This window comes from Quercus suber, unplaced genomic scaffold (genome assembly GCF_002906115.3).
Source record: "Quercus suber isolate HL8 unplaced genomic scaffold, Cork oak 2.0 scaffold_172, whole genome shotgun sequence".
NCBI classification, from domain to species: Eukaryota; Viridiplantae; Streptophyta; class Magnoliopsida; order Fagales; family Fagaceae; genus Quercus; species Quercus suber.
Window position 1 is genome coordinate 953,801 of NW_027069632.1, and position 72,089 is coordinate 1,025,889.

Sequence of the window (72,089 nt, forward strand, 5' to 3'; positions counted from 1 at the left end):
CTCAATCACTACTTCAACTTTGAATTTGAATTTAAAAATGACACAACATTTTTCACAATTACTTATTTTTATGTTGCGTTTGAAATAACATTGTTAATTTTCATTTAGATTTATTATTGATATAATTTTTATTACATATAAATTACAATAAATTATATTAAAATTGTGAAAAAATATTGTGTCTGTAGTATTATTGTTTTTTGAATGATTGGCCGACTTGTATATTTCAATTTTCTTTTAGCTCACTTACTTTGACGAGAAGGTTTCACTCAATTCATGTGCCTAAATTGGGGTTTTAAGGAGGACTTTTTCCAAAGCCTTGATCAAAACTCAAAAGGGTTCAAACCTTGTCATCATTTTGCTTAGGTAACACATTTTGATTTGTGCTTATAAAGCCAGAAAGATTGGTGTACTTTTCCCTATTTTGGACTAATAAAAATGTGTAAAGTTAATATCTTAGTGGTCCCATACACATCTAATTAGCACACACCATGGTGAATTTATAATGTATAATGAGTGTTTGGAAAGTATATTTGTGGTGCCCTACAAGCATTGGATCATTTCTATTTAAAATGGATTTATTTTAATTCTAAAAAGAAAAGAAAAATATTCATTTATTAGTTCAAATTAAATATTATAAATCTAGTAGTTCATTTAATATTACGCCATTTAAAATTTTAAATAATGTGTTTTTAATATATTATGAGATTTAAGAAATAAAGTCTTAGACATGAATTAGAGAGGATCGTGTTTCATCATATAATTAAAGAGTATTTATTATACACGTTAGCCAATAAACCATACATGAGTGGTTTACCTACATTCTTTATAAGCAATATCTCCCGGGAAAAGAAATTGTAATTTGAATACATTTATACCCAAAAAGATTAAAAGAAAGAAGAATGAGAAAAAAGATTACTCGTTGATCTTATGTTCAAATTTGTGGAAATTGAATTACCAAGTATTTATGACTTGATCAATTGGATATAAAATGCATAGGACATGTTATGATTTGGAGACGTGCCCAATATTGGACGCACGCCCGAATCCCATACATTGAATCTTATTTTTAGCTAAATGCATATACAGGAGATTTTAGATTTAAAGCAATGGACCTAATGGTGCCTTTACTTTGGAGTAAAACTTCAACAATTTGGGTAGATAGAAAGATTAAGGCTATCAAAAGCATGTGAAATTCTAAACCAATGTAGGGATAAACAATGATCAAATGGTCTGTGTAACAGTAATACTACTGAACCTAGCATCTCTCACTCTTGAGATCTGTTGATGTTGAGGAATATGAGTAGAAATCAAAAGATAAATGTGACTATGTCTATGAGGAGTGTATTAAATATTATATTTAAGATGATACTTGCACCCATACCATAGAGATAGCTAGATTATGAAGAGTTCACCTTCAGGATATTAATACAGCCACCAACTGCAAAACCACAATTATGAAATTTCTGTTTGAGGTAAATGAAATTGTGTATTTTCCATAATGATTCTTAACTCGAATTGGGAAATTTCTAAACATCATGAATTTAGAGATTAACTCATAACCCTTCAAAAACAATTACAAAAAATAAAAAGTTATTTTTAGTTCATAAATCAATAAGTTATTTCTATATCATAAGATAACTTTTGTGGGTTATGATCCAATATATCTCAACATATTTCAATAAAATAAAATTTCATGAGTTATGGTCCTATATATCTCAACATATTTTAATAAAATAAAAAGGCACTATCGGACATTTTCATCACACATTGCGAGTACCCAATCCCCAGTGCCGTTTGCACCCGTTTTGTAGGTATGTTGTAAATCATATGTCCATAAATTTTCTCAATTTATTGTTTTATTTATTAGTGTTTGTGTTACTTTATATGCCCACTAATTTTTTTTTTTTTTTTTTTTTGAACTTTCTATAGGAAAAGTCTTAAAAACAGAAATTCACTTCCTTTGTTCTGTATCACCATCTACACTTTTCTTTGTCTCTGTTGATGGAGAAGGAATGACCAACAAATGAAGCTTACCATACAAGGAAGGGAACGATGATAATGGTAATAGAATGGTGCTACTGCTACTGCTACTGCTACCTGAACAGTAACACCCCCTCATTGGTTTTTTTTTTTTTTTTTTTTTTTTACATGTACCTTCTATGAGAAACTTGTACACACCAAAATAGATTAAGATCGTGAATTGCTTTTAATGACTGAGATTGGGAGTTGAAAAATCAACTTTCAATCTCAACTATTAAATAATAATTAAAAAAGTAAAAATAGTAAAAAATTAAAAATTGAAAATGGAAAAAAAAAAAAAAAAATTGCGAGAGGGAAAGGGGGTAATTGCACGTAGTAGTATTGCACTGGATCCTAATCTCACCAAACTAATGAAATTACTATAAGGTTCAAAAATCGGACAAATCGAACTGTCTAAGTAATCAAGCATTTTTTTTTTGTTGGTTGAAGAGCATCTATTTTTTTAGACGCTTAGGTAGTTTTCCTTTAATCTCTTTTTACCCTCTCTACTTTTATGGTTGGATCAAGATTCTTCACGATAACATTTGGTGGCATATATCATGTAAAAAGTGCTTCAAGCATGACAAGATTTTAGATATAGACTATGCATGGTTTTTCTTAGTAATGCTTTGCTCACAAGCATTGGATTGTTTTCTGCGTGGCTTGGGCTCAAAGCATAATTACCCTTTTTAGCAGCAAAATTGGAATATAGAACTTGGAAATAGGGTCCCAAAGTGAAAACTTGCGCAATATGGAAAGAGTATCATAAAAAAGAGAAAGCGTAAAAGAGTGTGACTGTAACATTAAACCCTTAAATTAAAGTAACGGTAGATATATATATATATATATATGAATTGAATTTATAGAATTCGTGCTAAAGAGTTTTTTTTTTTTTTTTTTTTTTTTTTTTTGAGGAAGTCGTGCTAAAGAGTTTGATTTTACATAGTAGTGATGCCCCTCTTTAGAGAATAATTTGTATCTTAGAAGATGACCTGTTCGTTACACAATTTCAAACTCACATTTTTACATTTTAAACAACTTTATACACATTTTCACACACTTTTTCACCCACACAAATTTTAAAAAACTACAAAAATCATCTCAAACTACTTTACCAAACACCCCTTTATCCTTATCTTTCTGTCTTAATTTTTACCATCTACATAACAAGCAGAAGCTTCTTGAAAAAAAAATTAAAAAAAAAAAAAAAAAAAAACAGTAGAAACTTCAAAGTCATTTAGTCCAACATCATATTTTATAGGAAAAAAGTTACCATATTGTTTGTAAATGAAATCAAGTTTGAGAATTTTTCATTGGTTAAGTTTATTTTCAGTTTAAAAAAATGTAGAATTTTTTAAACCATTAATTTATGAGTCTGAATTTGGTAAAGGCGTGGTGTAAAACTCATGTTTTACATCATCTAATAAAAGATTGTCACATTAGCTTTTTACTTAAAATTCAATACATTCTACCACATCTAATAACATCTTAATAAATTCTCAATTTAGCTAGATTTTCAAATAGGTATTAAAATTTATTGGGTGTGATTGTGTTTATTTTTTAATATGTAAAAAGATGATGTGGCATGTTGAAATTAGAGGGTGTAAAACTAAGTTTTACACCACATTTTTATAGAATTTTAAACTCTTAATTTATATATAAATGTAATTTTTTTTTTTTTTGGATGCAAAACTATAAAACAAAACAACTTTACAAAATAAACTTTTTTATACGCACAATAATAAATGGCTAAGTTCTATATTAATTGCAAGTTGGTTTCCTCTAGTCATTGCATATTTGACACTTGACAAATCCATGTCAAGACAAGATAGCCACCTTCCAATTGTTGAATAACCTTTTTTGATAACAAACCCTCCAATAGTTGAAAAATCTAGGGATTGGCTTCCATTCTTTAATACTGGTGTATAACTGTATATCTTTTGCGTCTTTTTTTTTCCTTTTTAATATCTGAACAAATCATACTTTAATGACTCCTTTTCTTGTCAATTATTCGAGGAGCTTGACTCAATTGATTTGTGACTCGTAATATTACATCTGGTTATTCTTACTTGATGTGAAATTCCATCACATGCATGACAAATTAACTTCAACGCTAAGAGAGATAGAGAGAAAGAGTTGCTCGATAAAAAATGCAGATGTCTATAAGTAAAAATATAAAAGATTTCTGATCTCATAACTAGATGACAGAACCTTTGTTCATCAAAAAAAGAAAGAAAGATCACAGAACCTTTTAATTATGTATTATTTTTGCTAGTGGCTGTGTCAATTTTTTTTTCTTCATAGTGCCGGCTAACCTTAAATTTATTAATAATGTTATAAATGCAATAAATGTTAAATAAAATGATGCAAATATCACTTTTAGTGGGATCACCTATCGATATCATTTTTAGCTTTGAAGTTGAAAAATGTGCTTAATTAGAAGTTTTTGATTATGTAATGCACGATCAAATATTCTTATCTCTAATCCTCTTAAATCATGCAAATTCGTCGGTGGGAGAATTTGGGCACTCCTTTTTAAAGAGGAGTGCCCCAATTCCGTTCCCTCCTAACAACGCTCTTATTATGTTTAGTTTGAAGGAAAAGAAAAGGAACGATCGTGGGAGCGCCCATCTCGCATCCATCCTACATGTACGAAGATAAGATTGGGTGCATTTATCTTAGGTTAAGTATAAGAAAGTATTAGACATGAATCGAATCCACTTCTGGATACAGCTGTATTTGAAAAGATTGCGATGCTAAAGTAATTAATCCACAATCGACTTTTTTTGTGTGATTTTACTGTGGCTTAAGTCATTTTGGAAAAAAATGTAAAATAATTAAGCCTAAGTAATTTATAGCACTGTTTTTTTTTAATAGCCACTATTAATGGGAAATTTAGCAGTCGCAGTTGAACTTTAATTTCTTCCGTAATTTTTTGCATGTTTTGGTTTCATAGGGCCCATGAGTTGCTTGATTGAGTAGTCTTCGTTCTTCCTTTTGGGCCATCTCCTCTTCGTCCTTCAAAGGCATCAATTTGGTGACAATGAATTTCAATCCTCAATTGGAAACTTGTTATAGAAGAAGCTGTTTTATTGCAGCCTTTTATTAAAGTGATGCTTTGAAATTTGAATGCCTATATATTTCCCAACTAATTTTATAAAGAAGTGAACCAACCTTAGGTCCAATTGGGTTATTTTTCTTCTATTAGGTCCTATGGGTTAGTCATCCCCTATGCTATGATATGCCTATAGATATAAATCATATTCTCGCCCTTTGGCACCCTTGTTATGTTCCATTCTGATTTGCACCATTGCTTTTATACTTTGAACTTTGAAGTACTCATCCATATTCTATGGAAACCAACAATTTTTTACCATCAAATGGGAATGATCTTTATATATTTAACTATGCTTATAACTAAAGTAGGTAGTGAATTCTCTTTTCCAGGTATACATGCATAATTAAATTTAGTAATTGTGCTTAAATGAAAGTTTTCTACCCAAAAAAGAAAAAAGAAAAAAAAAAACATAAAATACATACACAATTAAACTTTTAAATAAGATATTTTAAACCTCCATCATAGAAATTTTAATTTTTTAAAATATACTTACTAGTTGTTGAATTAGCTATGAACATTATTCTGGCTGTTTAACGGACAACAACATCTCACAAAGTCAACTTTCAAATCAGTTCTCAATTCTCATAACTATGATAATACATATAATCTTTGTCATAGTAATTAAGGTGTTCTTTTTAGTTCTTTGGTGGGATTGATTAATGTTCCCCAGCGTATCAAGAATCATCAACTTAATTCAGTTATACTCTTCAACTTAGAATATTTTATTTGCTAAAATCATCTAATTCTACTGTGTAGGATTAGCATCATGCCTCAACCCTAATCCAATATGTGTGTGGGTCTTTGATTTAAGATAAGTCTAATTAGAAGGTTACTTAATTTATGGTTGGGTTTAAGTTATATATAGTGAAACTTTTATCGATTTTATATCATTCAATAACTTTTTATTAAATGTGTTTTTTTTTACTATTTTAATGTTGAATTTCATTTTCGTCTTATGCTCTACATAGATGCAAAATATAAAGACAACCATAGATTAACAATGATCTCATCTATAAAAATCTTAACGCATACACACTAATTTTGTGCAAATAAAATATCCATATAATGTTGATTTCTTTAAACTTTACATATTAGTATTACATTGTTTGTTCAAAATCCGTACACGAACTAAAGGGTAATTCAACTATGACAATTACAAAGAAGTTTCTCCAAACTAAAGCATTCATCTACCTTTTTGCTCAAACGAAAGCATTCATGCATCTACCTTAGCCTACACCTGTTGGCCATTAAAAAGTGGGAAATGTTACCTTGTATTGACCAGTACGCAGTATCATTGTTTATCCTCTCGTTAAACAATGTGCTCTTCAAGTTTCCTTCTCATTAGAGGTCAATTGAAAACTTATTATTGAAAAAACTGTAGCAAAATAATTTTATTAAGGCAAAAACACTATAGCAAAACTCATGACTGCCTTTTTCAGTTCTTGGTAGTCCGTAAACAGTATCCATGGGACCTACTAAAAAAAGGCAAAATGCAGGTTCATCTGCTTGCAAACGCACACTAACAACGAGTTTTTCAAGAAGATTTTAGCTTGTAATTTACAACTCTATTCTATACGCATGGAAGAGTAGCAGTCTCAACTGTCAAACGCAATGTTCCCGTCAAGAGGGAGACGATATCTTAAGTCTCATATGTTGGTTGCATAAAAAACTTTCCCATCAAGAGGCCTCCATATTTGACATTTTTTGTAAGCCGAGTGTCGTTGACCCATCAAAAGAAATAACAAGAAAAATAAAGGGAGATAATTGCTGTATCTAATGTGTGTGTGTGTGTGTGTGTGTGTGTGTGTATATATATATTAGTGTATTAAAGCAGCACATTTTCTTGACATTTTGATTAATTTATATACTCACTCCATCCATGGACCATGGCGGAAGTCAGGAGTTTTAGCCGTTTTATTAAGTGTCCCTTTTTAGACAAGGACGATGTCCCAGGTTTTCAAAAAGGGAACTATTTTTATACATTGCAAACCATTTTGGTGTTTATATTCCATTTCAAACAAACAACATTATTTTTTTTTTTTTAAAAGTAAAACACAACTAAATAATTTAAGTCTGAAGAATGCTTAGAAACGTGCTAACTGCTAAGCCATTGCCAAAGATATCCATTAGCTCGCTTGTGTATGGAAATAGTAGATATTATGAGTTATAATTTCTAACCAAGGAAATGAGAGAGAATAATTAGGAAAAGAAATTTTGAGCTTGCATTTTCTATCACTTCTCAGTTCTCCAACATCTTTGAGTAATGTTATATATACATCGATCTTAACATTAGTTAAGTTTTTATTGGTTCTCATTTGGATCCTCTACTAATATCACATTTTTACCTATTAATAGCCGCCCTTCATTTCAGTTATTTTGTATTTTAAGTTAGTCACTTAGCAAATCAAGGTCATTTTTGCCTCTTGCTAGGTTCTAAATAGCAAATCTTAACATGAAAATTGATACTGGATAAACACCATAATTCTGTTCGATTCTCTGGTCAACTGATAAAACTAAGCCACAACATTATATATATGATTCAAACAGAACAGATATTACACCCCTTTGTGAAAAGCAGCCACTATTACAAGAAAACGCACATATAAATTCAAAAAAGAAAAGATATTACACATCCCCTATATAAAATCTACCACAATTACAAGAAAACACATGGAATATCCACACACAAAGAAAACACACTGCGGGTAATAGGGGGCAAAGGTGGCAAAGAAGGCAGTTTAGGCAAAGAAGGCAGTTCAGGCTTTGCCACATGAGGCAGTCGGAAACTCAGGTTTAGGCAAAGGTAACTCCGGGTTTGGTAGAGTCGGGATGCGAGGAATAGGGGGGAGTTCAACCTTTGGTACTGGTACTTCAGGTTTAGGCAAGTTTGGGAGTGTAGGAAGAGGCAGGAGTTCGGGCTTAGGAAGCACGGGAACCTCAGGCAGTGTTGTTTCTGCAAGGAAGCGAGAGGCAAGAACTTCATTGCCACTTATTAGCAGCATTGCAAAGAATAGAATACACATTTTCTTGGGACAATTTATGTCTGGATTACTATCTTTGATTGGCAATTCAAAAGAAAGTTAGGCTTCTTATGAGAATGGCTTGCAAGCAAAGTTTGACAGTGTTTTGTAGAGGGCGATAAACAGGCATGTATGGAATGGCTGTCTAGTGTTGGTTGAACCACTTATCCATGGCACAATTATCAAACAGTTTGGTAGATGGGCTCGCCAGATATAGCAGAACTCTATCATGGAAGTCATTGGAAATTCATCTGTTTGTTCTTAGCTTCATAGCCTTCATTATACTACTACCACCTGGCAGTAGGCAAACTGATTGATTGGACCCCAACTCCTCCAATATCACGTGTGTCTTAGTGGCCAAGGGCTCAGAATCATTACATTTATTGTATCACATTCCATTCTTAAAAAATGTCCAGACAGTTATTTAAAATTTAAAATGTTGTATGTTTAACAAACAATGCTAACTAGATAGACAAGAATCCAATCTAGATAAAAAGCAACTAGCACAAGGATCAAATGAAAAAAACATGAATACAACTTTGATGTATAATTCAACTAGAATGATAAGCTAGCAACAAAAGTGGGGCCAACTATGGTCATGTCTAGGTAGGGAAGCCACTTTGATCGCCCTCTCTTTTAACCCTTTTTTTTTTTTTTTTGGTTATAAAAAAAATGGGGGCAAGAGGAAGTTTTAACCGCATCATATACGAGCAACATACGAATTGGCCTGAGTAACATATCTCACCCACCTATATGGATTATAAGTTCCGGATTTCTTTGCTATCTGCAAGTATTTCACCTGCACCAAAAACATGTAAGACTTGAGCAACAAAGGCACTCAAAAGGAAATAGAAATTAGCTTACTAAACCAGAAAACACATCTATTGCACAATAAAATTATCAGTCGGTTCCAACAATAATTACAGCCACAAAATTGCATTGTATAAACCCTCCTTGTTAACCACACACAAGAAAACTATAAGCTTTAAAACAGGACCAAGCAATGCCCGATCTAACAGGCTCCAGTTTACTGGACTTTGTAACTTTTCCCAGGGGGAAGGTAGGGTGTTCTAGGGGTAAGAGCCACTAGACTCTAGAGTATTCTAGCCATAAAAATACCAGCCTGACTTATGATCTGACCTAGTGAGATCAAGTATTTAATCATTATAAACAAGCTTTTGTTTTGACCCAAGTCACATTAGGCATTACTGCTGATTAGACTAGCAGCCTGATCTGACCCACACAACACATGCTCAGAAATAGCAAACAGGACCAAATCATAACAGTAAATGGTTCAATTGAACATTCAAACTAATGACGGTAGAACAAAACAAATTAATATCAGAGCTTACAAATTACAATCCATCTCATGGGTTAAATGTGTGCGTACAATATGGTTAAGTTCCTAGCAATGAGCATATTATAACCAATGAGCAAAATCAGGACTTGGCTTTACCTGAAGCCTGGAAGCATTATACATTGGTATTGTGAAAGTCATGCTAACTGGCCCAGATTCTTTTGTAATATTTCCTGTAGTGAGCGATAAATGTTGCACACATAAGGAAATACATCAATCACAATGAATTAGTAAGAAATTAAACACAATTACTGGGATCATCAACTATGATACTTATATTACAACTGATCGTAGCTGATTGATAAATCATACCATGTGATTCCGGAGAAAATGTTAGCTTTGCACGCAGAGTATGTTCAGATCCACCAACAATCTGTTGTGTAGGGCATGCATTAGTAACTTTAATCTATCTTTTTTTACATTTTTTTGGCACAAGGAAACATAATAAAATTGGCTATGGAGATTTATTTTATTATTTTAAACAATTCGATAGTTAGAACAAAGGGGGAGGGGGGAATTGGCTATTGACCAAAACAAACTGCCATAAGCGTATTAATAAGAAATCATTGCCTTCTTTAGACCCCATTCAAGTCTCCTATTTGCTTCCTTGAAATTTGTTGTTTGTCCAATTGCTCCAGGTTCCAACTCAAAACTAGCTCTGAAAAAACATCAATTGATAATCTAATGAGTGAACATTGAATACTGTAATACAATGTGCTCTGTCCAACAGCGTGGCCTGTCTGTGTTGACTCTTGATTTTTAAAAAATAAAATAAAAATGATGAAGAACCATCTCATAACTAATAACAAGCTTCTATCTCCATCCGCATGAACATAACAGGTCAAACTTTTTTTAACACAGCATTACTTTTCTACTTTAGTCTATTCAGAATCCATAACCAACCGTAAAACTTTGTATTACTTTTCTGATTAATTACATTCACTAAGAGGTAAGCAAATTTACATGGTTTATGGATAAATTTCTACTGCAAAATTGGTAAATCAAGGACCTCAGCTCTGAAGCATCAAATAGCATCGCAAACTTTTGCTGACCTTATCAAATAATAGACAGATGGTATAGAATAATACCTCGTAGTGTATTTTGGTAGTGGCATCTGAACCATAATTGTGTTTGCAGTAATGCTTGAGGAAAACTCCGCACGTACTTTAATCATGACTTCAGCCTACAATTGTAACTCTTAATATGTTTGTACCAGAGTTAAAGGATAGCGATATTACTATAACATCAGCATTTGCTTGGTGACCTTTCAATATAACTGAAAGGTATTATTATGTTCAGTCATATGTTAAAATTAAAAATCATATAAAGCCAGAAATTGATATAATGACATAATAACATATGGCAAAGGCACCCATTTTAATACAAACGAATAGTTCTTTATAAAAATTACATTTTCAACCCTATAATTTAGAGGGAGTAACATATTAAACCCTATAGTTTTAATATTAAAGGGGGTCGTTTCCTCGTCTAAAGGGGGTCGTTTGATGTTACTCAAGAGTACGCTATCTAGTTTTCCGACTTTCTTTCGTTTCCTACTCATGTGGCTAATAAAATTGAAAAGTTGCAAAGGGATTTTCTTTGGGTTGATAGCAAGATTCATTTGGTAGGATGGGATAAAGTTTGTGCGCCTATAGCCAATGGTGGCTTGGGGATAAGGAAACTTACTACCTTTAATAAGGCCTTATTAGGAAAATGGTTGTGGCGGTTGGAAAAGAAGAGGATCGGTTATGGAGGAGGGTGGTAGCTTCAAAATATGGGGAAGATTGGGGGGGATGGACCTCAAAGCTGGGGAGGGAAGTTCATGGATGTGGTTTGTGGAGAGGTATTCGAATGGGATGGGAGGATTTCAGCAAAAATTGTCAGTTAGTTGTTGGGTTGGGGAATAGAGTGAGGTTTTGGCAAGATAGGTGGTATGGGGATCAACCCTTTCAATTGGCTTTTCCAAGGCTGTATGGTATTGCCATTGATAAGGAGGTTTTTGTTGAAGCTTCTTTGCTAAGGCAGGGGGCGGAGGAGAGAAGAATTTGGAATGTTCGTTTTATTAGAGATTTTAATGATTGGGAGATGGATGAAGAGCTGCATTTTCTTCGTATATTGGGAGCCAATACTCCTCCTATGGATGTTGGAGATTGGATGAGATGGAAATTGAAGTCTAATGAGGTTTTTGACATCCGGTCGTTTTATAACAAATTAAGGGATTCTCCCTCAACTGTCTTTCCTTGAAAAGCTATTTGAAGAGTATTAGCCCCTAGGCGAGTTTCTTTTTTTGTTTGGTGTGTAGCTTGGAATAAGATCCCAACGGGAGATAACTTGAGATTAAGGAGATTGGTTTTTGTGGATTAGTGCATTATGTGTTGTCATTGTGGAGAGACGGTTGACCACTTATTTCTTCATTGTGAGATGGCTTATCGGTTATGGAGCTCTGTCTTTGTAACTTTTGGCTTGTCTTGGGTTATACCTAAATCGATTACAGACTTGCTCTATGGCTGGTGGAATTGGCTGGGGAAGCATTTGTCTCAGATTTGGAACTTAGTCCCGTTGTGCATCCTTTGGTGTATTTGGAAGGAACGGAATCGGAGGACTTTTGAGGATTTGGATAGCTCTAGTGATCAGATGCTTGCTTCTTTTTGTGGAACTTTTTTTGATTGGTCTCGGGCGTGGGGACTCATGTTTAGTGATTCGCTCCCTTCTTTTCTTTGCTCCCTTTCTCTTTTGTAATTTTTTTGTTTTTTGGTTTTCTTTTATGTTTTTGTCTTGTTTTTTCTAGGTTTGCTTTATGTTCTTCATGCACAGAGTAGCCTTTCGTTTATATATATCATTCTTACTTATCAAAAAAAAAAAAAAAACAAATTAAACCATGTAATTTCAAAACATAATAAATTAAATCTTGAGGTTCCAAAAAGTAATCCTATAGTTTCAAAAGGTAACTTATTACTTATCCAATTAGGTTTAATACCTACAGCCCCTAAATTATAGGGTTTAAATGAAACTTACCCTAGCTCTTATTAACATTTCCAATGATAGTTCAAACTTAATTATAAACAAGGACAGTGTTGACCTTAAGGGCTCCTGTTTCTTCAATCAAAGTGTTTACACGAAAAGGAGGTTTGAACTCCTGAGTCAATCGATAGTTCATGACCGTAAATTCACCATCTGGTGGTACCTGATAGAATTAACATGATTAAGCACCAGTTTAGACAACAAAAAAAAAAAAAAAAAACAAATTAAACCATGTAATTTCAAAACATAATAAATTAAATCTTGAGGTTCCAAAAAGTAATCCTATAGTTTCAAAAGGTAACTTATTACTTATCCAATTAGGTTTAATACCTACAGCCCCTAAATTATAGGGTTTAAATGAAACTTACCCTAGCTCTTATTAACATTTCCAATGATAGTTCAAACTTAATTATAAACAAGGACAGTGTTGACCTTAAGGGCTCCTGTTTCTTCAATCAAAGTGTTTACACGAAAAGGAGGTTTGAACTCCTGAGTCAATCGATAGTTCATGACCGTAAATTCACCATCTGGTGGTACCTGATAGAATTAACATGATTAAGCACCAGTTTAGACAACATGAACAAACAAATAAGTTTTTTATTTTTTAATTTAAAAAATTTTCCAAGCTAATTTATCTTGATTTCACTCACCAGGCTCAAAGTTTTGTCCATTTCGAAACTATCTAGATGTACAGATTCATGAAAATTACAATCATCCAATATCACTGCTCCAGTCCCAGATGAACTCCTGTAGTCTATCATGGAAAGCAGCAGCACCAAATGTAATGGTAAAAGTAAGATTTAAAAGTATAACAAATCCCAGGTAACATTTATTTGGACAATGGATACAAGGCATCATAACCAGCGACAGTAACCAAATATTTCATACTATAAGTCTATAACAAACAAAAAGCTTTAAAAAAAATAATTAATTAATTTAAATTATTTTTTAAAGGAAGAAGGTAACATCATAGAACAAACTTCAAAAACATATATCACCATGGAGAATTTTAAGAACAAACAGCATTACACCTTTAAAAATATTATCTTAAACAACATTACTGAAAATATGGCTTTTAAACTTGAAAGTTTTACATGTTGATGCAAGCGAACAACTTGAGAGCATCACAATCATAATGGAAAAGTCAATTTTTAGAATTATTGTATCAGATATGCTGCCGGTAAAAAAATATTTAGAACAACTTGAGAGCATCACAATCATAACCAGCAACAGTAACCAAATATTTCATACTATAAGTCTATAACAAACAAAAAGCTTTAAAAAAATAATTAATTAATTAAAATTATTTTTTAAAGGAAGAAGGTAACCTCATAGAACAAACTTCAAAAACATATATCACCATGGAGAATTTTAAGAACAAACAGCATTACACCTTTAAAAATATTATCTTAAACAACATTACTGAAAATATGGCTTTTAAACTTGAAAGTTTTACATGTTGATGCAAGCGAACAACTTGAGAGCATCACAATCATAATGGAAAAGTCAATTTTTAGGATTATTGTATCAGATATGCTGCAGGTAAAAACCAAAGAAATATACCAAATACTGATCTCCCTCCTCTTCCAATAGTCAGGTCATCATTAAGAGCTAATCGTATTTCTGGATTGCCAGTGAGATAGCTCTTCATTTGAATGGTGCCATCTATCTCAGAAGTCAGTATATATCCCTGTTTAAACAACTTTATACTGATTAACAATGGTATAAGTAGTGATGAACTAAGAAACATATAACCAATAAAAGAATGAATGTAATAAATAAGACTATCTAGAAAAAGATCACCAAAATGAGATGTATGAAAAAGGAAGATTATCATAAATTTTATGTCCCATGAGGAAATTTTTCAAAGAGAGATCAACCTTGGGTTTAGATCCACATGATGCATCCAACAAATTGATAGTACAGTCCACACAAAATTATTGGTTTAATTACACATTTGGTTCTCAACCTTTGCCCCATGTTTCAAAATGATCCCTAACCTTTCAAACGATTCAATTTAGGTCTAACCTTTTAAACGTGTGTCAAAAGGTCCCTTCTGTCAATTAGTTGATATGAAAGTCTGACATGGTAAACAGAAACACTTAAATCACACTTTGATGCTGACATGGAGCCCAGGTGACAGTTGAAAAAAATCAGCTGCTGAAAAAAAAAAACCTGTGCATAGAGGAACCATTTTTGGGGATTTCACATTTGAAGTATTGGATTTCCACTTGGAAGCCCCGTGAGGAAGGCTCTAAGGATGACTAAGCTTGATCCTCAAGATGATTGGCTTCCAATCACTGAGTCAAGAAATGGTAACAAATATTATGTTGCTTTCATACTCTTTGTTCTGGGATTCGAGATGAAGATGACAGAGGAGAGAGATAAGAGAAGTGCACACTTAACGAAACAAGTGGAATATGGACTGTGGTGCAAGTGAGGAGGTGGGGGTTTTGAATTTGAAGCCAGGTAGCACCAGGGGTTGTTGTGGTCAGGAAAGACAATGGTGGGCAGGTCAAGTTTTTGATCCATCTGGGAGAGTACTAAATAGTGTTGTTGTTAAGGTGAGTGCAAGTTTGGACTTAGCCGCTCCTCTCTGCATGATGCCTCGTCATCACTCTCATCCATCATAACTTCTCTTGATCCCTTCCATGTGGGTTCTTTTTGTTTCGTTCAAAATCAAAAGGCTCCAAATTTTCACTCTCTCTAAATAAGAATTTAATGCCCACTCACTTGGTTTGAGTTCATGACTATTGACTACAGTGAGCTCGAAATGAATTCCTTATTTCCTCCAAATGGGATTTTAGAATTTAGATCTAAAATTGGTCAAATAATTAGGGTGCCTTGTTAGAGGTCAGTTGCTGGGGGATTAAATTTCTTTCCTCTGTGGGTGTGTGTCAAGGATTGGAAATGGTAGGGAAACCACTTCCATTCCTCATAAAGAACAGGGTTAAAAAATGCCCCAAAGAAGGGATTTCCTGAAATCCCTCTTTGTTGACGTCTATATGTTGAGCTAGGGATTTAAGATGTGAAATCCCCAAATTCTGCTCTTCACATGCATAGCACATGTTCTCTTTAACAAGCGGCTGTCTTTTTTTTTTTTTTTTAAATAAAAATTAAAAAAAAAAAAAAAAAAAAAAAAACTGCCACCTGGCTCCATGTCAACATCAGTGCTTGATTTAGTGCTTCTGTTTGCCATGTTAGACTTTTCCATCCACCAATTGATGGCAATGACCTTTTTGACACAACTTTAAAAGGTTGAGGACTAAACTAAAACATTTGAAATGATAGGGACCATCCTGAAACATGGGGCAAAGGTTGAGAATCAAATGTGTAAACACCATATTATTATTATTTGATAAGTGCAATATACTGTATACATAAAATCATAGAACTAAAAGTGAGCTCACGACAGATTGCTTAAGTTTTAATTAAGTAATGAACTGAGCAGTGAGGAACCAAAAAAAGAAAAGAGGGAGGGGGGGGGGGGGGCACAAAAACAAAAAAGCAACATCAATCTTTAGACAAAACCATCAACAAAGACATTTATTGACATGACACAAGCAATATAGGATTGATATTGTGAACTTAAAATTGATTATAAAAGTATAAAGCAGATAGCTGTCATGGTTATCTTTAAATAGGAAAAAACTGTATATTAAGTGCACACAATGATTGTGGGCAATGCCTTTTTTTTTTAATGCATAAATTTTCCCTTAAGACTAAATAAGATTAAGAAATATACAATAGATAACATGACATAGTAAAATAAAAAGCAAATGGTTAGAAGATGGAGGCTAATGAGAAAGAAGATAGAAGATGCAATTATCACTGCTTAGCTATAAAGAAAGCTGAGGAATTTCTCAGGAAGATCACAAAGAAAGGTCGAGTGATTGAGAAGGAGAGATGAGGTTTGAAAGTGCTTACCCCCTAAACAGGTATATTCCGGAATATGTGTGGTGGTATGGTAGTTCTTGAGGATTCTGTGTGTTCAATTCCATGTAGTCTTTTTGATAATTTGATAGTTTTTTTTTTTTTATTTTTAAAGTAAAGAAAATTTTATTCAAAGACATAATAATGAGTCACCCAAGAATACAGGAAGTATACAGCAGGGGACCAAAATAATCATATACATAAATTACAAGCATCCATCAAATCATAAACTGAAAAAATAGAATGACTTCCTATGATAGACATCCAATCCGATAGACTTTTAAAGAAGAAAAGTTTTAAATCAACTATAGTCCTTTCAGAATCTTCAAAACATCGGTTGTTTCTCTCCTGCTAAATGCATCACATCAAACAATGAGGGACAGCCATCCAAATAACACCATTACGATGATGACCAAAATTTCCTTGCCAACATGCAAGGAGCTCAACCACAGTCTTTGGCATCGCCTAGTAGATACCAAACAAGGTGAACACCATAGACCACAACTCATAAACAATAGGACAACGTAGTAAAAGATGGTCTACCGATTCTCCTTTACTTTTGCACATACAGCACCAATCTAGAATCAACACCTTCTTCTTACGTAAATTATCAATAGTCAAGATAGTTCCTAAAGCTGCAATCCAAACAAAAAACACCACTTTGGAAAGAACCTTCTGCTTCCAAATACTTCTCCAAGGGAAAGATTGAGTACATAAACCCAACAAAGCCTGATAATAACTGCTTACCTCAAAGCCCTTGCTCTTAGCAGGTGTCCAACACATCTTATCATCACCAATACCACTCAATAAGACTCCACATATAACATCCCAAAAAACAGAAAAAGAATCTGATTCCCTATAATGAATTTCTCGCAAGAATTCCAGGTCCCAAAAAAGAACCTCGTTAGGAAACTGCATGAAATCAGCCATATAAGCCTCCTTATCATTACTGATTCTGAATAAATATGGAAAACACGTACTCAAAGGATTATCCCCACACCATACATCATGCCAAAATTTCACTCTAGTCCCATCTCCAATTAGCCACATAAGCCTCCTTGATAATTTGATAATTACAACAAGAATGGGGATTTGAACCCTAGATGTCTTGAAAATACCAAGAGATGCCAACTAATTGAGCTATAAGGCTCTTGACTTCAATTTCATGTTCCAATAAATAACCTATTTACTTTATCATAACGAGAAAAATGCAGTGGTATGGTAGTGGATTGGCTGTTTTTTGTGTAGAATTATCACATGTAGAATTTTTAGCTATCAATTATGAAGATTAGGGGCCTTGTGAGGAGTTGCTAATGTTTTTTGTTTTTCTATTATTTTTTATTTATTTATTTTTATAAGAAACACAGATTTACCTTGGATTTGTCAAAATAGAATAAATTTGATGAAAGGCATATGATATATGTACAATATGAGCATCTGTAGGATGGAGATGGTCAATCATAAAGGCTAAGCTAGTTCCATTTCTACACTGAAGAAGCAAGTTAACTACACGAAGATAAAGTCTCTTAGAATTCAATGGATCTCGTGTAACGTTGCACTCCTTTAAATGCTGATTTAGTGTCAGTTTCTAGGCATTACTATTGAGACACAGAATTCAAACCCCCTTCCCCCCCTAGTCAAAAGAAAAAATCGATAATTGTGGGAGAGGGGATTTGAACTCTAGACGTCTCCATCAGGAGGTGTCAGTTGAGCTACAAGGCTCTTAGCATCAAAGGATTCTGTTTTTATCTCATTACCATTAAAAATATGTACAGGGGCTTGATTCTAACTTATTATGTAGTGCCACTAAACATTGTTAACTTCCTTCACCTGTCACTTATTAGGTAGATAATGTAAAAATTATACCACATGTGACAACACTGAAATTAGAATAATCACCAATATTAGAGTGAAAGTACGCACACTTGAGCTAAAGGTGATGCTGATTTTCTCAATTAGATCTACAAAAATCTCCTCCCTCCTCCTACCCGTAGGGTCATTTGCTACAACAGATTTTGTGACTGCTGTTCCTGGCATTCTTTTCGTCCCTTGCTGCAGACATTCATATATCAGGAATCAATAGGAAGAGACGTGCAAGAAGAAAAAAAACAGACACCATTTAAAGTCCCATTATTGGAGAAGTAAATTAATCAGATGACCTCATACCATAAAAAGGGCAGAATATTGCAAACGTGCATCTTCAACCACAATTGGCTCATTAAAAACATAAGACTTCAACATTTCGGTGGATGTTGTTTGTACATAACCAAAATCCTGGCAGTGAAATACAATCCAACATGTTTCAGAAAGTGCGATCAATAAATAAAATCAAGCAGGTTCAATGAAGTGTCAAAACTTATTTACTGCAAAATGGAAAATCTATAACACGTCTAAAACAGAAAGAAAGCCACAATTATGCTCCATCAGAAACTCAATTTGATTTTTATATGTGCTATACTTTGATGCAAAACTCCAAATTGAATAATTTTCTCACGAGCATTACTCATATGAATCACGTTCAGATCTATTGCTTACAATTGTTATGGAGAATTTACAACAACAAGAACAATTAACCAAGCCTTCGTACCAAAATTTTGGGTGGCTATAGATCCTCAACAGACTAATCGGGATCGGCCAAATGTATTATTAGGAAGAATATATAAAGAAGAATCAACATTTTCAAATACAAGAATACTTTAAATATGCAGAACAGAATGCTCAAAATTCCTAAACTCATAAAATAAGGATAATGAGATAGTTCTTCAACACTAAGCAAAGTAGATGATAAATTGACAATTAATTAGCAAGATCAAGTTACTACATTAGTAGAGCCAAAAAGAAAATGAACGAAAATTTTGAGGGGACGGGGGGAAGGAGATTTATACTTAGCATAGTTATCATAACTGAACTGAGGGTTGAACCGGCTGAAAGATTATTAACTAGTTCAGCCAGTGGCTCAATGGTTGAACTCTAGGCTTATTACTAATTAATTAATATATTATATAATTATATAAATTAACTAAATTCAAGTAAAATTAGGTCATTCAAATATATTAAAATAAAAAACTATATTATATGACATAAATTTAGAAAATATAAAAAATAAAAATAAATACATCATTTTATGTAAATATACCCAATCCTATAATCCAAAAGTCTACATATCAGATATCCCATAAAAGTTCAAAAATAAAAATTTTACCTTAAAAAAATTGGTAGAGTCTTAATTTTTAAATTCAACATTTTACCAAAATAGTAAATAAATAATAATAACTGTAGGGGAGAATTTGTTTCAGCCCCTTGCAAACTCATTGTCCTCTTTGGGGAGCCAGGCCCGCAAGGTTTTGTCCTCGGCCCCGAGTGCAGGCAAGCAAGGAGGGTTTCATAGTCTCAGCTCCAAGCCTGGAGTCCCACATCGGTTAGAAGAGCGCCCCACTCATGCTTTATATGCCTCTGGGACTTGCATGAGTGTACCACTACTCACCCGCATCGCGCCTGGCACCGCGGTAGGTAAACAATCAGATGGGGCGGAGGCAGCTAAGGCTCATCCCAACCCCAAAAAGCGCTTTTTGTAGGGGAGAATTTGTTTCAGCCCCTTGCAAACTCATTATCCTCTTTGGGGAGCCAGGCCCGCAAGGTTTTGTCCTCGGCCCCGAGTGCAGGCAAGCAAGGAGGGTTTCATAGTCTCAGCCCCAAGCCTGGAGTCCCACATCGATTAGAAGAGCGCCCCACTCATGCTTTATATGCCTCTGGGACTTGCATGAGTGTACCACTACTCATGATAACAAAATAACTTTTTAGTAGAGAATGGAATGACTATTCACTGTTGCAAAGGGGAGAGAATACGTTTAAAAGGCTACAAGCTAGTTATTATGTTTGAGTAATTGACTTAAACACGCACAAAAAAGTCAAAAAGTAATTTTATTTTTGTCAGAAGTGTGATAACTTTTGCATCCTTTTTATGAATTTTTATTCAAAGCATTATGTCTTTTAGCCGCAGGTCATGGTATGACTGCTTGAGTGGTATTACACTCCATATCAGTCCAGAAAGTATCACGGAACACGGGTATTACCGTTTAACTGGTGGTACAGTCCGGTATTAGTAACACCGGTACATAGGCTTAATAAATATAAGACCAATGAATTAACTATTTTTGATAGGAGATTTTTTTTTTTTTCTTTTTTGATAGGAAAGACCAATGAATTGACTCAGCATGACAAGATGCTTACTATAACTTCATCAAGCAACTCGTACACAAGCACAAAATTTTTCCGCAATGATTCTTCATTCAGAATCCCAAGGTAATCTTTAATGACACGGGCAATCCTTTGTAAAAGCTCCAAGACGAGAGAGGGTGATACGTTAACTCTTGTGGTTGCAACAAAAAACAATCCAACAACCTTCACATGGAAGTAGTTTACACCATCCAGATTCTACCAATGGAAAAGGCACATTAGAAAGAAAAATCAGCACACTGCACCATATAAATCATTAAAGTAAATGAAATAATCTACAGATCATATCAAAAACAGATAAGCAAATTTAACAAAACAATATCTGTGCAGGTGAAGTTTAATACTAACGAAATTATTGCCAATTTCTGAATAATAATATTTGTTTCTTTTGGGCACATTTTGGTGTTGTGACCAACTGGAGAGAACATGAGGACGGGGAAATCACATCCTAATATCAACTTTAAAGGGTATAATGAAGAGTGTGAAGCCATTTTGCGCCTATTTTTGCTAGTAAAAATCATCCCTGTCACAACACAGCAGGATTTTGAAAATTTTCATATTGACACAGAGCTCTTGATATTTCTTGTATACTAAGTACTAACTTTAGTTCAAATGAGGGCCACTCTTCCCCCTTTTTAGGGAGGAGGGTAGAAATAAAGTTTTTTTTTTTTTTTTTTTTGATAGGTAAGGGTAGAAATAAAGATGAAAGAGTGGTAAGAAAAATGGTTAAGAGAAACCAAATAGTAAATGCTTGCAATATCTTGAACCAATAATTCATAAAGATAAAGAGATCGAAAATGATGTGAATCATATTGACACAGAGTAGGGCAGATGAAGCGAACAAGTGAATCAAGAGTATTGTGTGATAGCATACCTATTAAGTTAAAGAAAGATTTTATAATATTGCTATAACACCAACTACTAAAAGCCAGGCCATTAAGAAGAAATATGTTCATAAAATGAGTGTACCTCAAATGAGAATATTAAGATTGATACATGGAAATACATGCACAAATAAGATTTGAAATGAGGAAATTTGCATAAAGATAAGGGTGACCCCTACTGATGAAAAGATGAAAAAGATACGGAGTTGTTTGAGATGGTTTGGTGTAGAGGAGAGTGATTAATATACTAGCAAGAAATATTGAGTTGATTCAAGCTGAGTGAACAAAAAAAGTAAAGGAAGCTTAAAATAACATTAGTAGAAACAGTAAAAAAAGTGTGTGTCAATTTAGGAGGTAATATAGAGAATGATTTTGAATATAATAGAATGGCAGAGAAGAAATATACGATTGACCCTGATATTCTGTTGGGGATGTACAACTGAACTCAAAAAGTTTTGGAAATAAGGCTTTATGTGTTGTGGGGGGGAGGGGGGAGAAATTTCTTCAGTTAGTGCAGATGATTAAGTCCTCTACTTTGGTTTATCAATATCTCTCCCAGAAAAGGCAGATGTGATAATATAGTATTTATTTTTACCTTTAAAAAATTCTCAAATATTCTAATCCATACTAATTAATAAGCAAAAACTAATTACAATTACGAGCAAAAGGTAATAAACGAAACAAGTAAAGAAGCTTAAGAAATTGAATTAATGTATCCCACTAAAAGGACTCAAATCCACATACCATCCTTTCAAGACTTCTAGCAAAAGTGAATTGGATAGGAAGCAGACAATTATTTTTGAACTTTCAATGCAAAGATGAAAATATCCAGAGAACAACACCAACAATGAGATATATGATTAAAAGATATAAACTTAAAAGAGCTAGATTGATTCATTCCTTCGAAAACATTTCCAGCACATTACAGTCCTTCCTTGCAGAGACTTCCAATGAAAATTTTACTGTAATAAACCAGACAGTTATTGTTGAACTCTCAATATAAAAAATCTACGTACCCAGAAGACACTTGATAAATTTTAGACCATTAACTATCAGACTGTTTTTAAGGACACATAGAGGAACAGCTATGTGAAGTAATTGTGTGAATCTTTCACTTCATATAAATCAGCAGTTCGGCATCTAAGGAAACATATTGCCTGACATTCTTCAGTAAGATTTTGTTTTTGATAAATGACATTCTTCAGTAAGATAATACCTACAAAGACAGGTGGTGCCTCCTCTTGCCCATCCTCTTTCCAAAACTTCACTTTACGGAAAAATATTTCTGTGCTTCCCTTTTGTATTTCACCACGATCTGCAAGACAGATATCATATATTCTCAAATGCTGGGTTTCATTATTAAATAGCTAACGGCAAAACAGTATAACAGTACTTCTATATATCAGAAAATCTAAATGAACTAGACACTAACATTTTACGAGCACAAATTTATCATAGAAATATCGTAAAATCAGAGAAGACCAACCTAGAAAAGTGCATCCGCTACATAATGCTTCAGCTATGATGACAATATTACCGAGAGATCATGTTTAGGCTAATTTATCACCAATTTTCTTTAACTGCACAGTCATTCTTACTAAAATCAACATATATTAGGAATATTTTCTAAAAGACCAAGGGGTGGAACATGAATAGATGTAACAGATTACTTGAAAATTTCAAATAAATCAAACCCATATTCATTACAAAACGATAAAAAGTATGTATATCACCGGTATTATTTTAATATGTTAAGAGTATAGGTAATTGCACAAAGTTCCATGTCATGTTTGAATTCATAACCTCTCTTTTTTAAATAAAGTAAGGAACCATTCAAAAGAAGAGTCCCTTGGACTCGCCGCTAGCCAGTAAAACCTTGGGTAATCCAAGGGCATCCACACCTGATTGGCTAAGAGCATAGCGTTTAGACCTAACAATCACACACTTCATCATTACAAAAAAACGGTATGTTTCCTTTTCCCTAAACAATGTAAAGCCGATTCCACATACTATATGTCATTTTGAAGGAACAATGCCATATTGTCATGCAAAATTCTTCATAAATATATAGCTCACCAAATCATTTCTTTAATTTTTTTTTTTTCTTTCTTACCTTCTCTAAACCTAATTTTCATTGTTATATTTCAATTTTACTTTATTTCCAAGCCTCATTTCTATCTCAACTCCACGTAAATCTAGTAGAAACACGTGTGATGTAGAAAATTTTCACCGGATCTATGAAATATTAACTAAATGCAAGCAAATTCAAATGAACCAGATATAGATTGAATTGAATCGAGTATAGAGCAAATCAAATCGCTTTCGGAATCGTAATGTTTCCGAGATCTAATTGGAGTACGAATTGCAACGCCAACATTCTATTTGAATTGTACAGATTTGATTATTGAAATTTTGAGGTAAAATTCACAGAAAGAAAACTCACAATCACGGAAGACAATGTTATCGCCGCGCTGCGATAGAACGAAGAATTGCGAGATCATGATGAATGAACGATCGTCTCTCTCTCTCTCTCTCTCTCTCTCTCTCTCTGTCTCTCTCTCTCTCGCTGTGATAACTAAATGCAAGCAAATTCAAATGAACCAGATATAGATTGAATTGAATCGAGTATAGAGCAAATCAAATCGCTTTCGGAATCGTAATGTTTCCGAGATCTAATTGGAGTACGAATTGCAACGCCAACATTCTATTTGAATTGTACAGATTTGATTATTGAAATTTTGAGGTAAAATTCACAGAAAGAAAACTCACAATCACGGAAGACAATGTTATCGCCGCGCTGCGATAGAACGAAGAATTGCGAGATCATGATGAATGAACGATCGTCTCTCTCCCTCTCTCTCTCTCTCTCTCTCTCTCTCTCTCTCTCTCTCTCTCGCTGTGCGAACTCTGTTCAAAGCTCAGATTTTTCACTTTCGACTATTTATCGAGCTCTGATGCTCTTGGTGTGCAAACGGCTGGTCGTTTACTATTGACCAGAATTTGGAGGCTTTAAAATAAGAAAATAATATATCCACAACATTTTCACATGTAAGGTCAAAATGCAAAACTAACCCTCTAAATTTTACTATTTTTCATTTCAATCCTATAACTTTGAATTTTGTCAATTCAGTCTTTTAACTTTTAGTTTTTTTCCAATTAAATCTTCCGTTAACTTGCTGTTAATTTCAGCCGTTATCTTACCAAAACGGTGTCGTTTTAGACCTTAGTTTTTTTCCTTTTTCTTTTTTTCTTGTCAAAATGCAAAACTAATCCTCTAAATTTTACTATTTTTCATTTCAATCCTATAACTTTGAATTTTGTCAATTCAGTCTTTTAACTTTTAGTTTTTTTCCAATTAAATCTTCCGTTAACTTGCTGTTAATTTCAGCGGTTATCTTACCAAAACGGTGTCGTTTTAGACCTTAGTTTTTTTCCTTTTTCTTTTTTTCTTGCCACCAAAAGTCAATCATTCCCTGTTTCTCATTTCCTTTTCTTTTCTAATCATTTTTGGTTCAGGCAATTTCACAAACACTTGGTGCGATGGCTGAAGATGGTGCTGTCATGGTCTTCAATAGCATCGCCATCACAGACGCCAAGACAAACCCATTTTCCCTCAAGGCTGGGCTAACCCAAATGCTATGCGGCAGAGCCATTGTCGAAGTAACAACGCAGAACAAGCTGGTGCATGTTGTCTCATTGTGTCGGACCCATCTCAACGAGGCATTTCTGGCAAGCCAGACCCATATTTTTTTTTTTTTTTTTTTTTTTTTTTTTTTTCTGCCGCAGTTGTTGACTTTGGGGGGACAAAAGTTACTGTGCGTGCACTGTGCACGCACTGTTTATGCACTGTTCACACAATATTTAATATTAAAAGTGGGTCCCACAATACTATTTACACATTTAAAAATTATTTTGCTACAGTGTTTTCAGCAACAATCAGTTTTTATCAACTTTCAGCAACAATAAGTGCTATCCAAACGGACCCATAAGGTCAAAATGCAAAACTAACATTCTAAATTTTACTATTTTTCATTTCAATCTTATAATTTTGGATTTTATCAATTCAGTGTTTTAACTTTCAGTTTTTTTCCAATTAAATCTTCCGTTAACTTGCTGTTAATTTCAGCCGTTATCTTACCAAAACGGTGTCGTTGTAGACCTTAGTTTTTTTCTTTTTTCTTTTTCTTGTCACCAAAAGTCAATCATTCCCTGTTTCTCATTTCCTTTTCTTTTCTAATCATTTTTGGTTCAGGCAATTTCACAAACACTTGGTGCGATGGCTGAAGATGGTGCTGTCATGGTCTTCAATAGCATCGCCATCACAGACGCCAAGACAAACCCATTTTCCCTCAAGGCTGGGCTAACCCAAATGCTATGCGGCAGAGCCATTGTCGAAGTAACAACGCAGAACAAGCTGGTGCATGTTGTCTCATTGTGTCGGACCCATCTCAACGAGGCATTTCTGGCAAGCCAGACCCATCTCTCATCAAGGAAATGAAGCGCATCGTTTCGATCCCCATAAAGGTCAGTGCCCGTGTCGGTCATTTCGTCGAGGCCCGGATTCTTGAAGCCATTGGGGTCGATTACATCGACGAGAGCGAAGCTATTGCTCTTGCAGATGAGGACAATTTCATTAACAAGCACCAACTTTCGTTGCCCATTTATTTGTGGGTGTGAAAACCATGGAGAAGCATTGAGCAAATTAAGAGAAGGTGCGGCTATGATAAGGATTCCAGGGGATTTATCTGGGTCTGGAAAAAATGTAGCGAAAACCATGACGACTGTAATGGGTTAAATAAGAATCTTGAATAACTTAGATGAAGATAAGGACTTAATTGGGTCGGATCTTGAATAACATGTAAGTTAACGGCTGAAATTAACAGCAATTTAAAGGAGGATTTAATTAAAAAAAAAATGAAACTTAGACGATTGAATTGATAAAATCTAAACTTATAAGACTGAACCGAAAAAATGGTGAAATTTAAAGGGTGAATTTTACATTTTAGCCAAAAGGTAATTTCAGTAATGCATTCAAATTATAATGGTAACAACTTACCCTTAGGACTTGTTGTGAAAGTAGAGATCTCAAGTAATAATGGGTTAGAGCATTCACAGCAGTGTAGCTATAATGCTATAATGCTAAAATTTAGCTCCAGAAACACAAAAATCACGCTGCAGCAATGGAGGCAAAAGTTAAAATTTTAGATGATTATGAACAGTACACATCTATATATAGATGTGCACTGTTCATCAAAGTTAAAAATAAAATGCATTATTTTATTCAGGTTTTGATTAAAAAAAAGGCCACTTGCTCTCTCTCTCATTCACTCTCACCGTGCCTCTCTCTCTCTCTCTCTCATTCACTCTCATCTAAAATCTCTGAACTTCATCTCTCTCAATCTCACTCTCTGTTCACTGCCTCTCTGCTCAATCTCTTTCCAAGCCCAATCCTCACCGTCCGTTCCTCTCTTCCTCATCACCACCACCCACTTCCCTCCACCTCCGTCTCTCTCTCACCCACTTCGCTCTCTCTCCACCACCACAACAACCCCACCCGCCATTTCCTCACTGCTTTCTCCATCGCAAACTTCGCCGTATCATTCCCCGGCGGAGACGACAACAACAACAATGGAAACAGCGGCGGAGGTGGTAGTAGAGGAGGAGGAGGCGATGAGGGGTCGTTGGCGGAGGACAAGAACAGAGAGGAGGCTTTGATGGTGCTAGCGGAGGCTGGGAGGTCGTTGAAGAATTTGCTGAAGGACTTGGCGGCGGCGATCGAGGCCGGGAGAGTCCTCGGCGCGGTGGTGTCGAGGTTTTTGGAGCTGGAGAAGTCGCCGGTGTTGCGGTGGTTGATGCAGTTCGGCGCGGTGGTTGTTATGTGATACAATTAAGGTTCGGCGCTGTTTCCACTAGCTAGCTGTGATAAATTGCCAATTGGGTTTTCTGGGTTTATTTTGTTTTATGGTTTAGTTGTCAAAATCACCTCAATTTGGCCAAGTTAGCTTGTGTTTGATTTTTTTTTTTTTTTTTGGTGGTGATTTGTGTGGTGGTTTTTGGCTAATTTGGATTTTTGGCCGTATTTGTAGGTGGTTGTTCTTGGCTTGCTGGTTGTTGTTGGGTGGTTGTGGGTGGTTCTTGGTTGGCAGTGGTAATGGATTTTGCTATTGATCGGTTTGTGATGATTTTTTTTTGGTAGTAGGATATATTATTTTATTGTAGTAGATATGTTATTTTATTGTAATGTTTATATTATTTTATTATGTTAGAAGCTAAAATAGATCCACTGCTGCAGCATGTGTATAGGTAAAATAGATAAAGTAACTTTTGGTGGAGCTAAAAAGTTAAATTTTTAGCTCCACTGCTGTGAATGCTCTTATAATTAAAAAAAAACAAAAAGATATTGGCTAACGGTTAAATGAATAAGTAGACTTGTTATTAAGATGTAAACAATAATAAATTAGTTCTCAATAATATTTTATTATCCATTTCAATGTAACACTGATTTTCAACGATAAATAGTAGTGAATATATTACCACAAGGTGAGTTGAGCTGGATAATGGACGAAATATCTCCTCATGCCTTAAATGCATGGGGAACACGGGGGTTTTGGTTCAAGCTCAAGGAAGGAGTGAAGTTTTTATTTAATATTTCTAACCAATGCGAAAATAAATAAATAAATGCATTTAAAAAAAAAAAAATTCATTAGTTACAATAGGAGAAAGATGATTTAAATTATGAAAGTCTTTATTGAAAATGACACAATGTCTTTGTTGGAAATGCCACAAGATGAAACGCATTAAAAGTTCTTTTTCAATCTTTGCACATTAGGGTAATATGGTTGTAACCGTCTATACCTTTTTGGATTCGATTGAGGATATGTTCTCATGCATCGAGAAATGTATTGCCCATGATGTTTTAAGCACTGTTTTAAAAACGGACCGGACCGGCTGGTCCGACCGGTTCAACCGGGAACCGGGGGTCAATCCGGTCCGGTTAAAAGCTCCAAAACCGGTCAATAACTGGTCAACAACCGGAAAACCGGCCAAAAACCGGTCAAAAACCGGGGTTGAACCGGAAATTACAAAAAAAAAAAAACGGTTCTATGACCTGTTCGGTTTTTAAAACCATAGTTTTAAGTAGGCAGCAGTCGTTCACAACCAATAAAATTCAAAATAATTAATGTAACGACGAAAAAAGTAGTTGGTCAACAAATGAAAATAAATAAAGATTTTACTGCTTACTATCACAATAAATTTGTTTAGAGATGGAAAGTCAAATCTGATTATGATATCCAGTGCATGAACTCAGAATGTTTACGTCATATAGAATTGAATAAGAAAGGGTGCCTCTTTTATTAATTCACAGTTTAAAAATTGGTTAAGAAAAAATACAAGTGTTGAACCTTGGGTCTACTCCAAGATTAGGTTTACAAATTGATAGATTCTTTTTTTCTTTCTTTTTTTATCCTCCCCCTGCATCTGGATCTTCCTTTTGCTTTTTTATCCAGCTACAACTTATCTGGATCTTACACTTGGAGGGCTTACAGAATACATAAAGATATTTATTTTTATCAAGGTGGTTGGTTAGTCAAACTAGAAAAAAAGAAGATTGCCCTCCCAGAACTCTGGTCCCATCCAGAACATACTAGCAAGTTTTACCCTATAATCTTAGTTGTGCCACCACTATTCATGGTCATTTCCTCATTAATGCGGCCAAGAGAGTAGTTGTCTCATATTTAATATGGAGGGGATAGTTTCTATACCCTTCTTTCTTCATCATTCTCGTATTTCATGCCAAGTTTGTTTTCTTTCCTTTTTGATGTTTTAACTTTATACACCTCACATAACTAGTGCTCATCACTGAGGTCTGAGGTGCATCCTCGAAAATAACCTTAACTGCCTATTTAAATTAGATTTGGGATCCTCGTCCCTACAGTTAATATTATCAACTTCAATTGTTCTTTGTACACCTACCAAGTAATTTTTTACACTTGTTTGATATTTTGCACTTATATGCTTTAAACAATTTATAAAAGTTAATTTAACTTGATTTGCTTAATCACTCCATATATGTACGCTTTGAATGGATCAAAGAGTTTGTAACTAACCATAACTCCTATAAACTCAAGATAAACGGATAATGCACTCATTTTAGACCTCTATTTTCATTACTCTCTCAATGAGCTGTAAAAAAATATCTTCATTTTCAATAAGCTGCTTGAATTGTCAAAATAAAAGGACTCAATTATCATTTTAATGGATACTGTGAAACTCTATTGTAGGGTTAGGATTTGTGGCCCAAGCCCAGAACAATTAATTTGTAGAAAATGGGTGAAAGAACTAGATTAACTATGGAATGGACAACAGTTAATCACAACCTACAAGTATAACCCAACATGAAGTTACGCATAAAAAAAAATGGAATGAATTGGTGTCCGAAGAGGCATATCATTGATTATATAGTGGTTACAGTTCTTAGAGCTACAGTAAAGTTTTCTTTTCTTTCCTATTGCTATTTTTTCCTCTTCATTTTTCCAGGAGCTTCTTTCCTTTATATATCCTCATTTTTCATCATCTCCATCGTCCACTTGTATTTCATCTGTGAACCTACTCGAGTATATGTCACGTCAAGCATCTCCTTTGGCTCTGTATGAGTGGCGGTAGGTGAGGTTACACTGGTCAGGGGTCTTCTCCATATAAATGCGACCAGAAAAGCTGCTGTAGTGCCTTAAATACGATGGTAGCAGCTTTTCCTTTAGATATTTCTTCATTTTTATCGTCTCCAAGTATACTCAGAGCTTATCTTGACCAGGAAGAGTGCTCGGAAGTTCATTCTGACCTTTTATACGTTCAACTGATCCGTACTATTCGCGCCAGAGGAATAAAATCTCTTCGGACAGAAGGCGATCTCTTCGGATTGTAATCATTTTTCTTTTTTTGGAGATTCCTCTTCCAGATGGGCCTTGCCCTTATCCCTCCTTCTCTTCGGACGCACAGTAATCTTCACATGGGGCTTTAGGCCCACTACGTTAGACTGGGCTTCCCCCCATGTTTGACTCGATTCAAGTATCCTGCATTCTTTCATCCTTCGCTTCAAACTCCCCCTGTACTTGGCCCACAACTAATCTTGAGTCCGAGAACAACTCCACTGCCTTTCCTCCCATTCTTTGGACATAGACATTCCATCAATAGGGCTTCATACTCTGCCTCGTTATTGGTTGCAAGAAATCCAGCCTTAATGACTTTTCAATGATGATTCTCTCTGGAGATATCAAGACTAGCCCTACTCCAGAACTTTCGGTTCGCAGCGCCGTCCACATATACTTCCCAGCGGGCAGGACCTTGTTGAGAAATCATGCCAACCGATTTTCCATCCATGTTCTTCTTGTCGTTATTTCTTCTAACTGGGTTCGTGAACTCGCCACCAAATTCGAAGGATCTGCCCTTTGACTGAATGCGAGGCATATACTTGATATCAAAAGCCCCTAAGATATGCCCCACTTGGCTATCCTCCCCGTGTAGTCGGCACTTCGAAGTACGGTCTTAACGGGAGTTCGTGAGCACAACAACAGTATGTGCTTGGAAGTAATGGGGCAATTTTCGTGTTCCAAGTACTACTGCCAAAATAGCTTTCTCCAGTGGCAAGTATCTGATCTCGGCCTCATGTAGAGACTTACTCACACAGTAAACCGGTCTTTGTACACCTTGATCCACTCTTATTAACACTAGACTTACAGCATGGGGAACCACCGCGATATAGGCAAACAAGACCTCATCTGTTCAGGGCTAGACATAATCGGTGGCCAGCCAATAGTCTTTAAGTTGTTGGAGCTGAGGCACATTCTTCAGTCCATTCAAATCCCTTCCACTTGTTGATCAGCGAGAAAAAGGTTTCACCTATCCGCGGACCTAGAGATGAATCGGTTCAAAGCAGCTGTCATCCCTTTAACTTCTGAACTCTTTCGGATTCCGAGGAGCTGCAGATTTTGATAGCCTTTATCTGATCGGGATTAACCTCAATTCCCCTGTGTGTTACCATGTAACCCAAAAATTTGCCTGACCCTACACCAATGAGCACTCTAGGCGTTCAAGCGCAACCTGTGTCTTCTTAGTTTCAAAAGTGTTATCAAGGTCCTTCACATGCTCAGAAATAACTTTGCTTTTTACCACCATATCGTCTATATAAACCTCAACGCTTTTGCCCAATTGTAATTCAAACATCTTTGTCATCATTCGCTGATAAGTAGAACCTGCATTTTTCAGACCAAATGGCATCACTTTATAATGGTAATTACCAATGGGGTAACAAAAGCGGTTTTCTCTGGTCATCTGGGGCTAACGGTATTTGATGGTAACCTTGGAAGGCATCCAAGAAACTCATCCGAGGATGGCCGACAGTAGCATCTACTAATTGATCAATTTTCGATAGGGAAAGGATCCTTAGGACAAGCCTTATTTAAGTCCGTGAAGTCTACACAAACTCGCCACTTTCCCTCTTCTTCTTTACCACCACAGTATTTGCAACCATTCGGGATAAAAACTTCTTTAATAGCCCAGCCTGTTTGAGCTTCATCACTTCTTCTTTGACTGCATCCGCATGCTCTTTGGATGGCCGCCGAGGAGGCTGCTTCTTGGGTACACTCAGTGGGTTGACCCTCAAATGATGGCAAATGAACTCTGGATCTATTCCTGGGGCTTCGTAAGTACTCCAGGCGAATACGTCAATATTTTTTTTAAGGAAATCAATTAGCTCTTCTTTTTCTGGTTGAGGTATCTGAGACCCGATTTGAAAGTATCTTTCAGATTGCCCCCAATTAAAACTTTCACTAAGTCCTCGCATTTAGCGCCTTCATCAAGATCTTCGACGTGAAACCGACTTCTTAACTGCTATAAGTCTCCCTCTGCCCTGACTAAGGATTCAGTTTCAGGCTTGTGTTGTATGGCAGCCACCAAACATTGTCTACCGAGGATTGATCTCCACGGATTTCACAAACCGCCTTCGGATGGATATTTAACTTTTTGATGCAGAGTGGAGGAAACAGCCCCTAGCGTGTGTAACCAAGGTCTGGCTACAATTGCCGTATAAGGGGAATAAACATCTACAACAATGAAGTCCACTTCCACTACTTCTGAGCCAGTCTGTACAGGCAGCCGTATCTGTCCCTTCGGGTGACAATCCTTCCCTCGAAGCTAACCAGGGGAGAACAGTATGGAGTTAAGTCATCAAGCTTGAGGTTCAGCCCCTTGTAGAGGTCAGGATACATAATCTCCACGCGCTACCTGGTCCACCATCACCCTCTTCACATCATACCCCCGATTCTGAGGGTGACTACCAAAGCGTCGTCATGAGGTTGAATGGTTCCAGCTTTATCTTCGTCTGAAAAGCCTAAAACAGGCGGGACAGCCGTCTAGCGCTCCTCGGATCTCGACCAATATCCCCTGCTGGTAGCCGAGCCACTGACATAACTTTGGACGGCCAGACCCTGTTCTCCCTGGCGCTGCAAAATGACGTTATAATACTAATGGAGGTTTCGTAGAATCACTCCTTCCGGACTCAAAATTCATTTGATCTCCTCGCCACTGGAGTGGTGCAAAAGATGCCTCAACCTGCCTTCCAGACCAGCTGGTCCAAATGATCCCACAAATTTCTGCAGTCTTCAGTGGTATGCCCATGGTCTTGGTGGTATTGAAATAAGATTGTGATTGCGTCTCTCAGGGTTCCCTACCATTTTACTCGGCCACCTAAAGAATGATTCATTCTTGATCTTTTCCAAAACTTGATGAACTGGCTCCTTGAACACTGTATTGACTGCTTGAGCATTTGTTGACCCGACTGCCCAGCAAAATCTCTTCGTGGCTTATTATTGTTGTAACGATCGACCTGAAGTCCTTCTTGTCCTGGGGGATAACCTTATCCTTACCCTTCCCTTGCTGCTGATCTTCTTCAACCCTTTTATATTTTTAATACGGTCCATAAGTTGACGCATGTTAGTGACAGGTTCCGACAAGGATGTCCTTAAACATGATCAGTAGGGAGGCCCAGCTTGAACGTGTCTAGGGCCATTGCATCAAAGTTGCCCTCCATATCATTAAACATCTCCCAATAATCTAAATACGCCTTCAGGGTTTCACCCTCACGCATGCTCAAGGATAGCAGAGAAGACAAGGGCCTGCCACTCTTCGGCATGTAACGAAACGTGAACCAAAAGCTGAGTGAGCTCTTGGTAGGAATTGATGGAGTCTCTTTCAGGTTGTCGAACCACCTCATTGCCACGGGTCCAAGACTAAAAGGGAATACCTTGCACATCAGAGCTTCATCTCTGGAGTAAACAGCCATCCTTTGGTTAAAATGGCTCACATGTTCCACAAGGTCCGTTTTACCGTTGTAAATAGTGAAGGTTGGCTGGTTAAAGCGCGAGGAAGCTTTGCTCCTTCAATCCTGCGCGTGAAAGGTGACCTAGAGATTTGATTCAAAGCCTTGCTCATGGCATCATTTCCCACCCCTCCATGTGATGGTCTTTGAGGTTGCTTCTTGGACGGTGTTCATCTTCATATGAAAAAGATTCACTGATTGGTGTTCGAGACCTCTGTTCGTAAGTGATGTCTTGTTCGTCACCCGAGTCTTCATCAGAATGCGAGGCAGCACGTTTTCTTTTTGCATGGCGCAATTCCCTTCTTAACCTTTCAATTTCTATTTGCATTTATTCTTCTCTGCATGAGACACATGACTTCCTCCACGAGGTTGACTTCGCTCAGTTGTTTAGTATGCACACTGCCTTCACGATCTTGTCTCCGCTCCAAATTGAGAAAATGATCTATATGCTGGGACGCCCCAGATTCTGCCGTTGTCGCCCTGGTTCGCCATTACCAACTGCTGTTGCTTCCACTTACACTCAAGCTCTCCCACAGACGGCGCCAATATATATATATTTTTTTTCCTTTTTTTTTTGCATGTAAAGGATTGTAGACTATCCTGTTTTGGTTAATGAAACGGGCTTTATTTTCACTTTTGGTGTATATCATATAACTTATTCTTGTTGCAAATAACTGTACTTTATAATCATGGTAATGTAGATAAACATAATCACCCTATCCTGTTGATAATATCCATAACTAAAATTGGTTCCGAAAAGGACAGTACATAAAAATTGCTACTAAGTACTAAATACAACAGGTATTATAAAAGTTTGATAGATCTTTTCGCACATACACCCAGAAGGTTAGCATAGGTTAAAGTTGATGTTAAACACAGTTAAGAATGTCATGCAAGATTCATTCCAAAGTTAACCTTCAGTATTAATAGCAACGCAGAAGTGTTAACTAACTAAAAATCATATGGTCCGAAGACTACAGGCATGAACTAACCCAAATCATCTGGTCCAAGGACTATAGGCATGATTGGATTTAAGTTTAAACACTTAAAGAAAACCACCACCGAATGTTAATTAACCCAAATCATTTGGTCCGAGAACTACAGACATGATTGGATTTAAGTTTAAACACTTAGAGAAAATCACCGAGGAGTGTTAACTAACCCAAATCATCTGGTCCAATGACAACAGGCATAATTAGATTTAAGTTTAAACACTTAGAGAAAATCGCCAAGGAGTGTTAACTAACCCAAATCATCTGGTCCGAGGACTACAGACATGATTGGATTTAAGTTTAAACACTTAAAGAAAACCACCACCGAGTGTTAACTAACCCAAATCATCTGGTCCGAGGACTACAGGCATGATTGGATTTAAGTTTAAACACTTAGAGAAAATCACCGAGGAGTGTTAACTAACCCAAATCATCTGGTCCGAGGACTACAGGCATGATTGGATTTAAGTTTAAATACTTAGAGAAAATCGCCAAGGAGTGTTAACTAACCCAAATCATCTGGTCCGAGGACTACAGACATGATTGGATTTAAGTTTAAACACTTAAAGAACAATTAAGAATGACAAGTTATCATAGTGACCAAAGAAATGATTCGATTAAAAATAGTACCTTTTGAGGTTATTTACATTCCAGGGGCATGGTATTACATGACTATCTAAGTCCTCCAGGAAATATGCCCCAATGCCAACTCCTGAAGTAATACGATATGGCCCTTCCCAGTTTGGTCCTAATTTCCCCCAGGTTGGATTTTTTGCAGTACCCACGACTTTCCTGAGTACCAAATCACCAGGTTCTAGGGGCCTTAGCTTTACGTTGGCATTATAGCCTTGCCTGAGTTTCTACTGGTAATGTGCCAGTCGAACCATTACATTTTCTCTTCTTTCTTCGATCAAGTCCAAACCTCTTTCTAGAAGCTCATCATTGCTGGTCGGACTGAACGAACTAGTTTTTAGAGTTAGGAACCCCGTCTCTAGAGGAATGACAGCTTTAGCCCCATAAGTCATCGAAAAAGGGGTTTCTCTAGTAGATCTGCGAGGCGTAGTTCTGTAAGCCCAAAGCACGTGTGGCAACTCTTCAACCCACTTGCCCTTCGCATCGTCCAATCTCTTCTTCAATCCATTAACTATGATTTTGTTAACTGCTTCAGCTTGCCCATTCCCCTGAGGGTAGGCAAGGGTAGAGTATCTATTCGTGATTCCCAGTTCACTACAATAACTCCGAAACGCATTACTGTCGAACTGTAAGCCGTTGTCCAAGATGAGAGTATAAGGAACTCCGAAACGAGTAATGATATTCTTCCATACAAATCTTTGCACATCTATGTCTCGGATATTGGCTAAAGGTTTAGCTTCAACCCATTTGGTGAAATAGTCTGTGTCGACCAGAAGGTACTTCTTGTTTCCTACAGCCTTTGGGAATGGACCTACTATATCCAAGCCCCACTGTACAAACGGCCACGGACTAGATAGTGGGTTGAGGACTCCACCTGGTTGGTATATGTTCGGCGCAAATCGTTGACATTGATCGCACTTCTTTACATAATCATGGGCTTCTTTTTACATGTTCGGCCACCAATACCCTTGAGTAATGGCTCGGTGAGCCAAAGACCTACCTTTAGTGTGACTCCCACAAATTCCTTCATGCAACTCTTCTAGTAGCGACTCAGCCGTCTTAGGATGAATACATAACAGGTATGATCCTGAATAGGATCGTTTGTACAATTTTCGGTCTTCGGACAGCCAAAATCTGGTCGCCTTTCTTCGAATTTTATCAGCTTTCCCCCCGTTCTTCAGGCAAAGTGTCATCTTTCAAGAATTTGACTATAGGGTCCATCCAGCAGAGACTGTCTCTGATCTGGTGGACTCGGACTGCATCTCCTCCTGTCCTGGTGGGCTCATGGAAATCCTCAACAAGGATAAATCTCGGTAAATTTTGCTCCGAAGAGGTGGCAAGTGTGGCCAAAGAATCTGCATGTGCGTTACTGCTTCTAGGAACATGTAGCAAGCTGAAGAATTCGAATTCCGACTGCAGATGTTTGACTCGATTCAAGTATCCCTGCATTCTTTCATCCTTCGCTTCAAACTCCCCCTGTACTTGGCCCACAACTAATCTTGAGTCCGAGAACAACTCCACTGCCTTTCCTCCCATTCTTTGGACTATAGACATTCCTATCAATAGGGCTTCATATTCTGCCTCGTTATTGGTTGCATAGAAATCCAGCCTTAATGACTTTTCAATGATGATTCTCTCTGGAGATATCAAGACTAGCCCTACTCCAGAACATTTCTGGTTCGCAACGCCGTCCACGTATACTTCCCAGCGGGCAGGACCTTGTTGAGAAATCATGCCAACCGATTTTCCATCCATGTTCTTCTTTGTCGTTATTTCTTCTAAACTGGGTTTCGTGAACTCGACCACCAAATTCGTAAGGATCTGCCCTTTGACTGAAATGCGAGGCATATACTTGATATCAAAAGCCCCTAAGATAATGCCCCACTTGGCTATCCTCCCCGTGTAGTCGGCACTTCGAAGTACGGTCTTAAACGGGAGTTACGTGAGCACAACAACAGTATGTGCTTGGAAGTAATGGGGCAATTTTCGTGTTCCAAGTACTACTGCCAAAATAGCTTTCTCCAGTGGCAAGTATCTGATCTCGGCCTCATGTAGAGACTTACTCACACAGTAAACCGGTCTTTGTACACCTTGATCCACTCTTATTAACACTAGACTTACAGCATGGGGAACCACCGCGATATAGGCAAACAAGACCTCATCTAGTTCAGGGCTAGACATAATCGGTGGCCAAGCCAAATAGTCTTTAAGTTGTTGGAAGGCTGAGGCACATTCTTCAGTCCATTCAAATCCCTTTCACTTGTTGATCAGCGAGAAAAAAGGTTTGCACCTATCCGCGGACCTAGAGATGAATCGGTTCAAAGCAGCTGTCATCCCTATTAACTTCTGAACTCCTTTCGGATTCCGAGGAGGCTGCAGATTTTGGATAGCCTTTATCTGATCGGGATTAACCTCAATTCCCCTGTGTGTTACCATGTAACCCAAAAATTTACCTAACCCTACACCGAATGAGCACTTCTAGGCGTTTAAGCGTAACCTGTGTCTTCTTAGAATTTCAAAAGTGTTATCAAGGTCCTTCACATGCTCAGAAATAACTTTGCTTTTTACCACCATATCGTCTATATAAACCTCAATGCTTTTGCCCAATTGTAATTCAAACATCTTTGTCATCATTCGCTGATAAGTAGAACCTGCATTTTTCAGACCAAATGACATCACTTTATAATGGTAATTACCAATGGGGGTAACAAAAGCGGTTTTCTCCTGGTCATCTAGAGCTAACTGTATTTGATGGTAACCTTGGAAGGCATCCAAGAAACTCATCCGAGGATGGCCGACAGTAGCATCTACTAATTGATCAATTTTCAGTATAGGGAAAGGATCCTTAGGACAAGCCTTATTTAAGTCCGTGAAGTCTACACAAACTCGCCACTTTCCACTCTTCTTCTTTACCACCACAGTATTTGTCAACCATTCGGGATAGAAAACTTCTTTAATAGCCCTAGCCTGTTTGAGCTTCATCACTTCTTCTTTGACTGCATCTGCATGCTCTTTGGATGGCCGCCGAGGAGGCTGCTTCTTGGGTACACTTAGTGGGTTGACCCTCAAATGATGGCAAATGAACTCTGGATCTATTCCTGGGGCTTCGTAAGTACTCCAGGCGAATACGTCAATATTTTTTTTAAGGAAATGAATTGACTCTTCTTTTTCTGGTTGAGGTATCTGAGACCCGATTTGAAAGTATCTTTCACGATTGCCCCCAATTAAAACTTTCACTAAGTCCTCGCATTTAGCGCCTTCATCAAGATCTTCGACATGTGATAACCGACTTCTTAACTGCTATAAGTCTCCCTCTGCCCTGACTAAGGATTCAGTTTCAGGCTTGTGTTGTATGGCAGCCACCAAACATTGTCTAGCCGAGGATTGATCTCCACGGATTTCACAAACGCGCCCTTCGGATGGATATTTAACTTTTTGATGCAAAGTGGAGGAAACAGCCCTTAGCGTGTGTAACCAAGGTCTGGCTACAATTTCCGTATAAGGAGAATAAACATCTACAACAATGAAGTCCACTTCCACTACTTCTGAGCCAGTCTGTACAGATAGCCGTATCTGTCCCTTCGGGGTGACAATCCTTCCCTCGAAGCTAACCAGGGGAGAATAGTATGGAGTTAAGTCATCAAGCTTGAGGTTCAGCCCCTTGTAGAGGTCAGGATACATAATCTCCACTGCGCTACCATGGTCCACCATCACCCTCTTCACATCATACCCCCCGATTCTGAGGGTGACTACCAAAGCGACGTCATGAGGTTGAATGGTTCCATCTTTATCTTCGTCTGAAAAGCCTAAAACAGGCGGGACAGCCGATCTAGCGCTCCTCGGATCTCGACCAATATCCCCTGCTGGTAGCCGAGCCACTGACATAACTTTGGACGGCCAAGACCCTGTTCTCCCTGGCGCTGCAAAGATGACGTTGATAATACGTAATTGAGATTTCGTAGAATCACTCCTTCCGGACTCAAAATTCATTTGATCTCCTCAGCCACTGGAGTGGTGCAAAAGATGCCTCAACCTGCCTTCGCAGACCAGCTGGTCCAAATGATCCCACAAATTTCTGCAGTCTTCAGTGGTATGCCCATGGTCTTGGTGGTATTGATAATAAAGATTGTGATTGCGTCTCTCAGGGTTCCCTACCATTTTACTCGGCCACCTAAAGAATGATTCATTCTTGATCTTTTCCAAAACTTGATGAACTGGCTCCTTGAACACTGTATTGACTGCTTGAGCATTTGTTGACCCGACTGCCCAGCAAAATCTCTTCGTGGCTTATTATTGTTGTAACGATCTGACCTGAAGTCCTTCTTGTCCTGGGGGATAACCTTATCCTTACCCTTCCCTTGCTGCTGATCTTCTTCAACCCTTTTATATTTTTTAATAGGTCCATAAGTTGACGCATGTTAGTGACAGGTTTACCAGACAAGGATGTCCTTAAACCATGATCAGTAGGGAGGCCCAGCTTGAACGTGTCTAGGGCCATTGCATCAAAGTTGCCCTCCATATCATTAAACATCTCCCAATATATCTGAATACGCCTTCAGGGTTTCACCCTCACGCATGCTCAAGGATAGCAGAGAAGACAAGGGCCTGACCACTCTTCGGCATGTGACGAAATGTGAACCAAAAGCCTGAGTGAGCTCTTGGTAGGAATTGATGGAGTCTACTTTCAGGTTGTCGAACCACCTCATTGCCACGGGTCCAAGACTAGAAGGAAATACCTTGCACATCAGAGCTTCATCTCTTGAGTAAACAGCCATCCTTTGGTTAAAATGGCTAACATGTTCCACAAGGTCCGTTTTACCATTGTAAGTAGTGAAGGTTGGCTGGTTAAAGCGTCGAGGAAGCTTTGCTCCTTCAATCCTGCGCGTGAAAGGTGACATAGAGATTTGATTCAAAGCCTTGCTCATGGCATCATTTCCCACCCCTCCATGTGATGGTCTTTGAGGTTGCTTCTTGCGACGGTGTTCATCTTCATATGAAAAAGATTCACTGATTGGTGTTCGAGACCTCTGTTCGTAAGTGATGTCTTGTTCGTCACCCGAGTCTTCATCAGAATGCGAGGCAGCACGTTTTCTTTTTGCATGGCGCAATTCCCTTCTTAACCTTTCAATTTCTATTTGCATATTATTCTTCTCTGCATGAGACACATGACTTCCTCCACGAGGTTGACTTCGCTCAGTGTATGTAGTATGCACACTGCCTTCACGATCTTATTTCCGCTCCAAATTGAGAAAATGATCTATATGCTGGGACGCCCCAGATTCTGCCAGTTGTCACCCTGGTTCCGCCATTACCAACTGCTGTTGCTTCCACTTACACTCAAGCTCTCCCCACAGACGGCGCCAATTGTAGGGTTAGGATTTGTGGCCCAAGCCCAGAACAATGAATTTGTAGAAAATGGGTGAAAGAACTAAATTGACTATGGAATGGACAATAGTTAATCACAACCTACAAGTATAACCCAACATGAAGTTACACATAAAAAAAATAGAATGAATTGGTGTCCGAAGAGGCAAATCATTGATTATATAGTGGTTACAGTTCTTAGAACTACAGTAAAGTTTTCTTTTCTTTCCTATTGCTATTTTTTCCTCTTCCTTTTTCCAAGAGCTTCTTTCCTTTATATATCCTCATTTTCCATCATCTCTATCGTCCACTTGTATTTCATCTGTGAACCTACTCGAGTATATGTCACGTCAAGCATCTCTTTTGGCTCTGTGTGAGTGGCGGTAGGTGAGGTTACACTATTCAGGGGTCTTCTCCATATAAATGCAGCCAGAAAAGCTGCTGTAGTGCCTTAAATACGGTGGTAGCAGCTTTTCCTTTAGATATTTCTTCATTCTTATTGTCTCAAAGTATACTCAAAGCTTATCTTGACTAGGAAGAGTGCTCGGAAGTTCATTATGACCTTTTATACGTTCAATTGATCCATACTATTCACGCCAGAGGAATAAAATCTCTTCAGACAAAAGGCGATCTCTTCGGATTGTAATCATTTTTCTTTTTTTGGGGATTCCTCTTCCAGATGGGCCTTGCCCTTATCCCTCCTTCTTTTCGGACGCACAATAATCCTCACATGGGGCTTTAGGTCCACTATGTTAGACTAAGCTTTTTTCCCCCCACAACTATGATTGACAACATTATTAAATGAAACTCTAAGGATTCATTATTATTACTGCTTTTTTTAAAAACCAAATTTGAAATCTTAATTTAAACTTACTATGGTTATTTAGTTAGTATAACATTTGTAAATCATTTGTGCAATTTGTTTGTTCAAACAATGACTTGAGTACATATTGATTGTTACTGTCAAATATGCCTGTGCATATGCAGGAATTACAAGCAAGTTGTACTTTCTTTTTACAGACAGATAAATTACATGATTTCAGTTGTATGAAAGAACACTAAGAAATTTAAGGGGAAAAAAAATTAGAGTGTGTATGGGTCAAGCTCAGCTGGTGGCAGACAAGTCAATTCCAAAATGCTTGATCTTTGAAAGAGTATCTGCCCCCTTCAATACTGCTTCCCTTCAAATCAAGAGTCCACTTCTCAAATGAACAATTCAGGAAATCATAATACCCTCCATGAATAGAGAGTAACTCTTTCCTGACTCTCTCTTGTATCCACGGGTACGTAAGCAAGTTCAGTAACGAACGGTTGATTGATTCCTGTTAACACATTAAACAATAATTACTTTAATGATCAAAACGTTTCAAGACTCAAAATCTCTACCATTTTTAATTCACTAACACCAATTCGCTCGTAAGCTTTATCTTCACTAGCTTTAGAATTGTATATAACTATATATCTCAGTAGTGATGTTCTGCCAAGTTGAATCTATATAATCAAAAGTCTCAAGTAAAAGTACTTTCTAAAATGCTGACAAATTGTATAGTTCAAATAAGTATTCCAGGTAACAATTTTCATGTGATAGTCTAGGAAGTTTGTGTTTTCAAATGGAAAGGAACCTTCTCACAGTGTCCGCATTGCTGGTCAAAGCTAGAGTGGGCCGCTTCAGCTTTTGCTTTTAACTTGGCAGATTTCCCATTAATGACCCACTTTTCTAGAAAGCTTCTGAAGAGAGAAATGAACTACAATAAGAAAGTAGGTAAAAAAAACTACTACTAAGATTTAATATCGAACACGATCAGAAGCCAAAGAATTGAAAATGTATAACCAAACCTTGCGTCTACATCATCTTGCATGCTCATAAGGGCTTGTATTCCACCACAGCTACTGTGACCAATGACTAATATATTTTCAACCTGGAGACAGCCAATGTGTATTTTTCAACAATAAACAAGTATAGGGACATAAACAGAATGCGACTAAAAATATCCTTACATAAGAAATTTTTTACATAAACTTTTATCTTGTGTATATACCCAATTATAAAGAGAGTTTTTATTCTGAGCATCTTGTCCAAAAACTTTCATTAACAAAATTGACTACAATTATACAAGAACCACATTAATTGTTATGACTTTGAAGGCCATTTTCCTCCTCCTTTTTTCATGAAAAATTGCATTGGCTTTCCCTCAGCTTAAACTCATTATAGACATTTATTTGCACTTCACTCAAATTATTGTTTAAAAATTTCATCTTCCAGAGCTTGCTTCAAATTCTTGTAATTTTTAAAATGTTATAAACTACACCTTTTTTTTTTCCTTTCTGGGTAAAGTCTTCACTTACTTCAAGAGTATTTACTGCGAATTCCAGAGCAGCATTAGTTTCTGATGGTCCATGCTGTAAAAAATAAAACATGTTATAGTGGCTACTGATAAAATCAATTGGAATGTTTTCTACTTTTATTAGTATGGTACATAACATAAAGTCAATTTCTCGGATACCTCAAGTGGAGGAACAAGATTCGCAACATTTCGAATCATAAATGCTTCGCCAGGTTGAAACCCAAGGATGTTAGAAGGACATACTCTAGAGTCTGCACAAGCAATTACCATAAACTGTTCTTGCATTTGTCAGTTCAACATATCTATCCCATCATATTCATAATAATATGGAGCAGCGTGGAAAGTAGGTATGAAAGACTATATAGTCATGTAGAGTATCTATATCAAAAAATATATGAACAGACAAAGTGATGCGGGAGATGCAAGAAAATTATTATTTAATATTATTTATGTTTGCAAGTCAATTGTATTTTTATATTTTAGGTTCTAGTAGTTTATTAGGCTATTAATATTTTAATTTGGGAAGCAAGGTTATTTTTGTAATAAGTCAATTAGGGTTTCCTAGTAAATTAGAACTAGGATTTGCAATCCTTTATAAGCAACCTATTGTACTCCTTGAGAAGATAGTTGATATTTTGATGAATGAAAATAATGGTTATTTGGTCTAGTGCTGACTCCAGGTCTACCCTAGGCGCTGACTCCTAGTGGTTTCTCCGCTTGGTGCTGACTTCAAGCAAGGCCTAGATGCTGACTTCTAGATCATATCCCTTTATTTTATTATTGTTTCAATTTTGTTCTGATTATCCTGCGTCAGTTTTGGTATCAGAGAGAAGAGACCCACGTCGAGACCCATCGACAACCTCGACCAACCACCGTTGATATTCACCCACCAACCGCCGAAACCCACAGATTAGCACTTAGTTGCCGCCGACCCACCAGCCACCGCCGCCGACATTATCACCACACACATCAGCCACCGCCGCCGACACCATCATCACCATTCCTCCATGTATCATGCCACCTCTGCCTTCCCTGTCGTCGCGTCGCCACAGTCGCCAGTCCCCAGCACCGCAAGCCCATCGCCGGTCTCTTTTAGTTTCTATAGTCTTTCTTTTTAGTCCGTGGTTTGAGTTCCTTTTAGAGTATGTACTTTGAGCTTCTTTTTAGTCTGTGTCTGTAGTTTCTTTTAAGTCCATTTGAATTTCTTCTAAGCCCGTGTCTATAGTGTCTTAAAGCAGTAGTGTATTTTATTATTTTTGAAAAAAAAAAAAAAAAAAAAAAGACCCAGCCCATGAAATCCAAACCTGTCGACCAAGGATACTAGATCACAATGAACTTATTGCTGCCCCAATAGAAGACAACATTGATGATGATATCTTGGTCGTGAAGTATCCTCCAACAACACCAAAGCCTAATGTTGACACAGACGTACATGCCTCGACAAGTATTGCTTTAACATGCGTGCAAGGAAAAGAATTTATTGAAGAGCAACAAGGTGAAGAGATGGTGCCTAAAGAGAGTATTATGTTAGAGGGTACACATGATATGAAGTTGAAGTTGTTGAATGTGCTTCTGATCAACCCTCCATGGTCCTTGAATATCTACATCTTGGTGAAGTCGAAGAAGTTAAAACTACAATGCTTCCTATGATTCATAAGGTTCAAGAAGATATTATACTGATTCCACACATTGATTTTATTATTCCAAGTGAGTTTGATGTGATGGAATTCAAGGATTTTATTTTCCCTGTGCTCCCTAAGGTGATTTCAGACTTGAAGCAAGTGTTATTTGTTAGCATCCCCTTCAATGTTTTAAAACTCGAGGTTGAGTTTTCTCCAACCAGAGGAGAATGATGCGGGAGATGCAAGAAAATTATTATCTAATATTATTTATATTTACAAGTCAATTGTATTTTTATATTTTAGGTCCTAGTAGTTTATTAGGCTATTAGTATTTTAATTTGGGAAGCAAGGTTATTTTTGTAATAAGGCAATTAAGGTTTCCTAGCCAATTAGAATTAGGATTTAGCAATCCTTTATAAGCAACCTATTGTACTCCTTGAGGAGATAGTTGATATTTTAATGAATGAAAACAATGGCCATTTAGTCTTTTCTTTGGTTTTGTGCTAACTCCAGGTCTACCCTAGGTGCTAACTCCTAGTAGTTTTCCCGCTTGGTACTTACTCCAAGCAAGGCCTAGGTGCTGACTCCTAGGTCATATCCCTTTATTTTATTATTGTTTCAATTTTGTTCTGGTTACCCTACATCACAAAGTTTGTGGTGTATCAAGATCAATTAACAGTATTGAGTTTGTTCATTACCTTAGGGTATTGAGCTTCAGCAAGTGCTTGAAAATGCTCCAAATCCTCTCTGTTCAAATGCATAAGAGTTAACTGTTAATAGGAAAAGTAATTTTCTTATAGCTAGGAAAGCCCTAATATTATCATACTAACTACTAGTACTACTCACAGATATCTCTGCTTCTTGAAACTATGAAATCTTTGTTTCATTTCAGCAAACAAGTCCTGGCCCCCATCAGTTTTGCCCATATTTTCCACTTCATAGCTGGTAAGTTCTTGTGCAAGTCCAAGGGAACAGCTTGAAGCCTTTAGTCCCGAAATCTGATTTCTCCTACAGATACAGAGGCCAAATATTGAAGGGCAGTTAGAATATCTGTGCAAAGTTTACTTCAGACCCTTAAGGTGAATTTTCTCAGAACTAAAATATTTAAGAAAAATGGACATCCTTATCTTCTGGGTCAGCAGCAAAAGTAACAGTAGCATTGATATGTCTGCAATGATAAATGTGCAGGATCCTTTCAGCAATTAAATTTAAAACTAGTATTGCAATACATGAAATAGAACTCTAGAATTGTCATGAATCACTCTCTTATTATGCAATGTCTTCAGCTGAAAAAATTAGCCAGGTTTTCTAAATGCATAAACATCACGAGGAAAGAGAAGCAAGATCATTATATAAAGTATAAGTTTTGTAATCAAAAAATACAGACATATATACACATAAATATGATGTGACCGTTTGGTTGTGAGTAATTGAAAACTCAACACAGCACTACAGGGAGCAACCATTCAGAATAGTAGCAACAGTTAGAGCAAGTGTGTAATGCACAATGCATGACCTCTGAACCAAAATTGATGTATTTCATCACTGCTAACTGCAGAAACTAACATTCATGAACAGGAATGACTTCCATAATTTGTTCAAAAGATGAAATTCATTCATTTTAGAAACTTACATTGCCATTCTTGACAATAACATGGATATATTGTCAAACAGTGAAGGACCTATTTTTCTAATTTTCAAACCTTAACCAAACTAGATTATCCATAACAGTAATTTGTAGATCACAAAAACCTAACATATATCTTCGCCCACAAGCTCGTACCAAAGACCGGTAAAATTCCAGTACTCTACCTTAGGTTTTCCAATTCAATTCAACCACGTGGCTGCATTGACCAATGAACCACATGGCTGAATTTTATTATCCTCGGAAAAGATAACACTAGTTTTGCTCCAATGGTCGATAGTGGTTGAATTCAATTAGAGAACCTAAGCTACAGCTCCTAATGAATTATACCTAAGTTTTGCCCAATACTAAATTATGTTTCTTAATTGCTCAAAAGGAAAGGAACAAAATATCATAGCTTGATACTTAATTAATCATAATCAACCAATCTATCAAGGGGGCAAAAAAAAACACCTTACTTGACTGAAGGCAGTAATCTCAAATGGGACTCCATATTCTTGCTCCATTGTGTCTGGGAATCAAACATTAGCAGAAGAAACGTAAGATTATTACTCAATAGGGAATAAATTGGATAGCTTTACCTTCAAATGCAACAAAAAACTTTCCACAACACAAATCAGATTATGCCTAAGAATTATGTGTAAGAACTCACTGCGTTTGGATTAGGCCAATTTCTGGAAAACCCCACAAAGGAATTGGTTAAACCAGAAAAGGGTGAGCAATGAAAGGAGTCCCCATAGACCGAAGAAGAGCTTAGAACTGCCATTCTTGACATAACCGTACGAGCTCTAGAGCCTGTGTATTGTTTTTACTTTCAGTAACTATTCGTAGGTTTGAATTGAAATGAAACAAATTCCAACGGTTTCCAAAAAAAAAAAATATATATATAATCAAGGGGGCAAAAAAAACACCTTACTTGACAGAAGGCAGTAATCTCAAATGGGACTCCATATTCTTGCTCCATTGTGTCTGGGAATCAAACATTAGCAGAAGAAACGTAAGATTATTACTCAATAGGGAATAAATTGGATAGCTTTACCTTCAAATGCAACAAAAAACTTTCCACAACACAAATCAGATTATGCCTAAGAATTATGTGTAAGAACTCACTGCGTTTGGATTAGGCCAATTTCTGGAAAACCCCACAAAGGAATTGGTTAAACCAGAAAAGGGTGAGCAATGAAAGGAGTCCCCATAGACCGAAGAGGAGCTTAGAACTGCCATTCTTGACATAACCGTACGAGCTCTAGAGCCTGTGTATTGTTTTTACTTTCAGTAACTATTCGTAGGTTTGAATTGAAATGAAACAAATTCCAACGGTTTCCAAATATATATATATATATATATTTTGTTGAGAAAACAAAATAGAAAACATTACAAACATATTTACTCACGAATTTGCCAGACCATCTCTGTTCCTTCCTCTACATTTGGCAACTCTATCTTCCAAAACCATAATATATAATTGGACCAAATAAATAATATTGTGATAAAAATGATATTTATATTTCATATTTTATTAATGTATTATACTAATATTATTGGTTGAGAAATGATATGTCTACAATAATTTTATAATATTTTTATAATAAATTTTAAATGGCAGGTTGTTACTAGTTATTATTGTTGGGCGAAAAACTAATCTTAGTGTTAATTTCAAATTTGAACCAATAACAACTAACTATTTATGATTTGTTGTAAAAATATTATAAAATTATTGTAGACGTAACATCTCTAGTTAGTTAGTAGGGTAGCTATCGTTTACTACAATAATTGATAATTTGAGCGGTGACGCGAAGACATACTTATCCAATTCAAAAGGTACCAATTGTTATCCATCCATTTGAATAGTGGGAAATTATCCTTTTGCATTATTAGTTTTTATCTTTTTATACCAAGGATGGACCATCAAAGTGATCAAACATGCAAGACATAATCGGGGGGACCTCACAAAATTTACAAAGAGGTTTTTTTGGACAAGGCAACAAGCACATCACATGTCAGTCTCATTCAATGGTGTTTTATAGCTTGGCCACTCAGTGATCCCTAATTGCCAAAGCAGTCACTTTCACAAATTAATCCCAAAGTGAACGGTCATGATCATACAAGGCAGCAAAACGTTTGTGTGGGTTTGGATCCGCGTTTCCAAACCCACGTTTGCCTTTCTTTCTTCCTTTTTTTTCTTTTCCTTTTTTTTTGGCTGGGGTTGAAGGCTTGTGGTGGAGAACCGGGTCTCGGATTCTGGGTTGGGCCGGGTTGTGTCTGGGAGTAAACGGGCTCGGGTTTATGGTTCGGGTAATGAGGAGGGCGATAAAGAGTTTTTTTGATTTGACTCATTTCTTGGATTTGTTTTGGCTTTTATAGAATGTAAAGGTGAAAAAAAGAAGAAGACAAAGAGCATTTGCATGTTGAGTATATTCTTCTACCACATTGTTTCTCATTCGATCATTCCTACAAATGTATTGTAAATGCCAAGAGAAAAAAAGCCAAAAAAAGAAGAAAAGAAATAGAGTCGCATGGGTAGAAGGAATAGTATGAGATGGATTGATTGGGTTTTAAAACAATGTTGGAGGAGTTTGGCTCGCATTTAGTAGATACGACACTACATTACATATGCCTAAAGTGATTATTGTCACTTTTGTGTCCGATCTAATATACTATATTTTATTTAGAGTATGTAACAAAGATATTAAATATATATATATATATATATTTTATTTTATAGAGACAGGTGTTTAAATTTGATTTCTTTTTATTTTGGTGTTTCGTCTTTCTAACGTATTAGAGTGTTGGATGGAAGCTTATAGCCCAAGAAAAGTCCAATCAGTCATTTTCTGAGTTTTGTCTAATATCTAGAAGATTGGATAGAAGTTATGCTTATTTTACGTCTTTGTTTGGTTAGAATTTATAAACTAAATTTTTAATTTTTGTGCACAATTTTTAAAAATTTTAATTTTTTTACTTTTCAAAGTATCAATATATTTTAACACATTTTCAAGTAAAATTTTTTAGCAAAAAAATTAAAGAAGTTGTTTCAAAGAGTTTGTTTAGATACAACTTATTTTTCTGAAATTGAAAATTGAAAATACTGTAATAAAATAATTTTTAAATATGTAAATAGTACCGTAAGTCTTATTTTAATATTTTTAAATTTATAAACAGTTATATATAGTATGTAAACCGTGCATATACGGTTTATAAACAGTAAATTTTGCTAAAAAAAAGCAATAACTACGGCAAAAAAAAAANCTCTTACCTAACACCACCAAGGTTTCAATTTTTGTTTTCTCAAACTAAAATTTTTCACGTTATTTTGATCGAAACGCCGGGTATTATAGTAATTGGGAATTTTTGTTTTTTGTTTTTTATTTACTTTTGACAGACCGACAAGGCTTCGTTGCTAGCAGAGGTTGTCCATCACGTGAAGGAGCTGAGGAAGCGAGCTGATGACATGGCGAAACAGGATGGGGACACGTGGGTTTTTCCGAGCGAGTCGGACGAGGCGAGTCTGAGTTATTGTGACGGTGACGACGATGGTGGTGATAATAATAATAATAATAGTAAGGAGATGAAAGCGACTTTGTGTTGTGAGGACCGACCCGGTTTGAATGTTGATTTGGCCAGAGCGATTCGGGCGGGTCGGGCCAGGGCGGTCAGGGCAGAGATGATGACGGTTGGTGGGCGGACCAAGAGTGTGGTGGTGGTGAAATGGGCTGAGAGTGTTGGTGGAGAGGAGGAGTTTGGGGCCTTGAAAAGGGCTTTGAAGGCTGTGGTGGAGAACCGGGTCTCGGATTCTGGTTGGGCCGGGTTGTGTCTGGGAGTAAACGGGCTCGGGTTTATGGTTCGGGTAATGAGGAGGGCGATAAAGAGTTTTTTTGATTTGACTCATTTCTTGGATTTGTTTTGGCTTTTATAGAATGTAAAGGTGAAAAAAAAGAAGAAGACAAAGAGCATTTGCATGTTGAGTATATTCTTCTACCACATTGTTTCTCATTCGATCATTCCTACAAATGTATTGTAAATGCCAAGAGAAAAAAAGCCAAAAAAAGAAGAAAAGAAATAGAGTCGCATGGGTAGAAGGAATAGTATGAGATGGATTGATTGGGTTTTAAAACAATGTTGGAGGAGTTTGGCTCGCATTTAGTAGATACGACACTACATTACATATGCCTAAAGTGATTATATGTCACTTTTGTGTCCGATCTAATATACTATATTTTATTTAGAGTGAAACCTTGGTGGTGTTAGGTAAGAGAGTACGAAGAGTGGAGAGATGAGCGTTAATCCTCTGCCTGCGTCTCCTCTCAGCTTCCTTGTGACTCCGACACGCTTCTTCTGATTTTCTCTCCACCTTAGACGCCGAGCTCATCGTTGAATCTCCACCGTCCATCAAGCTGACCACCAAGTTCGGTGGTTCATGACTCATCTTCTCTTGTTGATCAAAACCATAGTAGCTTTGAAAAGGAAGCATCTTTATTTGTTCACCAAGACCCAAAAAAAAAACACAACGTTAATTTATATATATAAAACAATAAAGAATAATAAAGAAGGAGTTCTTGTATCATTGCATGTGAAACACTAATTAAAGATTACCTCTTTACGAATGATCCGACGTCGTATTATACTAGGAATAACAGGTGAGAAGAACTAGGAGGGAAGAGAAATATAGAGAATAGAGATTCGTAGTGGAGGAAACTGAAAAAGCAGGTTGAGGTTTAACTGTGAAGTGGTAACTGGTAATAGAGACCGAATGAGTATAAAAAGAGAGACAGTGTCACAGTGGTTTTTTTTTTTTTTTTCTCTGACCGTTAAAAAAGTGAAACGTTAACCGAGGTAATAATCGAGACGGTTAAGGTTTGTTTAGAATCTGTTTATTTTATTAAAATTAAAATATTTTTGTTAAAAATATATTAGATAAAGGTAAAAATTAGCTGAAATAATATGGTAGAATTTATAAATAATATTAAAAAGTACAATGAGTTTCATAAATAGTAATAAAAATAAGTTAAATAGTAAAATAAGCTGATTTTTTAATTTGAAGCCAAACGCACACTTAGCGTGTATTTGCGTTGAGATGTTTCTGTGTTGCTTTTTTTTTTTTGCTGTTCTCATGGCACTGTTTATAAACTAGCCAACACCTAAAAAACATGTGAATAGTATTTTTTACCTTTTAAAAAATATTTTTTTACAATTTTTTTAGTAATAAATTTTTAATTTTCAACAAAATAGCCAATAGTCGGTGTCACATACCTTTAAAGTTGAAACCTTAACCTAAAAGGGAATGAGAAGAAGAAGATTAAATTTGAGGAAGCTTAGGTGAAAAGTGAAAACATTTGCTAGTCCATGACAAAGTGTACGTACACAACTGGGTTTTGATATAAATAACAAGATTCTGATTGTTTGGATAGGTCATTTCAGTCATTTACTTTAAGCTCATTTTCCTTTCTAATTTTGGATTTCTTTTTTCTTTTTAACCGGAAGTAAAAACTATGTGCTCAGACTTTAGACTGTTGATGCACATCCACTTATGTTGATTTTGGCATGGACTACATAAAAAAAACCGGGATTTAAGCTCATTTTCCTTTCTAATTTTGGATTTCTTTTTTCTTTTTAACCGGAAGTAAAAACTATGTGCTCAGACTTTAGACTGTTGATGCACATCCACTTATGTTGATTTTGGCATGGACTACATAAAAAAAACCGGGAAGTAAAAACCATTTGTTCAGACTTTTTAGACTGTTGATGCACATCCACTTATGTTGATTTTGGCATGGATTAGATCCTTCTATGTTTCAAAGGTATCATTGAGTGTGAATTGTCATAAGACAAGTTTAGGATAATTCCTGTTTAGCAGAATGATTTTTGTTTTTGTTTTTGATTTAAAACAATATGAAAAAAATTTAAAAAAAATTGAAATTGAAACTAGTTTTCAGATAATAATTTTTTACATTATATGTGTTTGCCTCTTACTTTTAAAAACAATTTTTAAAATACTAAAAAAAAAATGATGTTTGAGAGACCATTTCTATTTTTTATATATATTTTTTTAAAATTTACAAAAAGTAACATATAGAATTTGTAGATTACTTCTTTTTATTTTAATAATGATAAGGGGATAGAGCTTGTAAGGACCAGATTTGAGCTCGTAGCTCACTACGTGAATAGACCTAATCACAAAAAGCCTAAAACAATAAATTTATAGAGAATAGGTTGAAAAACTGGGTTTTAATTTATCAAACAAATACTGGAATAGATTCAGATGATAAGAGAATGAACAAAAATAGGGTTGTATTCAAGAAAAATAGTCTTCGATAAGGTCCGAAGTGCACTGTTCTTGTATATTATTCTCAAATTGGGTTACAAGTTTGGTTCCTGAATGCTACAGTGTTTCTTCCTGCAATTTCTCTCCTTTTTCCATGAAGGGTATCTCCCTTTATATAGTTCCTTCTAAAGTATTTTGATCCTACACTTGTTGATTACCTAAGTCACCACTTGAGTGTTTATCCCATCAGACACTCTCTCTAGTTGTGTATGCATTGGGCCAGCTAACTTTGTACTGTTCAGGGGCCTTTTCCATATTAATGCAACCAGGAAGTTTAGTAGCAGATCATTAAATGCGGTGTTGGCAGCTTTCTTCCTAAAATATCTTAGGACATCTCCCAGTCTAATGTCTATTCATATCGACAGAATTTTCTGGGAGGTTTTCTTGCATTAGTAAGCCATTTCTTCTAACCTCAGCTTTAGCCAACCAAGGAGACATTTATTCTCGACTAATATCCCATTGAACCTTTGTGGCCAAAACTAACTCTTTTATTTGCTAACACAGTCTCCTCTAATGAAAATTCTTCCTCCTCGGACTAGTCCTTATCCTCGGCCTGGGCCATAGGCTCGATATACAAATATATAATGAACTTCTAGGCTTAATAGCCATACAAAGCTTATGGTTTTTTTTTTTTTTTTTGGTTGGACAATGATAAGTTTTTTTTTGAAGCAGATAATGATAAGTTTCAAATTTGGAGCATGACATTTTTTTTTTTTTTTAAATGATAAAAATAAGCTTCTTAATTTAGAAGATAAAAGAGTTTTGACAAATCTGCGAGATCCGTTGTTTTCATTTTATTTACAACTATGCCATTAAAAACGTTTTCTGTATCTTGAAAATACCCTCTTAGCTATTTTCAAAATCCTTGTCTGAAAGAGGAAAATATGATACAATTTTTTGAAAAATGTATTTAGAAAAGGACTAAAATATCAGTTAAACAATACTCTGTATATTCAAGTGTGGGACCCACTGTTTTATGGTTTGCAAAACAAAAAATTATATTTAAATTCTCTTTCTAAAGAGGCCCTTAAAATCTCAAATTCAATGTTAAGTTCTAAAATATTGTTTAATCGCGTTTAGACATGTAGATGAAATACTAGAAAATTAGTTACATTGAACCCTAAGATATGTTAAATAATTTTACTTATATATATATATATATATATATATATAATTAAAGACAATAGAAATATATCAATTAAATACCATCCTTGGTTTTAAAAATCAATACGGTCAAAGAACATAAAAGCAAATGATTTCGACAGGTTTTTATTGATATTTTAAGGGTTAATCGGATCAAATTGGCGTTCAGTTCTCGATTGATCAACTAGCCAGTCCAGTCCATTTTTTAAACTATAATACCACCACAACTTTCAGCAAAAGAAAAAAAATACACCACCACAACTAATAAAATTTACACCTAATAATACTAAATTAAGATTCTAATGTGGTTCTTATGATTCTAGCGGTAAGATAAAAAAATAAAGTGTGGGGACAATTTTTGCCTCAAGATCAAGTGTTGTACATGTAATCATTTTTGGCTTGGAGAGTCCCACATTGGAAGAATTTCCTTCCTCTTTCTACCTTATAAGGCATGAGCCAATAGAGTTAGAGTACCACTAGTTTGGTCATAAAGTATTGAGAACAAGGTGGTCGATACCGTACCGGTACCGGCCGTACCGGCTGTATACCGGTATCAAAATATCAACGTTTCGTACCGGTTTAAATACCGGCCGTACCGGCCATGTACCGGCCATACGGGCCAATTTCGGGCATTACCGGCCGGTACAGAAAAAAGTTTTTTTTTTTTTTTTTTTTAAGTTTTTTAATTTTTAAATTTTTTTTAGGGCAGAATGGTAACTTATTTGTATTAACTTATTTGTATTATTTGTATTCTTAGTATGCAATGATAACTTTTAAGCTTTCTATTTTTTATATTGTGTTTTTTTCTTTTTCTTTTAATTGATACTAAAGTATAAAATCATGAATAATTAGTTTTGAATTGAGAAAATGTTTTATGGTAGGCTTTTATATTTATTATAATATATATACACACACATACATATATATATATATATATTTTTATTTATAAATATAAAAAATAGCAGTAGCTTTTATATTTATTATAATATATATACACACACATACATATATATATATATATATTTTTATTTATAAATATAAAAAATAGCAGTAAACCCGAAACGGTACACCGGTATTGACCGGTATCCGAAATATATCGTACCGTTGGGTAAACCGGTACAGCCTCCGGTACGGTATTGACTCCCTTGATTGAGAAAGTTAGCAGTTAGGTAAGGGTCACCCCAAAACCTACTTTATGAGACCTAAACGTTAGAAAAATTTTGTCGTCTATGTCCTCCTATCAAAGTCAACTAATATGGTAGGGCACTCTTCCACGTTCACTTCATCCTATATATTCTCGTTCCTCCACCCATTTTATATCATATTTTTTGTATTATGTTGCTTTTTTTTATTATTATTATAAAACTTCAACTTACATCCGCTCTTAATAATAGCTCTTTATTATCAGACTAACACACCAATTAGTTTTTGGTGTAGACAGAGATTGAACTTCAGATCTTTTATTCAACCATCTGAAACTTTACCAGTTGAACTAATTGGAACCCACAGTTGCTTGTTTTTATTAATATTTCAAACCAATAAAAGTAAGTCATCATATTATTATATTAGGTGAATTGTTTTAATTAATATGTATCAAGTATTATGTCAATCACTACTAAATACATATCTAGTAATTATAGACCAAGATATCAATAAGTTTTTTTTTTTTTTCCAATATATATAGGATTCAGTCATAAAAGGCTTCTGTTTGTTTTCATTAGTGTAGCTGGAATTACATTTGACTTCGAAATTGATTGTTTTGATTTGGTTAAAAATATTATTATATAAATATTTCATCCTTCTTGAGCTCAAACCTAGACTTTCACGCTTTTCCATTATGCTCAACTCACACAGCTTGTTGGACGATTAGAAGTTTAGAACTCTATCAATGGAATAAAATTTAAAATCAAATAGATTATTTTAAAAAAAAAATTAATCACAATATATTGCTAACTTTGTAACTCGAATAATTTTTCAACCAACTCAGCCCTTGGTATCAAATAAATCACTTAGCGGCCTGTTTGATTTAAGGGGGGAGAGAGAGAGAGAATAGAAGGAAGTAAATTAGAGTTTCATAAAAATAGATTAATTTTGGATCAATTCTCCTCACTCACTGTTCCTCCACCACAATCTAAAACGGACTATAAAAGCGAAAAACTCAAAACAAAATTTACCAGCCGTGGTAAAGTTGCAAGGTAATTACAAAAGGCAGGTATGGAATTTATTAGGACAACAAATACTATGTATAGACTACTACTACCATTATTGCTAGTGGGCGATGACTGATGATGAGTCCTCTGCGCACCATTACCGTCAAGACCGAAAGAAAAACGAATCGGTGGGTGTGGAAATTGAAAAAAGGAAAAAAGTGGCAAGAGTCATTTTCAAAGGCAAAGCACTATTACTTACGGCGGCGCAGACAGCTTTTATAATAGGGGATCAAAAAGTGACAACAGCGATCATGAGCCGACAACCTCTTTTTTGTTTTTGGCCCTTTAGAAATTTTTGTTACGACAAAATATTGTTCCACTCTTTCACTGTTTCAAAATTCAATTCACACTCATTCAGTCATCCTTTTCCTTTTGTCTATAATGCCAACCCAGTCTGTGTTATAAACGTGTACCACTAGTCCCATTTGGGTGGGTGTAAATGGATGGGGCAACCAATAACAAAAGCTGAGCCCATCTCTGCCGTTCATTTTTTCTCATTTTTCATCTTTTCACTATTTGATGACCAAGTTTTAGTTTATTTTACTTAAAATATAAATTAGATCAAATATATTTATTTCTGGAAAAGTAATCTCTTCAGAGTTAAAGTTCTAATATTTTTTTCCAAGTTTGCAAGACCTTTCTGGTCTATTTTGTAACCGGGTTTGCAACTATACAGCCCCTGTGGCTGTTGGTTAGCTTTTTAATATATTCTATGTTTACCAAAAAAAAAAAAAAATATATATATATATATATATTTTTCCAAGTCTCTTGCCACCTACTTTTTTCTAATTTTACTACAATTTTGTTACGTGCCAACTCATGAGTGATAAAATTTGTGGTATTAGACTTACTTTTTTTTTTTGCAATTATTGACACAATTTGTTAATTTGCAAGTGAAAGTGAGGAAAATATTTCTTTCTAAACTACTTTAAAAAGAAACTTTTTAAACTTCCTTTGTATCTTTTTATTCAATTTAATTTTTGAAAATCTAACAGTTAAATTATATGTTCTTAATATATACTCTATACTTGAAAATTTTCAAAAATATCAAAAATTAATAGCTATGTCATCAATTAAATATTTGAACTTCAAATTTGCATGGTCTAAAATTATGCATAAAAATAAATTTATTAATTAAATAGTAAATAACATTCAATTTGAACCAAATTTAATATGCGTATTATAAGAATATAAAAAACATGCAATTCGACTGTTAGATTTTTAAAATCCACATATAATAAAAAGATATAAGAGTAGTTTGAAAATTTTATTTCCAAACTAGATTTGAGAGAAACCTTATCTTGAAAGTGATGCTAATCACAAGATTCACAACTAGAAAATATTAAGAAAAATTTTATGTTTCTTGCATTGCACTTGACTAACCATTTAGCATCCAACTTTTTAAAAGAGTTAACTGCATACATTAATCATAATATTTGGGTACTAAAAAGATTTTTTTTTTTTTTTATATAAAAAAAGGCTTAAATTAAAGAGAAAAAAAAAAAAAAAAAAAAAAAAAGGATAACTATTGCAAGTTTTGTTTACCACAAATCTACTGTGTTGCTGACAACATATGTTGTTTTGGTACCATGTCTTGTCAAAATAGATATATATATATATATATATATAGGAAATACTTTTATATTTATTTTATACAAATATACTTGTATATATTAATTATATTTATGCCATATATATGTTGGTAAATACTTGTTAAAATAAATACCATATGCCGACAACATATGTTTCCACAAATCTGTTTGGTACCATATGTTGAAAAAATAAATAATTATTGAGTGATGATAGTAATTAAAAAAGAATTGCTTATATAAATATAAATAAATATTGTAAAAGGGTAACATATACTCCTATATCTTTAAACAAAGATTCTTGTAGTGTTATTGTCATTTATCATTCAAACTTGATGATCATGACAACGGATTCAGATCCTCTAGATTTCTTAGGGTACTCTACTAGTAAATTTTCTTAAATTCTAACTACTTTTTAATGATTTAATGGTCAACATTCTGCCATGTCAGTATTCCACTAACAATATTCTTAAAATAATAAAATAATGTTGCAAACAAAATAATTAAGATTATTGTTAGTGGAATGCAAATATGGCAGAATCTAGACCATTAAATCATTAAAGAATTGTTAAGATTTAAGGAAATTTATTTGGTAGAGTATCCTAAAAAATTTAGAAGATCTGAATCCCATGACAACACCTTACATAGTTATTACATTTAAGGTGGAGGCTGACTTAGTCGATTTTATTGATGGCTTTTATTATTAAAAAAAAAAATACTAATTATTAAACATCAATTCAGTTGATTCTGCATATTTGATTTGCAAAACCTAGCAAATCCACAAGTTTATTAATTTAACTATCGGATTTTGTTAATGAGTACCTTTAAACACATGCTAAAGAATAATATATATTCAATCACAAGTTATATAATATGTTTTTTGAGAATAAAAATATATTTACTAATAAATTCATTGATTGCACATATAAAATTATTGTGATAGTTTGTGTATGTGTGTGTGTACAGTTTGCATAATGATATTCTAGATAATATCATTATGAGTCTTGCTGGGTCCTCCTTTTCCCATTATGTAGTTTGATACAGTTTCAACCCATCAAAGCAAGTAATGCATAAAACTACATTGCCCTAACCATAAAATCTGAAATGAAGAATGTTTTAACCACTACATTCCAAAATTTTCAAATGTGGGTATCAGAGAATTTTTTTTTTAATTTTTTGCTGGAACTCAGAGAATTCAGAAATGTTCACAAAAGAAACAAAAATAACCTGTCAAAATGCATGTGAGTATGTTGGGTGGACCCTCCACAAAGCTATATAACTGTAGGAGGGTGAGATCAACATCTGTTGGCAGTACTGCATCAGACAAGAAGAACAGAGATGAGTTCAGAGAGACTGATCAGAAGGTGCAGTTGGGGAATTTGTGGACCTCAACTCTGAAAAGAAAAAAACCCTAATGGCCATTTTTGTTTTCCTATCTATTTTGCTTGCTTTGAGCTATGAAAAACATGAACCCTTTCAACACTGCAATTGGCATGTCTCTTAGCTCTTAGTGTTTCAGGCTCAGCTAGGCCAGTCCCATGCTGCTAGTGCTAGTCTCTTTAGAGCTTTATAATTTGCATGGACCCCACCTTTGCTTTGCTTTGCTTCCAAGTGAACTCTCATGAATAGACATAGCTGACTCTGAGTGAGCTGATAGCCCTTATCCAATAATAATTCTCAACTTGCTGAAGGGGAGCTTTTTGCTTTTTGAAATTACAAGGAAAAAGGTGAAGAGTTATATGATTGTTTTAATTATTTCATGGGTTTTTAATTTTGCCAATAAAAATCCTGAACTTATGAAATTGTTTTAATTTAAAACTTCCCTCCATCTTCATTTTTTTGAAACAAAACCATTGATAAACAGCAAATTAAGAAAGCTTCATGGTGTCAAAAATTTAAAAAGGTGATAAAATAAAATAATCAATTAGAGAAAACAAATTTTCAGATAAAATAGTGAAAATTTTCCTGGATGTGCAACGTATCATTTATTTAATTTTTATATGTTACATGTCCTATTCTCAATAAAAATTTAAGAATTTGATGAGAGAGAATAATTTGATAAAAATAATTTTTTCCAGAAATAATCTCCAGTTAGTTTACCAACCTCCTCACCAGTCACCAGTCATATTATTACAATCAAGAGTTACTGGGAAGAGAGCGAAAACATAGGTTGAAGACATGATCTGTTGTGTCTTACTCATTTTATCCTTCGAGTAAAGAGAATGGAATTCTGTAAGGCACGATGGCCTCACTTTTTGTCAGTCAAAGCCTTACCTCTGCAGATGTACCTTCTTTTTTTAAGCAATACCACTGTTACACAGGCACAACATTTTTTAAAATAAATTGTGAAATTGTTATTAATTCTGGACCTACAACTAATACCATTTTATTGTTTACAATTTTCAGGTTGACAACTTTCTGTTTTTGTTTGTTTTTTAATACAATTACCTGCATAAAAAATTGACACAACTTTTTGTTACCATGTCAGCCTTCAAAGCAAGGTCGGGAATAAATAAACCCTTCACAATAATTGAGATGGAGCACTTACAGAAGTGAAGCTAAAAAGTTATATAATTATTTTAGCTTTGTCAAAACACAAAAATAACAATACAATAATGGAGTTAAATTTTTTTTTTAGCTTCATTGCTACAATGCACATCTATCTATGGATGTGCACTGTAGCTTGGAGCTAAAAAAAAAATTATTCCCTGTCGGTTATGTGTGTGGCTGTGATGGTTGTGTGTAGTGAATATATTATTTTATTGTAGTAGATATCTTATTTTATTGTGATGCTTATATTATTTTATTGTGTTAAAAGTTAAAATAGATCCACTGCTGCAGCTTGATTGTACGTAAAATAGGTAAAATAACTTTTTATAGTGTCAAAATAACTAAATTTTTAGCTCTACTACTGTGAATGCTCTATAAGTTATATATAATATAATGAAGTAGTATTAGTTATAGACTCATGTAATCAATGATAACTTGCCACCTCAATAAGTTATAACAAAATGAAAATGGTGAAAATGTTGTGCTTACTCAAAGTCTCAAACAATGAATAAAAAATTGTATCACAACATTTTCATAACTTGCTAGATAATAAATTATTGTTACTTAAACGAGATTTTCACATCCTCACACTACTACTTTCGTTATATCGATTACTTAGGAGTATTTAGCCTTATAAAGTGGGCTTTGCTAATTCACACAAGATTCCACGCGTCTCATGCTACTTGGATTAGAGCCTAAGCAACATGTCAAGCCCTAATAAGATTCTTTCGCTTTGCAAACCACATGCTCCACCGCTTGCTGGTCTGTCGATTCCTTTTGATTTCATTCTTCTCAATACATTACCTTACTTTTATTATCCTTCTTTACAATTGCATAAAAGCAAAAAAGAAGTCATAAAATATTGTGTCGCTGATTGCAGAACAAAGAGGAAAAAGATGAGAGACAAAGGTTGGAGTTACCAGAAGAATTTCCAGGCCCTTTAATGGTATCAAAACCTTACAGATAGTCTGATTCGATGTCAACTTTTCAAAATTGGTTTCTGTTTTATTTCACACCACAGTCTCAATCCACGTTTCGCTAGGGGAAGAGCAAAGGGGGTACATGATTTACAGTGGTCGTGGGGAAAGATGTGCCTAAAGAGTAAAGATAGGCTTAAACAATAATTCAAGTTTCCACGTGAACGTAAAAATTGACTTTGAATTGGTCTAAAATCCTAGCAAGAGAGTGCCTCCATTTTTATTTGGGTTCCCAATGTGGGTACTAGAGTTGTGATAGTTTTGGCACTTTGTTAATGCAATTGCAACAGAATTATTCCAAGGATGACACATTGACACAAGCCAAAGCATCAGGTCTCATAAAGTAGAGACCTAGGCGATTTTAATTTTTGGCAATATATATTAACCTTTTTAGGTTGAAAAATATCAAATTATAATGGTAGGGAATCCGGATCTTACATAGCCGGATTGAATGGAATTTGTCTTTTTTTTTTTTTTTAAGTGAACTCGGATGTTGAACATTTAGTATCCACTTTTTTCTCTCTCCAAAGCAAATTCGAATGTTAACATATTCCATTTGTTTTTTTTTTTCTTCTAAAGCGAACATTAACATCTGGATTCCATTTTTTTTCCTCTCCTTTGTCTCCCCATCCAGTTGGCTCTACATTGTGGACATTAGTAGCCAAACTTTTGAAATGTGATGGCCCTCCTCTTTATCCATCCCCACGACGCATTGGCAAAGTCAAGCATCACTTTAATCCTAATGTCTCTTATGCTAGAACACAAATGTGACCTTGTGAAGCTTCTTCACACACAACCCATCCCCAATCAAAGTAAAAAATTACAGCTAATACGCACAAATCAAAGAGCTTCTACTTCCTTATCAAAAAAAAAAAAAAAGAGATTCTACTTCCAATGAGCATAATCACAAGTTCACAACCAAAACTCGTGAAAAAAAAAATGAGAATCGAAATTTAGTGGCTAGTTGTATGGCCAATGCACAAGAATTATTGAAACAACTTGTTTCGGAATACTCCAACTTCATTTATCTCTAAAAGTTACCAAATAGGCATATTAAGATATCTAAGGTTCAATACTTGCCTAACTAAAAACCGATTGGTGTCTTAGTCTGATAATAAAAAGTATCATTAGGAGCGCACGTCATGGGTTGAAACTCTCTAAAAAAAAATGTAAAAAATTTGTTCTAGTCTAGATGCAGTCGCTGTCAAAACAATGTAAAGAAGCTAAGTAGTACGTTGGGCATGTTGGCTTGGCATTTTTAATTAGATTATGTACTAACTGAGTGTTGAGAGTTCTTTTTACGTTTCTAGTACTTTAGACACGCGTCTTGATATTATTAGACAATGCTTAGTCTAGGCTTTTTCTAAGAAGAAAGTTAGGCCTGGCGTTGCGCAGAATGGGCTTCAAAGTACCATTCTACCGCTGCCAATTTGTACACAAATGTTGAGTCCAAAGTCCAAGGGAAGACGCTAGAAAATGGTCTTATCCTTTGTTTTTGCCGCAAAATGAACTTTTCTCCAGTTTTTGCCACAGAACTAACTTTTTTGCTATGTAGTAAAACTTTTTACTGTGCAGTAAAACTTTTTGTTGCACAATAAAGCTTTCTGCTGTGCAATAAAACCTTTTGCTGTGCTGTAAAGCTTTCTGCACTTTTTTGCAACGTGAATGACTACTCTTCATTTTTTACTGCAGAAATACTTTTCTACTTCCTGCACATAAACAAATCTAAGACCCAAAGAAAATACTCGTCAAGCAAATATTAGTTTACATGGGTTAGTATATTCTCAAATATATACATACATTTTTTTTTTTTGCTAAACAATATATACATACATATATTTGTATATGTACGTATATGTATTCACATATACATATATAAAATATATTTTTGCAAAACATGAGAAACAATGTATATGTATATATACTTACGATAGAATAATGATTAGTTTGTGTCAAAAGTAAAACACGTAATAACAAAGAAATAAGAAAGCTTCAGCAAAAAATGTTTATAACACGATAAATATAATAAAAGGTGCTACAACAAAATAACTAGTATAGCAAGTAAAGATACCACAGCAGGACAACTGATGCAGCAAATGTGATAAAAACGTGCTACACCAGAATAACTAAATACAGAAGATATAAGTTCTAATGAGTGAAATCAAATATATTTACAATTGAAATCAAATATTGAATCTTCCCATAGAATAAGTAAACCAAGAAGGAACCTAAACCCCAATTTGAACAACCTTGTCATAGGTTTTTGCCATCAAAGTTGTGTATTTTAGAGAATAGGTCCAAATGACTACTGACTACTACTTTTGGGGGATTTCAAAGAGTGGATTTACTAAGAGGGAGGGAAAAGATGATCAATTGATACATGCCTCTATTCCTACTATATTTTCTCTCTTCTTTTTACCACTTTCTTTTTTCTTTCTCTATGTTCTTTTTATTCTTAGTTTCTTATTGCTTCCTTGCCGTGGGTTGTTCCCCTTTTGGTCTTTCCTTTTCTTGTGTCCTTCTCTCTGGGTGCCTCTCCCTCTATGTGCCTCCCATAGGCGCTTACTACACTCTTACTATTGGTTCCTCCCCTTAGGTACTTCCTCCGTTTCATCTATGACTACCTCTTCCTTTTATAGTGAACTGATTCAATGGAATTTCTCCTTTTTACCCCTAGGGCTCCACCAACTATTTTTGGCTTGTTGTGGACATTCCTTCAGAATTGCCCACCAACTCATTGGTTGCCCGGCCACTACCTTTGCTCAAAGTACGTTTGCTGCATTACTACTCATTTCATGACAAAATTCCAAAAAAAAAAAAGTGTAGAAAATTTGTTCTAATCCAGATGCAGTCGCTGTCAAAAACAATGTAAACAAGCTGAGTAGTACGTTGTGCATGTTGGCTTGGCATTTTTAATTAGATTATGTACTTACTGTGTGATTTTTGGTCTACAAAACCTTTTATTTTCCTTCTGACAGGTAAGATTTGTCCTAGGGCCAAGCCCACCAAAACCCTTTACCACCTCGGTTAAGGTCCAGTCGTCCAGAGGTGTCTAAATTCTAAAACTGAATTTGTACACAGTGAGTGGTAAAACAAAGAAAAATTATAATTAACAGATCTTTCAAGAGGCAAAACTCAGAGTAAGATTGATTAGCATGAAAACCAAATTTAACATACTTGTGCTAATTGGCTTGAATACAGCTTGTTTAGCAACAAAACTTTGAGACATATGGCAGATTGCTAAACACTAATCTGGATTGGATCACAACCCAAAAAAGAATGGAAAATGGAATTTGGACAATTTATAATAAAATTATAAATAAATAAACAATTATTTGACAATTTTATAAAAATGCACTCACTCAACTAATAAAAATGCAATAACATAAGAACTATGAAACTCACTATTATAAAATCTCACGGTAAGGTTTTGATCTTGACCATAGCCATCATGAAAATGAATACTGGCATAGCATCTCTATGGACGATTTAAATATAATAATGTAAAACAAGAACCTCATAAATTAAAATTAAAAATGGGCCCAAACCCACTAAATTCAACACGCCCTTTTTAATGTTCTACTATAAAAATAAAAAAATAAAAAAATAAAAAGTAAACCAAATACTTGTCTCAATGTCAAAGAATTCTGTGCTAACCACCAGAGAAAGACCTTTTTTTTCTTCTCCTAAGTTTAGGATTGTTGCCATGACTGATCCACAGCAAATCTTCCATCAAAAACTTGCATTGGCCGAGCAAATTAAGCAGAGGATTGAAGTGCCAATGACCTTGTAAGCAAATAGAGATTTAGGCTGTACAATACAAAAGCACTAAATTTTCACAAAAATAATGGATCAGTACCAACTATTATCACAAACTCAGATAAGTGTGTCCATTTTGTGGAACGGTGAGCCAGAAGGAGCAATCAGACCAAGACTTTGCATGACTTTCAGTTTTCGGGCACTAAGCTCTGGAGACTTTCCAAATAAAGTTGTTTCCTGAGAGCAATGATCCAACACTAATAGATTAATAGTCTTTAATTAGAAATCTACACGCACACAGTGATTCTTAATTAACGATCTCACCCTCTACACTCTTATTACAAAGAAAGATGATGTTTCAGCTGAAGCCCATTGGCAACTTTATATACATTAATATAAGAAAACTTTTATGAAAATGGGGGGAAGAATGTTAGGCATACTCACAGAGCTTGGGCTATTTGTCTCGCCATTCTCAGCACTTTTGCTACTTTGCTTGGGTCTCTTCTGTTTTCTTTCTTTCTCAGGGGTTTCTTCATCTATGAACAATTGAAGAACCTATTTTAAATCCAAACAACTTATGCAGCCGATTAATTGAATTTAGAGACCAAGTTCTATATATTCCAAACAGATAAGTTTGAACACAGTTATTTACCCACAGTAGATAAAACCAAATCAAAAGCAAAATAATGAAAGTAGCAAAAAGCATACAGATTTAGTAAAAAAAAAGTGGAAAACAATGAAAAACCTCTTCAATTGGAAAAATTTCGGGATTCAATTCCATAGAAAATTTTCTAGAAGAAACAGATACAACAGGCTGCTTGCAAGATTCACCGCAATTTTTAAATCCCTCTCACATCTTCTCTGACAACACCCCCCCCCCCCCCAACCCAGAAAAAAAAAATTATATATATAAATCCTCTTTCTTTTTTGCTATAAAACTTGAACTGAATATTCTAATTTAAATAATAAATACATAAGAAACAAGTATATCATAAACTTCCCTATTTAAGATTCTCTCTCTTAGTAAACTTCAATGCGGTTGGTACTATCATAAACTTCCCTATTCTACTCTTTTTCCTTTTTCTTTCAATAGTATTAGTAACTCAATGACTTTGGCAATAGATAACAAGTATTGCGGTTGGCATGCTATAAGTTCCAAAAACTACAAATTTTGATATGCTAGTAATCATTATACAGTACGACAGCATCTCCTCACCTTTTAAGACGAGGTCTGACAAATTTGTCTTTTAAGGTCAGTGACTCTTCACCCAAATGTCCACTAATTCAAATATAGTTATTGGACATTGAAATAAACAGCAATACACACACACATGTACTTATTTATTATACTGTAGGATCTCAACATATGACATAGGAAGCACAGACATGGACACGGGTACAGGTACTGGTACGGGTACAATGACACGAACAATTTCTGAAAAATTATAACATAAAACAGCCAGTACAACACTAGTATGACATGGATACGACACAAGTACGACACCCTAAATGAAGTGTTCATACTTCCTATTTATAACATTGAGACGTCAAGACCTTATTCTTAGCTAATAATGTAGTTATTTATTTTATAGAAATTATAATTTATTCAAGTTTTTTTTTATAGAAAACCCAGGGCCCATTGGATTCATGTCACCAACTCATGCATATTATGCAGCATGTTGTGCATTGTGCTGGGTGGGGAGGGAAACAACAAACACAACCACAGAAATTTGGCTTACTTTAGATTTGGCCCCTTGTCTCTTTGATCTACTTGATTTCGAGTGAGGAAGATCCTACAGCCATATCCAAATAATAGGAAAAACCATCAATTACAAGCATCTAAGATCATTCATCACCCAAGAGGAGCAGAGTTTTGAGTGAGAAACAATCCTACAGCCATATCCAAATAATAGAAAAAACCATCAATTACAAGCATATAAGATCATTCATCACCCAAGAGGATGAGGAACGGATTTAACACAATGAACGTCCTCATTGCTTGCTCAAAAAATAGAAAAAGGGTAAAGTAAAAGAAAAGAAAAAGAAAAGCTTACCTTCTCTAGGATTTCTCCAAAATTTTACTGTAAGAACCATTATTCTGTTTGAGTTCCTGAAGAGTTAAAATGATTCAGTTTGATTAATCACAAGTAAAGAATAAAAATTAAAATGGTGGCCAAACACAAAAAAAAAAAAAAAAAAAAAAAAAAAAACTCAATTTATCTAAAAGGTAGTGTAATGACCATGTTAATCAGCATTAAACACTTACCAGCTCAAACTTTGAATGACATTTTACAGGATCCACATACAAGCTGCAATATAAATGCAAGTCATGTTAATGTGTATAAAGGCATGGACCAATGGAAAAAGCACAAAGGTCAAGCAAGGTCAGGTTACTATTCATTGCTTCCGTAGAGCCTAACACGAACTTTCCCAGCTGACTTATCTCCAGGTTTAATGCTCCCCCTGTTCTCATCAATAATCTACCAAAACATTGTATATATAAACCAATAAACATCAAATATATGTTGGTGATATCAACATGTATTGTTGATGAAGACCATTTTGAAGGAAAAATGCATAGAATTTCAAATACCTGTGCAGGCCACCATGAACCACCATCATGCTTGACCCATATCAAATCCCCCAGTGTGACTTTGTTAGTTGCAATCTCCTCCACACCTTTCTTGCCAATCTCGCCATTTGTGAGATTTTTGTTTTTCATGGTTTATTTTTGCAATGCAGACTGTCTAATTTCAAGAACAAGTGCATCAGATGGGATCCCGTGCATTATCTCAAGCCATTGACGACAAAATAACATGATTAAAAATTTGAAACAAAACATTCACTTTTCAATTTAATCCTCAAAGTTATACCATGTAATGCCTTGAGAGAATTTTATGATGCCTTTCCATTTTTAGTTGAAATCCTTCCATTACTAGAGCCAATTATCCAATAAGACAACATCTTAACACGAAGTAAGATGCATAACTCACTAAATTATACATATGGAAAATGCTAAAGCTTCTATGAATTTTACTATAAAAGACTTACAAACTTACATGTCAATGAATGCGATTGGTGTCTACATCAACAACATACTAAGCAAATTTTTTTACCGTTCTTTTTGTGTTGCGTTTAAACAATTAAATGTTGACACGTCAGTTTGTAAGCCATATGTAACATCCCTAGCATCACTCTATTACGAACGTTATAAAGTAGTAACATACATGCACTTTCCACTTTCATGAACAAACTTATCTAGACAAAACTCTAGGGCACTATACTTAAAAGACCTCAAATCGACTCTTCACATTCTCCAGAGGGAGGTGGAAACCAATGATATAGCAGAGTAAAGAATAAGGTAGTACAGCATAGTTTCCACATAGAAGAAATTTCTAAAGTGAAAGTTTCTCTACATTATTAAAATCAACCCTCACTTTAATAGTCCAAGCATCCTACTCATTATACAACAACATCAACCAAGCCTTAGCCCCAAAAAATTTTAGGTTCAGCTATGGATCCTCTACACACTAATAGGGATCTGCCACATATATTCTAAGCACCCTACTCAGTCTCATAAATCAAATGTGGCCTCAATGAGAACGCTAACTGTGTCCTACAATGACTGATTGCTCTAATATAAGTTATAACACATGAAAAAGTTCATTAAAAACCAAAAAAAAAAAAAAAAATCAAAACCAACCCAGAAAATTTAAAAGCGACATTCTGGTTTCACTCAAATGGCTTGCACCCACATGCTCAAAAAAAAAAGTGCTGATCTCCTAAGAAATGAAAGCCCAAGCTAACCCTCCATTGGGTTACCATGTAAAAAAATTATCCATGACTTGTAAGGTTCTGAGAAAAAAAAAACGATTCAAAGCTTTGATTCTGTTTGTGTCTTTTCTACGTTTTCTGGGCAACCAAACACTGCAGACTGTGGACCCATAAAAAGAATTTGAATTTTGATCACATGGGAAAGTGTTACAGCAAAATAAATTCAAAAGTTGAAGCAAAAGAAGGGACAGGGTTGGTTGATAATGGTACTTACAATTGGACTAACAAAGAAGAAGACAGAGGAAGAGAAACCAGACCGACCGCACGTGTGAAAACCACGAACAAGAAGCAAATTGAACTAAACTAAAACGAATTGCAAGGGATTTTTGGGTCTTTATTGAAAGAGAAATAGTGAAGCTGCTTTTATTGGGTTCTGTGCCAGTTTAATTGGCTGTGTCACACACTGAATTCAGTGACGTGGCTATATTCAATTGGTTGATTAAAAAAAAAAAACCGAGTAGATTACACAAATTACACAAATTTTAATAGGTGGTCTAGAAAAAAAATATTAATAATAATAATTCAACAAATTTTTTGCCGAAACTTTCGCATGGTAAATAGTTTCTTATCACTTACACATGTTCACACTATTTTTTTTATCAATTACACTGCCACATTACAATTGTGGTAAAAAAGTTATATAATTTTTTGTGTAATTAGATTTTTCTATTTTAGATTGCATTTGGATAATTTATTTTTTGCTAACTTATTTTACTATTCAGCTTATTCTGCTATTATTCAAGACTCCACTGCACTTTTTGATACCATTCACGGCTCTCATTATAGTATTTTAGTTAACTTTTACTTTTATTACAGTAGCAAAAAGTTTTCATGTGGCGTTTGGTACGGGAAAATTCATATTATTCTTGGCATCCAGATTCTTAGGAATCACATTTCTAAGAATGTAGCTATTCCTATGTTTGGTTTATTCCCAGGAATCTTAAATGAATTATTTATTTTTCTCATTCTATCCTTAGATTTAAATGTGAACTACCAAGTTATTTAAAAAAATAGTTAAAATTGTCAATTTATAAAAAATACAATTTCCTTTAAGCTTGGAAATCTGGATTTCCACCTATTTTAAAGGGAATCCACATTCCTATTGAGAGAGGTTTAAGAGGGGAATCCAGATTCCCTTGGCATCTGATTCCCTAGCATAATTTGCAACCAAACATGAGAATTTTTAAACATTCTTAGAAATCCTAAAACATTACCCTGTACCAAATGCCACATCAATTTTTTTGTTAAAACTAATCTGAAACAAACTCTTAATATGTAAAACTTGTAACCTACTTTTTGCAGACTCCAACCTTAACTTCTCGCTGACTCATCATCCTAGTAGAAGTGCCAGAGTTTTGTGTGTGTGTGTGTGTGTGTGTGTGGAATTAATGGCTCTTCAAACATTTGGTAAAAACGTTGAAATAAATTTAGACAATATTCCTTCAAATTACTATCACTATGATCTTTGAGTTTGCTGTTGAGAAAAACGTGGGATATTAATAAGGATGTGTTTGGTTGCTAGAGAGTTTATAAGGTAACTCTAGATTGGAATGACTCTTTTTTTTCTTTTTCTTTTTTTTCTTTTTTTTTTTTTTTATGGGAGATTGGGATGACCTTTTAATTGCTTAGAAAGGTTAAATTTTAAGGTGCTTTTTAGCAAGCAAAAAGAGTAAAGTTTTAATTTCTCTTTTCTTTTTTGTTTGGTAATGGAAGTAAGGTTGGCAATTCCCCTTATTCGTGTTAACGAGTTGTGTTGTGTTAAGGTAAAAATATTGAAAATGGGGCATTTATTTTTAGCTTTTTTATTTTATTTTAATAAAGATAAAAATTCTATTTTAGCCTAATCTAAGTGTATATGTGTGTAAAGTTTCCTTCTAGAAACTTGAACCCCGACCCTTACCCTCCACACTTCACAAGCACTTATACTTGTGGAGTGACTATCACACCAAAGATATGTGGTGGTGAAAATGAGACATTTGTTAACTAGAGTCTATGCTGTATTAAATATTGGGTTTTGTTAATAAGTGTCGTGTTGCGTTCGTTGAGGAATCTTCAAACTAATCTCACTTTTATTGGGAATATCAAAAGTTAACAACAAATATCCTTTTAAATTGAATGTTGCTCAGCGTCCTATAATTTCCCTTTATTCGTGTTGAGGAGTTGTGTTGTGTTAAGATAAGAATATTGAAAATGGGGCATTTTTGTTAACTAGAGTCTATGTTGTATTAAATATTGGGTTGTGTTAATAAGTGTCGTGTTATGTTTGTTGAGGAATCTTCAAATTGGTCATATTTTTATTGGAAAATATCAAAAGTTAACAACAAATATCCTTTTAAATTGAATGTTGCTCAACTTCTTATAAAAAGCTAATCAACTATATTATAGTAGATAAAGGTGGCCTTATAGCTGAATTGGCACCTCTCCATATATAAAGTGTTTGGGGATCTAGAGGGGAAATGGTTCAAACTGTGCAGGGTTATTATAAGACAAAGAAAAAAATGGTGGCAAATATATGCACGTGTGTCATAAAAGTAGAGAAAAGGAACGGTAACAAGATTGCATCAGGTTGCATTAAACACTTTCTTATCAATGCTCAAGAGAAACCGTTAACTTGACAAAAGGAAAAAAAAAAAAAAAAAATCAGTTCATTAATTATCAAAATACTGCTACCACTAGCCCATCTCTTTTTTCTTTTCTTTTTTTCAATTTATTTATTATAAAAACCTCTTTCTTATATTTTAGTGATTAACTTTCCTCCTTAACAATGGTGTGCATTAAATATGATGAACCTTTGTAACATTTCAAAATTACAATTTATTCAATAAAAAAATTTGATTAGTATCGTTCGAATTCAAGTCAAATTTAACGTAAAACTCAACCCAAAAAAAAAAATGTGTCTAATAGAAACTTAGGTTTTTTTGTTAAGGCTGTGTTTGTTTTGGTGGTAAATGATTTCAGGAAATCATTTACCACCTCACCCCACTGTTTGGAAGACACGGAAAATAACAATTTCCGGAAAATATGATTTTAGTTGACCAAATTTACTCATTTGACCCGAAAATGGTTTTTTACACTCTTAGGCTGCGTTTGGTTCGTGTAAAACGTTTTCTAGAAAATACATATTTTCCGGAAATGCTATT

The 72,089-nt window shown here is 35.1% G+C and overlaps 4 protein-coding genes and 1 long non-coding RNA gene across 10 annotated transcripts; 1 reads left to right on the plus strand and 4 right to left on the minus strand.

The window, feature by feature from the left end:
- Nucleotides 1-7,645: 7,645 nt before the first annotated feature.
- On the minus strand, nucleotides 7,646-24,163 carry LOC112004788 (AP-4 complex subunit mu). The gene is made up of 13 exons (XM_024037019.2): nucleotides 24,035-24,163; nucleotides 22,812-22,906; nucleotides 20,702-20,905; nucleotides 18,638-18,745; nucleotides 18,395-18,523; nucleotides 14,102-14,228; nucleotides 13,189-13,292; nucleotides 12,971-13,075; nucleotides 10,606-10,700; nucleotides 10,088-10,175; nucleotides 9,830-9,890; nucleotides 9,617-9,690; nucleotides 7,646-8,959 (listed from the first exon to the last, which is right to left on the minus strand). The coding sequence occupies exons 1-13, from the start codon at nucleotides 24,090-24,092 to the stop codon at nucleotides 8,861-8,863; spliced, it is 1,347 nt and encodes a 448-aa protein (XP_023892787.1). The 5' UTR covers nucleotides 24,093-24,163; the 3' UTR covers nucleotides 7,646-8,860.
- Nucleotides 24,164-41,848: 17,685 nt separating this feature from the next.
- Nucleotides 41,849-48,034, minus strand: LOC112026388 (beta carbonic anhydrase 5, chloroplastic). 4 transcript variants are annotated; one of them, XM_024059070.2, is made up of 10 exons: nucleotides 47,960-48,034; nucleotides 47,676-47,818; nucleotides 47,482-47,534; nucleotides 45,767-45,928; nucleotides 45,619-45,667; nucleotides 43,458-43,571; nucleotides 43,300-43,353; nucleotides 42,790-42,872; nucleotides 42,576-42,681; nucleotides 41,849-42,275 (listed from the first exon to the last, which is right to left on the minus strand). In XM_024059070.2, the coding sequence occupies exons 1-10, from the start codon at nucleotides 47,973-47,975 to the stop codon at nucleotides 42,078-42,080; spliced, it is 978 nt and encodes a 325-aa protein (XP_023914838.2). In that variant the 5' UTR covers nucleotides 47,976-48,034; the 3' UTR covers nucleotides 41,849-42,077. The 4 variants fall into 4 exon arrangements, with proteins under 4 accessions (XP_023914838.2, XP_023914841.2, XP_065634136.1 ...); XM_024059073.2 differs by lacking the exon at nucleotides 47,960-48,034 and having other exon boundaries at nucleotides 47,477-47,534; nucleotides 47,676-47,789; XM_065778064.1 differs by lacking the exons at nucleotides 47,482-47,534; nucleotides 47,676-47,818; nucleotides 47,960-48,034 and adding exons at nucleotides 47,024-47,076; nucleotides 47,218-47,419.
- Nucleotides 48,035-49,818: 1,784 nt separating this feature from the next.
- LOC112026395 (transcription factor bHLH106) lies at nucleotides 49,819-50,790 on the plus strand. Its single transcript, XM_065778066.1, has 2 exons — nucleotides 49,819-49,835; nucleotides 49,948-50,790. Exon 2 carries the CDS (start codon nucleotides 50,017-50,019, stop codon nucleotides 50,479-50,481), a length of 465 nt encoding a protein of 154 aa, XP_065634138.1. The 5' UTR covers nucleotides 49,819-49,835; nucleotides 49,948-50,016; the 3' UTR covers nucleotides 50,482-50,790.
- A 14,062-nt stretch (nucleotides 50,791-64,852) lies between these two features.
- LOC136069481 (uncharacterized) lies at nucleotides 64,853-65,985 on the minus strand. The gene is made up of 2 exons (XR_010630690.1): nucleotides 65,560-65,985; nucleotides 64,853-65,352 (listed from the first exon to the last, which is right to left on the minus strand). It is a non-coding gene; the product is annotated as an uncharacterized LOC136069481 (long non-coding RNA).
- A 1,132-nt stretch (nucleotides 65,986-67,117) lies between these two features.
- Nucleotides 67,118-69,284, minus strand: LOC112026390 (uncharacterized). 3 transcript variants are annotated; one of them, XM_024059076.2, is made up of 5 exons: nucleotides 69,164-69,284; nucleotides 67,709-67,858; nucleotides 67,510-67,595; nucleotides 67,382-67,424; nucleotides 67,118-67,225 (listed from the first exon to the last, which is right to left on the minus strand). In XM_024059076.2, exons 2-5 carry the CDS (start codon nucleotides 67,835-67,837, stop codon nucleotides 67,175-67,177), a joined length of 309 nt encoding a protein of 102 aa, XP_023914844.2. In that variant the 5' UTR covers nucleotides 67,838-67,858; nucleotides 69,164-69,284; the 3' UTR covers nucleotides 67,118-67,174. The 3 variants fall into 3 exon arrangements, with proteins under 3 accessions (XP_023914844.2, XP_065634139.1, XP_023914843.2); XM_065778067.1 differs by lacking the exon at nucleotides 69,164-69,284 and adding an exon at nucleotides 68,819-69,133 and having other exon boundaries at nucleotides 67,709-67,862; XM_024059075.2 differs by having other exon boundaries at nucleotides 67,119-67,225; nucleotides 67,709-67,862.
- Nucleotides 69,285-72,089: the final 2,805 nt, after the last annotated feature.

Coding starts and splice junctions, on each gene's coding strand:
- LOC112026388 (XM_024059070.2), bottom strand. Junction 45,929..47,481: donor AGATTACTGCCTTCTGTCAA/GTAAGGTGTTTT, acceptor CTGTATCTGTAG/GAGAAATCAGATTTCGGGAC. Junction 43,572..45,618: donor CTGAAGCTCAATACCCTAAG/GTAATGAACAAA, acceptor ATGCAAGAACAG/TTTATGGTAATTGCTTGTGC.
- LOC112026395 (XM_065778066.1), top strand. CDS start 50,017: ATGGCGAAACAGGATGGGGACACGTGGGTTTTTCCGAGCGAGTCGGAC.
- LOC112026390 (XM_024059076.2), bottom strand. CDS start 67,837: ATGAAAAACAAAAATCTCACAAATGGCGAGATTGGCAAGAAAGGTGTG. Junction 67,596..67,708: donor GTTCATGGTGGCCTGCACAG/GTATTTGAAATT, acceptor ATGTTTTGGTAG/ATTATTGATGAGAACAGGGG. Junction 67,425..67,509: donor CTCTACGGAAGCAATGAATA/GTAACCTGACCT, acceptor TTTATATTGCAG/CTTGTATGTGGATCCTGTAA.
- LOC112004788 (XM_024037019.2), bottom strand. CDS start 24,092: ATGATCTCGCAATTCTTCGTTCTATCGCAGCGCGGCGATAACATTGTC. Junction 22,907..24,034: donor TAACATTGTCTTCCGTGATT/GTGAGTTTTCTT, acceptor TCTGTCTTGCAG/ATCGTGGTGAAATACAAAAG. Junction 10,176..10,605: donor CTACCAAAATACACTACGAG/GTATTATTCTAT, acceptor ATGTTTTTTCAG/AGCTAGTTTTGAGTTGGAAC.